At 40.1% G+C, this 71,818-nt stretch overlaps 7 protein-coding genes across 7 annotated transcripts; 4 read left to right on the forward strand and 3 right to left on the reverse strand.

Annotated features, from left to right (window-relative positions):
• Nucleotides 1-7,508: 7,508 nt before the first annotated feature.
• LOC131996901 (uncharacterized) lies at nt 7,509-8,615 on the forward strand. The gene has a single exon (XM_059367095.1). The coding sequence runs from the start codon at nt 7,509-7,511 to the stop codon at nt 8,613-8,615; it is 1,107 nt and encodes a 368-aa protein (XP_059223078.1).
• A 500-nt stretch (nt 8,616-9,115) lies between these two features.
• LOC131996902 (uncharacterized) lies at nt 9,116-10,652 on the forward strand. Its single transcript, XM_059367096.1, has 2 exons — nt 9,116-10,447; nt 10,608-10,652. The coding sequence occupies exons 1-2, from the start codon at nt 9,116-9,118 to the stop codon at nt 10,650-10,652; spliced, it is 1,377 nt and encodes a 458-aa protein (XP_059223079.1).
• Nucleotides 10,653-17,722: 7,070 nt separating this feature from the next.
• Nucleotides 17,723-23,534, reverse strand: LOC106094134 (translation factor waclaw, mitochondrial). Its single transcript, XM_059367097.1, has 5 exons — nt 23,476-23,534; nt 22,871-23,426; nt 21,572-21,840; nt 17,924-18,857; nt 17,723-17,848 (listed from the first exon to the last, which is right to left on the reverse strand). Exons 1-5 carry the CDS (start codon nt 23,532-23,534, stop codon nt 17,723-17,725), a joined length of 1,944 nt encoding a protein of 647 aa, XP_059223080.1.
• Nucleotides 23,535-24,663: 1,129 nt separating this feature from the next.
• On the forward strand, nt 24,664-25,220 carry LOC106094132 (uncharacterized). The gene is made up of 2 exons (XM_013261320.2): nt 24,664-24,932; nt 24,996-25,220. Exons 1-2 carry the CDS (start codon nt 24,762-24,764, stop codon nt 25,143-25,145), a joined length of 321 nt encoding a protein of 106 aa, XP_013116774.1. The 5' UTR covers nt 24,664-24,761; the 3' UTR covers nt 25,146-25,220.
• Nucleotides 25,221-26,022: 802 nt separating this feature from the next.
• On the reverse strand, nt 26,023-27,493 carry LOC106094130 (required for meiotic nuclear division protein 1 homolog). The gene has a single exon (XM_013261317.2). The coding sequence runs from the start codon at nt 27,352-27,354 to the stop codon at nt 26,077-26,079; it is 1,278 nt and encodes a 425-aa protein (XP_013116771.2). The 5' UTR covers nt 27,355-27,493; the 3' UTR covers nt 26,023-26,076.
• A 644-nt stretch (nt 27,494-28,137) lies between these two features.
• On the forward strand, nt 28,138-30,342 carry LOC106094128 (anaphase-promoting complex subunit 7). Its single transcript, XM_013261315.2, has 4 exons — nt 28,138-28,287; nt 28,341-28,836; nt 28,900-29,558; nt 29,617-30,342. The coding sequence occupies exons 1-4, from the start codon at nt 28,216-28,218 to the stop codon at nt 30,148-30,150; spliced, it is 1,761 nt and encodes a 586-aa protein (XP_013116769.2). The 5' UTR covers nt 28,138-28,215; the 3' UTR covers nt 30,151-30,342.
• A 2,776-nt stretch (nt 30,343-33,118) lies between these two features.
• LOC106094131 (DNA polymerase epsilon subunit 3) lies at nt 33,119-33,703 on the reverse strand. Its single transcript, XM_013261319.2, has one exon. The coding sequence runs from the start codon at nt 33,567-33,569 to the stop codon at nt 33,213-33,215; it is 357 nt and encodes a 118-aa protein (XP_013116773.1). The 5' UTR covers nt 33,570-33,703; the 3' UTR covers nt 33,119-33,212.
• Between the last annotated feature and the right edge of the window lie 38,115 nt (nt 33,704-71,818).

Here is a 71,818-nt window from a genome sequence, read left to right on the forward strand (position 1 = left end):
ACCTTATACCAGCAATCGTTGTTGACGCGGCCGACTCTCAACGACCAAAACATAAAATACGCCTTTAAATTCGTTGAGCTGTTGCGGTATGATGTTAACATTCCGTTAAATAAAAAATAGTCATTTAATCTTGCTATAAACGGTGCCAAAAGATAAAGAAAATTTTTATTTGTATATTTCACAAACTTTTTCAAACTTGTTTTTATTGAGCGTAATTTCGTAATAGTTTGCAATTTAATTTTCAATTTACGAAGGAACAAAAAGAGGAATTGATTAAAATGCTGCATTCCACATGCCAACTTGAATGAATCTAATCTGTGCCACTTTTACGATATTAGGAAGGCCAAGCAGACGGTATGTCTTGGTCGTATACAGTCATTGTTAGTCACTTTTGACGGAGACGGAGACAGACGTACGTGCTCGTCACTGACGTGACAATTTTCATTCAAAAATAAAAAAAGCAAGTGCAAAAAACCAACGGAGTATATCTATGCCGCTCAACAAAACTTGATGTCTCATCCCACTGCTTGCTTTGACTTCATATGGCACTCATCTGAGTGGTGTTCATTTGCAAACAACAAACTATGTCCGTCGACCAAATTGAAAATCACAACCACTGAACCATTACAACACGTTCGCGCATCTCTCACTCTACTGTTCATGTGCGTGTGTTTCTAGTTAACATTGTTTTTATGTGGCATGCGATACACACAATTGCTTTGGCCAAAGTGGCTATTGAGTGCCAAATGTTGGGTCTCATGCAGTTCTCTGTTAAGGACCTTACTTCTACATTTGACCTTGTCACAAATTGCAGTGCCATGCGCGAAGGATTTATAAAGGCTATCAATTATGACAGCAAGTATTTTGGGATGTTGGTAGGCGGAATTCTAATACCTTCGATTATCGCGACTGAACGGTGAGGCTAAGAATTTGGTGGCGGATATATTTAAGAGCGCACAACAAACCGATTACTGGCTTAGGTGTATGTCCACAGTTGCATGGGGCGAATTAATATCAGCAAGCTCTTTTAAAGCTAACCTAACCTCAAATTCAAATTTCTGACAGCGAAATAAAAGGCAAGATCGGCAAGGTAGTGGTTCAACCTCATGCAGATGTCATCAAAGAGGGGGCCCGAAACCATGAATGTACAATGGTCTATATATAATACGATCTCAATGGTGTCTGCAGGGCGTGGAATACAGGGGAGGTAGAGTTTAAACAGTGGCGGAGATGTCACCACTTCTTGGAAACTCCCTGTTTCACTCTCAGGGGGTCCGACTTTTTATCTCTTAATTCCACAAACGACTGGCAAATGCAAATTTGCCTAAGAACATTGCATTAAGGAACGGGACTGAACATTCCATTTAGGAAACTTCGCATATATCACGGTACGGGAAAGCTGTGAGCACCACACAGGCATGAATATTGAGTTCCGATCTGTGTGATATTCATTGCTGTCACGAGATGCTTAGCTGCGAGCGTGCACAGGTTGCTGATAGTGGAATGCTCCATACGGAGTAGCTGTAACTACAGTCGGGGACAATCAGCGGTATCGAGTGGAGAGTCTTAGTGAGAGGTCGTGTGACACCGCCTCTTGCAAAAAATACTGAGTGCCTATGATGTTCGTTATGACAAGGTGACTTATTGGCGCCTTTAAATCACCAATGGCCACGCTGTTCCCGCAACGACCGGTCCTTTGGAGCTTGCACATGAAAATGTGGTTACGACGATAACGACAAATTGAAGTTCAATGGTAAGGGGCCTCCTTTTTATATTGGAGTCCGAGCGGCGTACCGCAGTGCAATACCTCTTTCTGGAGAATTTTTTATATGGCTGCCGTTTTAAATGGTACAGTACCTCACAAGGTTTCGCCAGTATTAGGAGGGGATAAACACCGCTAAACAGTGCCATAGACGAACATGATAACCTCTGCCCTACGATGGTGCATGGCATCCACACATAATTCAACGCTTTACGCCCAGCTGAAGGGATGTGTAAACGATGTCCTCAAAAAACGTGGAATGACTGACCGGTCTGATTTAGACCACGGTTAATATGTATAGTAACGACATGCAAAGCAGTTGTCGTGCTATGCAATCTACGGAAATCCTGCTGGTGTTCAACGAAATAAAATACTCGAACTAGAACCGGGAGGAAAAATCCCTCAAGCTTCTTGGGTACTGGCGAGAGAAGGGAAATCGGTCTGTACGACTCTCGTTTACTCGGGTCCTATTTAGGCTTCTTTAGCGGGATCTATGGGACCAGACATCGGCAGGGTTTCTTTAACAGGCTGACGATCTGTGTGATGTACACATCTGGACCCAGCGCTTTAAACGACTTGGCACTGCGGATGACTATTGTTACTTCGTCCAGGGCAAACTGTGATGATTGTGCATCGGCTCGTAGACCACGAATAAGACGAATGCCCCTTCTCCTTGTCTTGTCCCTTGTCTTAAGCGGGATTACTGTACCCAGACATCGGCAGGGTGCTCTGAGACAGTTTGGGGATCTGTGCCCTTTACTCGACTCCCGATCAATATTCCATCTGGGCCCAGCGCTTTTAACGGCTTGGCATTGCGGATTACTATTGTTACTTCGTCCGGATTACTATTGCGGATTACTATTGTTACTTGGGTAATGGCGAGAGAAGGGAAACCGGTCTGCACGACTCTCGTTTACTTGGGTCCTATTCAGGCTTCTTTAGCGGGATCTATGGGACCAGACATCGGCAGGGTTTCTTTAACAGGTTGACGATCTGTGTGATGTACACATCTGGACCCAGCGCTTTAAACGACTTGGCACTGCGGATGACTATTGTTACTTCGTCCAGGGCAAACTGTGATGATTGTGCATAGGCTCGTAGACCACGAATAAGACGAATGCCCCTTCTCCTTGTCTTGTCCCACTTGGCTTTCTCAATATATTAACTGTTGAATAACCAATTGGATAAGGTGCGATTAGGTCGTCAAAAGTGACTGAGGGCCTGTCAACCCTCTTGCAGGGGTTCAAAAGTGACTTAACAGAAGACAAAAGCTTGCCAATGCCGGCGCCTAAGTTGCATTGCTCCAAGTGCTCTATTAATAAATTCCGCTTAGGTTGTTGTTGTATTACCCTATTGATTTCCAGATTGAGTACACAGATTCTAGGATCTGTAGGATCGGAGCAGCGAATCTTATCACGCTCGTATGCGAGTACCACAGTCTCCGTGGGGAAGTCTAACTGCACTTGTGGTATTCGATCAGCTGGTATAAATAGAGCGGCTGCTGCGTAAATGATATCTCGAAATTTCTTCTCAGCAGTAAGTACATCTGAGGAGGATGGAAGGTCACTGAAGCGGAGATTGATGTTTTCTCTAAAGTCATCCCAATCGGAATCATTTTGATTGAGCCTTTATAGGTTATCCGCCATGTAACGGCCACTTTGCATACCATCACCGTGCATATTGACTGAGATTACACAAGATTTATGGAGATTACAGAATTAGGCGCTTGATTTGTCGACATCTGCGATTGAGTTACACCTTTTCTAACTGCTCTTGTAATTTACTTCACTTCGGCCTCAGGTCAAGCTGTGCCTTCCTCCTCCAGCTCAGACTAAAACTTTGTAAATGTAACATCGTATATATAACCTAGGGACAAGAAGTCCAGATTTTTAGATATACACAGGGAGTTCCTAGTGTAGGTTACGAATTTTGCGGATAATTTTCCATTTTCCTTTCGGCTATTAAGGCTGAACGAAAGTGAATTTGGCAACACGGTTAATCATGTTCTCTGAAGTGTCTTCCCCATCAAGCTGAGACTAAAACATTGTAAAAGTAACATCGTATATGTAACCTAGGGACAATAAGTCCAGACTTTTTGATCTAAACAGGGAGTTATTAAGGTAGGTTATGAATTTTGCAGATAGTTTTCCAAACATTTTCCTCTCAGCTATTAAGGCTGAACGAAAGCGAATTTGGCAACACGGTTAATCATGTTCTCTGAAGTTCAATGTGTTGAGAGAATGTACGTCTTTCATTCATACAAACATACATACATATATATGTATATTAAAACATACATACATGGTATATTGTTTTGAGTGTTTATTGTTTTTGTTCTGTATTTAAAAATAACTTTCATTTTCGTCTTTTATTCACTCTTTCTGATCACAAACATTGAAACAAAAAATGTTTGTTGTCATTTTCTCATATTTGATGTTATTACTGTGATAAGGTATAGTATTTAGGACTTTAAAAATGTATGTACATACATGTAAATGTTGTTTTTACTAGCTTATAAATTTTTGGTGGTTCATTTTCTATTAGCATAACAGTTTTTGAACGACAAAACAAAATACAAACTACATAGGTATATAGTGAAAAGTATACTAAGCATTAACGCCCATGATTTTGATAAACATTTTAGTCTGTTTATTATTTTGGAGAAGCCTTTCTTTGGTTTTTTACTTTGAGAGAAAATTTTAGTGACATTTTGTTTTCACAAAAAAAAAATTGGAAATTTGGTATTTAGCTAAAAAAAATTTCATAGAAATTTTGTCTTTAGAGAAAATTTCATAGAAATTTTGTCTTTAGAGAAAATTTCATAGAAATTTTGTCTTTAGAGAAAATTTCATAGAAATTTTGTCTTTAGAGAAAATTTCATAGAAATTTTGTCTTTAGAGAAAATTTCATAGAAATTTTGCCTTTAGAGAAAATTTCATAGAAATTTTGTCCTTAGAGAAAATTTCATAGAAATTTTGCCTTTAGAGAAAATTTCATAGAAATTTTGTCTTTAGAGAAAATTTCATAGAAATTTTGTCTTTAGAGAAAATTTCATAGAAATTTTGTCTTTAGAGAAAATTTCATAGAAATTTTGTCTTTAGAGAAAATTTCATAGAAATTTTGTCTTTAGAGAAAATTTCATAGAAATTTTGTCTTTAGAGAAAATTTCATAGAAATTTTGTCTTTAGAGAAAATTTCATAGAAATTTTGTCTTTAGAGAAAATTTCATAGAAATTTTGTCTTTAGAGAAAATTTCATAGAAATTTTGTCTTTAGAGAAAATTTCATAGAAATTTTGTCTTTAGAGAAAATTTCATAGAAATTTTGTCTTTAGAGAAAATTTCATAGAAATTTTGTCTTTAGAGAAAATTTCATAGAAATTTTGTCTTTAGAGAAAATTTCATAGAAATTTTGTCTTTAGAGAAAATTTCATAGAAATTTTGTCTTTAGAGAAAATTTCATAGAAATTTTGTCTTTAGAGAAAATTTCATAGAAAGAAGAGAGAACATTTCATATAAATTTAGTCTTTAGGAAAAATTTTGTCTTTAGAGAAAATTTCTTAGAAATTTAGAAAATTTTATACAAATTTTGAAAATTTCATAGAAATTTTGTCTTCAGAGAAAATTTCATAGAAATTTTGTCTTTAGAGAAAATTTCATAGAAATTTTGTCTTTAGAGAAAATTTCATAGAAATTTTGTCTTTAGAGAAAATTTCATAGAAATTTTGTCTTTAGAGAAAATTTCATAGAAATTTTGTCTTTAGAGAAAATTTCATAGAAATTTTGTCATTAGAGAAAATTTCATAGACATTTTGTCTTTACAGAAAATTTCATAGAAATTTTGTCTTTAGAGAAAATTTCATTAAAATTTTGTCTTTAGAGAAAATTTCATAGAAATTTTGTCTTTAGAGAAAATTTCATAGAAATTTTGTCTTTAGAGAAAATTTCATAGAAATTTTGTTTTTAGAGAAAATTTCATAGAAATTTTGTCTTTAGAGAAAATTTCATAGAAATTTTGTCTTTAGAGAAAATTTCATAGAAATTTTGTCTTTAGAGAAAATTTCATAGAAATTTTGTCTTTAGAGAAAATTTCATAGAAATTTTGTCTTTAGAGAAAATTTCATAGAAATTTTGTCTTTAGAGAAAATTTCATAGAAATTTTGTCTTTAGAGAAAATTTCATAGAAATTTTGTTTTTAGAGAAAATTTCATAGAAATTTTGTCTTTAGAGAAAATTTCATAGAAATTTTGTCTTTAGAGAAAATTTCATAGAAATTTTGTCTTTAGAGAAAATTTCATAGAAATTTTGTCTTTAGAGAAAATTTCATAGAAATTTTGTCTTTAGAGAAAATTTCATAGAAATTTTGTCTTTAGAGAAAATTTCATAGAAATTTTGTCTTTAGAGAAAATTTCATAGAAATTTTGTCTTTAGAGAAAATTTCATAGAAATTTTGTCTTTAGAGAAAATTTCATAGAAATTTTGTCTTTAGAGAAAATTTCATAGAAATTTTGTCTTTAGAGAAAATTTCATAGAAATTTTGTCTTTAGAGAAAATTTCATAGAAATTTTGTCTTTAGAGAAAATTTCATAGAAATTTTGTCTTTAGAGAAAATTTCATAGAAATTTTGTCTTTAGAGAAAATTTCATAGAAATTTTGTCTTTAGAGAAAATTTCATAGAAATTTTGTCTTTAGAGAAAATTTCATAGAAATTTTGTCTTTAGAGAAAATTTCATAGAAATTTTGTCTTTAGAGAAAATTTCATAGAAATTTTGTCTTTAGAGAAAATTTCATAGAAATTTTGTCTTTAGAGAAAATATCATAGAAATTTTGTCTTTAGAGAAAATTTCATAGAAATTTTGTCTTTAGAGAAAATTTCATAGAAATTTTGTCTTTAGAGAAAATTTCATAGAAATTTTGTCATTAGAGAAAATTTCATAGACATTTTGTCTTTACAGAAAATTTCATAGAAATTTTGTCTTTAGAGAAAATTTCATAGAAATTTTGTCTTTAGAGAAAATTTCATAGAAATTTTGTCTTTAGAGAAAATTTCATAGAAATTTTGTCTTTAGAGAAAATTTCATAGAAATTTTGTCTTTAGAGAAAATTTCATAGAAATTTTGTTTTTAGAGAAAATTTCATAGAAATTTTGTCTTTAGAGAAAATTTCATAGAAATTTTGTCTTTAGAGAAAATTTCATAGAAATTTTGTCTTTAGAGAAAATTTCATAGAAATTTTGTCTTTAGAGAAAATTTCATAGAAATTTTGTCTTTAGAGAAAATTTCATAGAAATTTTGTCTTTAGAGAAAATTTCATAGAAATTTTGTCTTTAGAGAAAATTTCATAGAAATTTTGTCTTTAGAGAAAATTTCATAGAAATTTTGTCTTTAGAGAAAATTTCATAGAAATTTTGTCTTTAGAGAAAATTTCATAGAAATTTTGTCTTTAGAGAAAATTTCATAGAAATTTTGTCTTTAGAGAAAATTTCATAGAAATTTTGTCTTTAGAGAAAATTTCATAGAAATTTTGTCTTTAGAGAAAATTTCATAGAAATTTTGTCTTTAGAGAAAATTTCATAGAAATTTTGTCTTTAGAGAAAATTTCATAGAAATTTTGTCTTTAGACAGCATTCAAAGCGAACGGTCGTGTGATAGTAGACAGCGCACAACAGCAAAACTTTTTTTTCTATCGGAGACGTTTCAAACACTTATAAATATCTCTTAAATTATTCTCTTTCCCAAACGAGAAACAATGTCTCATTTGCAAGTGCCGGTTAACAAGTGCTCTCAATGCCTTTTACCAATAACATCAATCCAATACGTGCGTTGTTATCAGTGTAATCGCAATTTTCACCATAGCCCTTGTTGTTCACTTTCCGAAAGTTCACATGCAAGCATGAGTACAAGTAAAAAGAACGATTGGAAGTGCCACATATGCAAACCGAGGAAATCCCCCAACAACGCGTACAAGACTTTCGTATTTGGCGGCACCAACAACTCCAGCCAAAGCATTGAATCGCCAAAAACCATTCCTGAGGAACAACAAAACAAACAGCAAAGAGAAGATGACGAGATTAACACCAATAACACCAAACGTTTTAAAGAAGCAGCAACAGCACTCAACATTAACAACAACAACAGCAGCAGCAACGAAACAACGAATACAAGAGACGACATAGCAGAACTTAAAACTGGAATGGTCGACTTAAAGAGCAGCTTACAGCTAATTGCAGCAAGCATCTCATCGCTAAGCATTGATCTGAAGTCACATATGGATTCAGCATTAGTGGAGATGAATAAAAATGTAGCGACCATAGCAGCACAAGTGGTCGAATTGCAGAAGAAGGATAAAGAAAAGTCTGAGCAAATAGATGAACTCAACAAGCGCATACAGAGATTAGAGCAACAAGCGATAGATAAAAATATAGAGATAAATAATGTGGAAGACATGGATATCGAAGCCGAAGTATTAGTTAAGAGAATTACTGATTCCCTTGGTGTAGATGTGAGTAGAGATCATATTAGCCATACCTATAAAATAAAAAGAAAGAAGAAAATAATTGTGGAATTTTCAACTCTCAATAAGAAAAAAGAGTTAATGGGAAAGCTTAAGAGCCATCGCGTAAAGGCAAATGTGGCGAAAGGCGAACCAGAAAATGAGAGCGGTGGTTATGTTTATATTAATGATGAGCTGACTATGCACAATAGGCGCCTTTTGTGGGCTGCAAAGATGAAGGCAAAAGAAAATGGTTGGAAGTTTGTATGGGTGCGAAATGGTGTTATTTATGCGAGGAAAAACGAAAGCTCATCTTTTATAATTTTATATAATGCATCAGACTTGGAATCGATTACCAACTGAAATAAATAAAAATTCAATTAAACACACAAATCGAAATTAAAAAAAAAATAATAAAAAAAAAACAGTTTTTGTTTTCCCCTTGGCGAGCTAGAGCTCTAAACGTTTTTTTTAAACATACATACATAAAAAATAAAGTACACAAAACATTGCTTTTGGCGTCGAAAAACTTATTTTTTTAAATTAAAATGAATTACACACGCGAAATTATAAGCAATTTCAGCGAAATTAAAAATGAAATTATGAATTATCCTTTTTCAATACTTCATATAAATATAAGATCATTGCGAAAAAACTTTAACACTTTATTGGCCCAAACGAAAAATATTCTTAGTAAAACACGACTAATAATATTAACAGAAATAAATATAACAAGAGATGAAAACACTTTTTATGAAATCGAAGGCTTCGACTCTATATTTTTAAATAGAGAGGGAAGAGGAGGAGGAGGGATTGCTGTTTATATTAATGAGAACACAGAATACCAACAAGTACAAATTCATATGAACACAGCAGAGTCTTTGAGAATAGACATCACTGTTGCACAAAACAAAAACATTACCATCATACCAATCTATCGACCACCAAAGCTTAGCATCAAACAGTTCCTAAAAGAATTGGATGAACACATTAACAATGTAAACAAAAAACACGAGCTGATAGTTTTGGGAGATATTAACATCGATATTAAAAAAAACAACACTACGACAATTAACTACCTTGGATTGCTCTCTTCGCACGGTCTGCAATGTATGATCAAAGAGACAACAAGAGAAGACACAAATAAAAGAACCAATACATGTATAGATCATCTCTTTATAAGATGTAATAGAAAAAGAGAAAGGGCATATGCAGCCATAATAAACACAGCAATAGCCGATCACTATGCAATAATGGGATGCTTGGATCATATAAACGAAAAAATTAAAATAAGCAAAGGAGACAATGCACAGGGTAATACAAAAGTTAAACTTAATAATAGAAAAGTTAACCAATTGGTTAAAGATACAGACTGGAAAATGATAATAGACCAAACAAACAACGCCAATGACTTATTTAACAAAATTTATACGAAATTCGAAGAAATATATAAAAAGTGCGAATACACTGTAAAAAACCAAATTAAAAAACGAAATCCGCATCCGTGGTTAAACAACGAAATACTTAAATGTTGCGAAATACGGGATAAATTACACAAAAAATGGTTGAAGAACAAAAACAACAAAAGTAATGAAAAGATATATAAAACCTTCAATAATAAACTAAATAAAATGATAATCTATTCAAAAAATCAATACAATTACAATCAATTTTTGCAAAATAAAAACAACATACGCGGAACATGGCAAATTATAAATAAAATAACAGGTAAAAAAATTCAAAATATAGATGAAACTATTAAGAAAAATTTTTCAACCGAAAATACTAAAGAACTAACAGAAGAATTTGCCACTACACTTGAAAAAAATGTGAATAAAATAATTCACATTTGCCCTATAAAAACCAGCCCAAGTCTAAGTACCAGCTTAAGCAATACCATATTCGTTGAAGAAGCCAGCGAAGAAGAGGTTTATAATATATTGAAAACACTAAACGAAAGGAAAAGTGCAGGGATTGATAGCGTGAGGGCTGTGGATTTAAAAGCAGGTGCGGGATATCTCACACCAATTATTACCGAATTCATAAACAGAAGCCTTAATAACTCAATTGTTCCCGATCTCTTAAAAACTTCAATAGTACGGCCAATATACAAGAACGGTAGTAAAGCTGACTTTAACAACTATAGACCTATTTCTATTCTATCTGTTATAGAAAAGGTATTAGAAGAAATCATGGTGAGACGACTAACTAGCTTCCTGAAGAGATATAAAGTATTAAGCGATAACCAGTATGGATTCCAAAAGGAAAAGAATATAAATCAGCTTCTCGGATATTTCTCTAACTGCATTAATAGAAATCTTGATAATAAAAACCATTGCCTTGTTTTATTTATAGATTTTAGCAAAGCATTCGACACCCTGTCACATACCCAGCTACTGAACACATTAGAAAAATCTGGAGTAAGAGGCAATTGCCTAAACTGGTTCAAAAGTTATCTGAACTGCAGAAAGTATCGGGTAAAAATAGATAATACGATGAGCAGTCACATAACAACAAGCTACGGAGTACCGCAGGGTTCGAAATTGGGTCCAATACTCTATATTATCTATACAAACGAAATGGTGAAATTACTGAATAATAGCGAAATGTTCTCATATGCGGACGACACTGCAATAGTCGTTGCACACAAAGACGTAAAAGAGGCAGAAAAAGTTATGCAATCTGAGTTTAATGCAGTATGTAAATGGTGCCACGACAATGGCCTTATAATAAACTCCAGCAAAACAAAAATAATGCACATTAGACCTCGACACATTCCGCATGCAGATATTGAGATAATCTTTCACGATTTTAACTGTCTACATCAAACACAACTGAGCGGCAGTGACGATTATTGTACAACAAAGATTGAACTAGTTCCTACATATAAATATTTGGGAGTGCACCTAGACCATAATTTCAAATGGAAAGTACAAATCGAACAACTTACCAAAAAACTACGAAGGTCCATGTTTGCTCTATACCATCTAAGCAACTGCTCACCATACTATGTCTTAAAGCAAGCCTATTTCTCTCTAGTCGAATCACAATTACGACATGGAATTACGGCTTGGGGCAAGTCAAAGCAATGTAGGCTGCTTCAAAAGTACCAAAACCGACTTGTAAAATTCCTGTATAAAAACAACAAAACCATACAAACCAACCAAAACGCGCCAATGGATCATAATCTCTTTAAATTACTTGGCATCCTTAACATTGAAGGCATATACAACGCGACTATATGTCGTGAATTCTACAACTCTGATTTTTTAAAACACATACAACACACAAGAAACACCCGAAGTAGGCTCAATGGAAAATATCATATACCAAGACACAACAACGACTACGGCAAACTCTCACTCATCACAACTCTACCAACTCTGCTAAATAAATTACCATTAGACATATTAAATACGAACAATAATGCAATAAGAATGAATATGGTCAAGAAATACCTACTATCATACTAAAAATTAATGAATTAAAATGTTAAAACGTATTGTTATTAGTACAATTTTTGAGAAAAATGTAATTAGTAAAATCTTGAAATTTATTATTTTTTTGTTATAAATATTACAGCTTGGCTAAGATCTCATCCTGCAGACAAACCGAATGGTTTCGTGGGAACTTAATTTTTTAAAACCAAAATGTAAGAAAATAAGAAAATGATAAAAATAAAAATAAATAAATAAAAAAAAAGAAAATTTCATAGAAATTTTGTCTTTAGAGAAAATTTCATAGAAATTTTGTCTTTAGAGAAAATTTCATAGAAATTTTGTCTTTAGAGAAAATTTCATAGAAATTTTGTCTTTAGAGAAAATTTCATAGAAATTTTGTCTTTAGAGAAAATTTCATAGAAATTTTGTCTTTAGAGAAAATTTCATAGAAATTTTGTCTTTAGAGAAAATTTCATAGAAATTTTGTCTTTAGAGAAAATTTCATAGAAATTTTGTCTTTAGAGAAAATTTCATAGAAATTTTGTCTTTAGAGAAAATTTCATAGAAATTTTGTCTTTAGAGAAAATTTCATAGAAATTTTGTCTTTAGAGAAAATTTCATAGAAATTTTGTCTTTAGAGAAAATTTCATAGAAATTTTGTCTTTAGAGAAAATTTCATAGAAATTTTGTCTTTAGAGAAAATTTCATAGAAATTTTGTCTTTAGAGAAAATTTCATAGAAATTTTGTCTTTAGAGAAAATTTCATAGAAATTTTGTCTTTAGAGAAAATTTCATAGAAATTTTGTCTTTAGAGAAAATTTCATAGAAATTTTATCTTTAGAGAAAATTTCATAGAAATTTTATCTTTAGAGAAAATTTCATAGAAGAGAGAACATTTCATATAAATTTAGTCTTTAGGGAAAATTTTGTCTTTAGAGAAAATTTCATAGATTATAATCAGAGAATTGGATATGAAAAGCAATAGAGTGGTCAACGAACATAAGCAGAATTTATAGATAGAGCATCCAGAGAGTAACAAGGCAAGGGGAGAGCGATTGTTGTTTTCGTGGTCTCCGCAGCGCCAAGTCGTACAAAGCGCTGGCCTCTAAGGTCATCTCTTTACTGATGCTGAGGAACTTAGATGCCTAGAGTACATGAAACAGTTCCCCAACCTCTCTCTGAACACTCTCATAGTTCCCGATGTCTGGAAAATGGAAAGAACCCGAGTAGAGGAGAGTGGTGAAAACCGCTGGTAGCGAAGATGTTTGAAGGACTTCTACTCCCTAACCATTTCCATTTAATGAACATCAGCACAGATTTCGTATATTGCATAGCACGATACTTGCTTTGCACACCATCACTAAAAATAATAACTTTGGTCTTAATCAGAGTAGGCCATGCGATTCTAAGGCTTGTTTTTCGTATGTTGTGTTTGGTTTCCGCCACACAGATATTCTTCCGTCTGATCGAAAAATGCATATACAATGCGTTTAGTTTGGTTGGCAGTTGTCTTGTTGACTACATACAAATCAATTGGCCCATCAGTGATAAGCTATGCAGCGCCAATGTGGACTCGTCGGCTGAGCGATAAGCTGTGAAATAACATTCGGACCTGTGAAGATGCTGTCCTACTGCGACGGGCTGTCTCCTCAGTTCTTATGTGAGCCATCTCCATCAGAAGACAAAGATCCTACTTATCCGAAGGCACAACCATATGCCCTCTCAGCAGTATCTACTGGGCTGCTATTACAGAAACCATCCCAATCACCATCTTGTGTAAAGGCATCCACCACCCGGAGACTTTCATTTGGACGATAGGTTCAGCATTATAAGAGAGAACCTTTAGGTCAGACGGCTTTTCAGGCGGGCCTAGATAGAATTCACGCACACTCGGTGACAGCAGTCCTTGGAGATCGACCGCCGCCCATTGCACCTCATAAATTAGTCTTTCTTGGCAAGTAATTCTGGCTCAGTGGAGTTCCGGCAGCTGCGCCTCAAATTCTACAGAGCTAGGGCCAGGGACCACAAGAAACACGCCATCTGTTTAACTGCCCAGCCAATTCTACTCGGCTTAGGATTTGGATGTTTAATAAAGGGTGATTTTTTTGAGGTTAGGATTTTCATGCATTAGTATTTGACAGATCACGTGGGATTTCAGACATGGTGTCAAAGAGAAAGATGCTCAGTATGCTTTGACATTTCATCATGAATAGACTTACAACGAGCAACGCTTGCAAATCATTGAATTTTATTACCAAAATCAGTGTTCGGTTCGAAATGTGTTTCGCGCTTTACGTCCGATTTATGGTCTACATAATCGACCAAGTGAGCAAACAATTAATGCGATTGTGACCAAGTTTCGCACTCAGTTTACTTTATTGGACATTAAACCAACCACACGAATGCGTACAGTGCGTACAGAAGAGAATATTGCGTCTGTTTCTGAGAGTGTTGCTGAAGACCGTGAAATGTCGATTCGTCGCCGTTCGCAGCAATTGGGTTTGTGTTATTCGACCACATGGAAGATTTTACGCAAAGATCTTGGTGTAAAACCGTATAAAATACAGCTCGTGCAAGAACTGAAGCCGAACGATCTGCCACAACGTCGAATTTTCAGTGAATGGGCCCTAGAAAAGTTGGCAGAAAATCCGCTTTTTTATCGACAAATTTTGTTCAGCGATGAGGCTCATTTCTGGTTGAATGGCTACGTAAATAAGCAAAATTGCCGCATTTGGAGTGAAGAGCAACCAGAAGCCGTTCAAGAACTGCCCATGCATCCCGAAAAATGCACTGTTTGGTGTGGTTTGTACGCTGGTGGAATCATTGGACCGTATTTTTTCAAAGATGCTGTTGGACGCAACGTTACGGTGAATGGCGATCGCTATCGTTCGATGCTAACAAACTTTTTGTTGCCAAAAATGGAAGAACTGAACTTGGTTGACATGTGGTTTCAACAAGATGGCGCTACATGCCACACAGCTCGCGATTCTATGGCCATTTTGAGGGAAAACTTCGGAGAACAATTCATCTCAAGAAATGGACCGGTAAGTTAGCCACCAAGATCATGCGATTTGACGCCTTTAGACTATTTTTTGTGGGGCTACGTCAAGTCTAAAGTCTACAGAAATAAGCCAGCAACTATTCCAGCTTTGGAAGACAACATTTCCGAAGAAATTCGGGCTATTCCGGCCGAAATGCTCGAAAAAGTTGCCCAAAATTGGACTTTCCGAATGGACCACCTAAGACGCAGCCGCGGTCAACATTTAAATGAAATTGTCTTCAAAAAGTAAATGTCATGGACCAATCTAACGTTTCAAATAAAGAACCGATGAGATTTTGCAAATTTTATGCGTTTTTTTTAAAAAAAAAGTTATCAAGCTCTTAACAAATCACTCTTTAGAACCCAGCAGACGAACGGATGAATTACAACACACTGCTTAAACAACAACAACAAACATTAAACAGCAACACGTACACGTACACCGAGTAGCAGATGCGGTAAATAGCTACCGAGTGAATGTAATCCTTGGAGAACGACCGGCTCCCATTTCACTCGAAGAAATTGACCACCCCCGATAAACCAGAGTAGTTCTGCCTCAATTATGTTCCGGCAGATTTAGCCGCCTAAACTCCTACAGGGCAAGGATTGATGCCAACGTGCAAGAAGTATGTCCTGATTGTAACCTAGGACTACACGATACACGTCATCTGTTTACCTGTCCAGCCAGACCCACTGGACTCAGACCCAGATCCCTGTGAACGCAACCCATATTAACAGCAGAGTTCCTGGGTCTTGATACTCAACAGAATCAAGCAGACGAAAGATAGAACACAACTGCTACAACAACAACATTAAAACGCAATCCCATGGCAGCTGGTTGTATGTACCGGATTGACTCGATGTAGTCCTTCATCGCAAAAGCTGCCGCTTCAGTGTACAAATTGCTCAATGATAAGGGGCCTCCTTTTTATAGCCGTGTTCGAACGGAGTGTCGCAGTGCGACACCTCTTTGGAGAGAAGTTTAACATGGCATTATACCTCACAAATGCTGCCAGCATTAGGAGGGGAAAACTACGGCTGAAAATTTTTTCTGATGGTCTCGTCAGGATTCGAATCCAGGCGTTCAGAGTCATAGGCGGACATGCTAACCTCTACGCTACGGTGGCCTCCAGTGTACAACACACTGCTAAAACAACAACAACAGAACACTGAACAACAATTCCTGCACGGGATGACTATAAGCACCACTCGTGTAGGAACTCTCAGTTCCGATTTGTGTGGTGTTCATCGTCATTACGAGAAGCTCAGCTGAGAACTACCGGGCACGTCTGCAGGTTGCTGATAGGGGGATGCTCCATGACGGGATAGCTGCAACCGCAGTCGCGGACAATCGGCGGTATCGAGAGGATAGTCTCAGCGAGAGGACTGGCAGCCGACACCGGCTCTTATTTAAATTCTGGGTGTCTTTGATATTCGATATGGCAAGTTATTGGCGCCTTTAAATAACAACAGACCATAAAGTACCCGCGGCGATCGGACCTTTGAACCGGAAGGAGCTAGCTCACATATGAAGCTTGACGCCGATCACCACCTCCATATATAAACGTGGTTACAACGACAACAACATTAAATAACAATCCTCTGGACGCATTCCATCCAAAATGGCGATTACATAGATCTGACAACCAATTAGCAGGCACAGGGTATAATCATTTTGTGGCGAAAACACATCACAGTATTATGACAACAACGAAATGATTTCGTAGCAAACATTCTACTGCATCCCTTTGGATTCTGGATGAACACCTTTATCTTCGGTCAATCAGACCATTTGATATTCTGGGCTATAGGGGACTAAAAAGGCTAATTCAGGGTTTTCCTTAGTGTATATCTGATACCATATATCGTGCGGTCCCTGGTTACAATCGGGACATACATCTTGCACGACGGCCTCAATCCTTACCCTGTAGGAGTTGAGGCGACTGCATCCGCCGGAACGCAATTGAGCCAGAACTACTCCGGTTTGCCGGGGGAGGTCGCAATTGTTAGACATGTGTGCTAAATGGTCCCTTTTTAAAATTTGCTGGAATTTTCTTAATTTTTTTACCAAATCATCTTTTCCATCTCTTTGGCTTTTAACAGCCGGTCATGCGAGTCAATTTTTGTTTCATTGTTTTTCAAGTCGAGCTTAATGATCAAGCGAATGCAACATCCAAAGGAAAGATTGTTGAATGAGTCTTGAAGAGAAGAAATTGCCAGCTCCTCAGACAAGGCAGGACACATGTCACCCCACTGGTGGACGCGTTTCGATAATTGGGTTTCATTATCTCATCGGCCCATGTCGGCAGGCATAGCTTGCCATGTTGACAAGGGAATAAAATGCAAAGGCCATAGCAGGGATTTGGAGTTTGCTCAGTGAAAAAGCCTACAGCGAACAGTCTAGTAGTAGTAGTTAAGATTTCACATAGGATTTGTGCTTATGATCTCAACTATAAGTACTACGAACAACAGGGTGTGAACTGTAGGCCAGTCAGACGGACGGACATAGTTCACGATGGTGCTGATGACATGTGGGGTGACTTGTGTCCCGCCTTGTCTGAGGAACTGTCAATTTCTTTTCTTCAAGACTTTTTTACCAAATAATAAACTTCGATATAAAAGAACAAATTTTCTTATTTTAGCAAAAATCCTGTTTTTAATAAAAACAATTTTTTTTTGTATATCTTCTTCAAAAGGATTAATAACAGTTTCTCAAAGTAAATGTGGAAAAGGGAACATTTACAAAATCACACATCAAAAGAAAAATATCATACACGATTCGCAAGATTCATATGACATGGCAACACGAAATTTATTTCTGTTCATATTTAAACCAGGTGCAAAAGTCTTTTGTTATGGCCCAAACAATAAAAAATTATAATAAATAATAAAAAAAAGAAACAAAAAAAAACACTCACTCTTTTCTTAAACCTATGTGGGAAGATCATTGTTTTGTTGTAAATCAATCTTCATAGTTCATTGCACTTTGATCACCGTTTCAGTACATTGATGAAGGTTTCATGAGGTACTTGAATGTTGGCTATTGAACGCATTTTCTTTTTACCCTCAGATTGTTGTCGCAGCAGTTTCATACGCCTGGTAACATCGCCACCATACTAAACGATACACAAGCATAAACAGTTTTCATTAGATATTTCTGGGAGGCAAAGTTGATATAAACAAAAACTTACCAATTTGGCAGTGACATCCTTACGATATGCTTTTATGGTTTCTCTAGCTAAAACTTTACTACCTACACAAGCTTGTATGGCGATTTGTACCATTTGCTTTGGAATGGTTTCTTTTAGTTTGGTCGTCATTTCACGTCCAATATCCTTGGCCTTACTCACATGTACTATTCTGCAGAGTTCTTCCACAGGTTTGCCATTCAAATGAATATCCAGACGCACTAAATTTGTCAAATGATATCCATGATCTTCATAATTAAAACTTGCATAGCCCGAGCTCAATGATTTCAGGCGATCATTAAAATCTAAAATTATTTCACTTAATGGCATTATATAGTTCATCAGCATACGATCATTGTCTATATTGACAGAGCTCTCTTGAATACATCTTCGTTCTACACACAAGCTAATTATTTGACCAACAAATTCCGTTGGTGTAATAATAGTTCCCTTCACCAAGGGTTCATAATATTCTTTGATATTTATGGGTTCAGGAAACAGGGCAGCATTCGAAATCTCCATGGTATCAGTGCCCATTTGTTTGATCATTTTGGGATTTTTCAATACAATGCGATACGTAACCGAAGGTGCTGTGATAATTGGCTCAGCGCCAAATTCTTGTTCCAAACGCTGGCAGAAAACCTCCATATGTAGTAGACCCAAAAATCCCAGACGCCAACCTTGTCCCAATGCTGGACTGGAATCAACTTTAAGCGTTACCACTGAATCATTGAGAATCAATTTGTCAATGGCACTACGTAGAGCTACATGTTTGGATTGATCTGCAGGAAATACCCCAGCAAATACCATCGGTTGTTGTGGCTTAAAACTACCGGCTGGCGTACAGGTTTCGTTTTTCAAATGAAGAGTGTCTCCAATTATTGATTCTTTGCTGTTGCGCATATTGACGGCTATTAAACCAACTTGACCGGCAGCTCTAAAAACATAAAAATGGTAAAATTTGTAATAAAAAATTAAACAAAGAAAAATGAGGTTCAAAGGTTCTCTTAACTATTTTTATACCCTCCACCATAGGATGGGGATATACTAATTTCGTCATTCTGTTTGAAACACCTTGAAATATGCCTCTAAGACCCCATAAAGTTTATATATTCTTGATCGCCAAATCGGCCCATGTTTTGATATAGCTGCCATATAAACCGATCTTGGATCCTGACTTCTTGAGCCTCTAGAGGGCGCAATTTTCATTCGATTTGGCTAAAATTTTGCATGAAGTGTTTTGTTATGACTTCCAACAACTGTGTTTAGTATGGTGCAAACCGGGACATAAACTGATATAGCTGCCATTTAAACCGATCTTGGATACTGACTTCTTGAGCCGCTAGAGAGGGCAGTTTTCATCCGATTTGGCTGAAATTTTGGATGAAGCGTTTTGTTATGACTTCCAAAAACTGTGTTCATTATGGCGCAAACCGGGACATAAACTGATATAGCTGCCATATAAACCGATCTCGGATACTGACTTCTTGAGCCGCTAGAGAGGGCAGTTTTCATCCGATTTGGCTGAAATTTTGCATGAAGCGTTTTGTTATGACTTCCAAAAACTGTGTTTAGTATGGCGCAAACCGGGACATAAACTGATATAGCTGCCATATAAACCGATCTTGGAGGTCGTATCATATGTGGACGATGGTACGATGGATCATGGCTTCGGGCACCCTAGTTGATGACATCTGCCTGAGGCCGAACTACTGCCTTGCCCAATCTCATGGCAGCCGGTTGTACGTACCAGATTGACCCAATAAAGTCCTTCAACGGCTAGGGCTGCCGCCTCAATGTACAACATATTGCTACAACAACTACCTTGCCGATCGTGCCGTTTATATCGCTGTCAGAAATGTGAAAACAATCTCCACCGCATTGTTCCCTCCATCGTCAGCGGAGATACATGCAGTAATGGAAAAATGGTCCTCAATTCGCTTGCCTGCAGCACTTGGGTTGGGTTCCGGCATGGGATAGCTGTGAGCACCACACAGTCTGGAATATTGAGACCCGAATTATGTGGTGTTCATTGCTGTCACGAAAAGTTTAGCTGCGAGCTACCGAGCGCGTCCACAGGTTGCGGATAGTGGAATGCTCCCTATGAAGTATCTGCAACGGCAGTCGCATAGCCGGGCGGCACCGGCTCTTGCACAAATACTGAGTGCCTATGATGCTCAGGCGAGTTATTGACGCCTTTAAATAACCAATGGCCAACCTGTTCCCGCGGCGATAGGTCCTTTGGACCGGAACGAGCTTGCTCGCCTACAGGAGCTTGACGAGGATCGCCAATTGGCTGCTCTGTGAAATCAATACAGCAATTGGCTGGTCTGTAAAATCATTGGCTGGTCAGTGAAATCATTGAGCGACATGCAGTGGGCTAACATTGAGATCTGTCAGAATGCCTTCCTACATTCTGCGATGGGCTTTCTACTCAATTCTTATGTAGACCACATTCATCAGTAGAAAGAGATCCTAGCCGTGGGTTTCAAGCAACTCTAAATAGCATTCACGCAAGCAAGTCTAGATAGCATTCACGGAGACACGGTAGCAAAACCAGTGAATAGCTGCCGGAAATCGAATGTCACCAATTGCACCTGAAGAAGTTAGCCTTTTCTCGGCACACCAGAGTAGTTCGGGTAGATGCAGCCACCTACCTCAACTCCTGTAGAGCTAGAATTGATACCATCGTGTTTGATGTATGTCATTATTGTAACCTGAGACACACGCCAATCCTGTTCGACTTTGGAGCAGATACTTCTGAACGCACGCCAATTTAGTCGCAGACTTCCTAAAACTGAATATTTAACAAAACCCGGTTCTATGTACCGGAACGAGCTTATTCACCCTATAGGAGGAGGATCGACACCTTCACATCTTAACATGTTGCTAACACAACAACAATTTTAATTTTTCTGAAGATAGGTAGAGATAATCTTGATCCCAGCAACTACTTCGGTGACGTCGGGACCACCTAATAGGCAAAGCAAAAAAGCTCTACATCTGTGAAAACATATCGCCAGCGCCATGGCGAGTCTGACATATCTAATGTGGAGTGCGGTGAAGTCGGGACTAGCACACTAGGAAAAGCAAAAACACTCTCCATCTGTGAAGACAACGCCATGTCGAGTCTGCCATATCTAATGTGGTCCGCAACCGGACTATGGCTATATATGTATGAGGAAAGGCACGCGACGCTACAGGGTGTGATGTTGTGTCACGCAAGGTCCAGACTTGGTAGACGATGCAAAAACATTCTTCGAATCATGGGGAAAGCTACCAGGTTTTGTTGGTTTCTGGGCCACCAAAGAGTTGCGGGTAATGATGCGGCTAAGGAGCTAACCAGGAATGGATCGCTAATGAATACTGAATATGCTACTGAATGAGTATTCACTTTTCCCTTTCCTCAACTGTGCGAGCGCCTCTGGTAGCGTAGAGGCCTTCGATCGATGTTTGATTGCAATGTCAATTATTGACCTTAGTGCCGGAAACAAGGAAAAACCGACTTCTGAATGGTTTATGGTTACGAGGAAGAGTTGGAGACGGTTTAGTACCCAGGTATCCCTGCTCAACAGCGGACAACGTCTATAATTTTTTTTACTTTTGATATTTAACGAAAATAATTGTAAATATTTAACATACAATACTTACATACATGTGACTTCGGTTTCGACGGGTCTTAATATTGATATGCTTTTAACTGGATACACTTTTTTCGTGGTGTATGATTGTATATCCTGACCGATTTCTAGTTTTCCGTTCAATATGTAAATCAAATTAAGAGCACCTCGATAACGATCAAACCAGCTATCAAACAACAAAGCACGGAATGTGGAATTTCTATCTACTTTGGGCGGGGGAATAGTTTCAATAATTGTATCCAATACCTGTGGCACTCCTGTACCCAATTTGGCAGAAACCTAGAAAATAAAAATATAAATTTTAAGTATTAGTTGTTGTTGTAGCAGTGTATTGTACACTGAGGCGGCAGCCCTTGCCGTAGCCACATTTTCATGCAGAGGTGGCAAATCCTCATTAAACTTCTATCGCCGCGGGAGCAGAGTGGCCATTGGTTATTTAAAGGCGCCAATAACTGGCCTTTTCATAACGAGCATCATAGGCACTCAATATTTGTGCAAGAGCCGGTGCCGTCCGCTCTCTCACTGAGACTCTGTGCTCGATACCACTGATTGTCTGCCACTGCCTTTGCAGCTACGCCGTATGGAGCATTCCACTATCCGCAACCTTTGGACGAGCCGGTAGCTAGCAGCTAAGCTTCTCGTGAGGGCAGTGAACAACCCACAGATCGGACCTCAATGTCCCAGCCTGTCTGGTGCTCACAGCTATTCCGTGCCGGGGGTCCATAGTAATACCTTAGTCCAGTTCATTGATTATGAGAATTGGCCGTAAGGATATGTCTACATTTCTTATAGAAGAACATGGGCTTTCATTCAAACAACAATATAATCTGAGTAAGCAATTTGTTGACTCTGTCTGCTCATATGGAAACATATACTACAGGATTGCATCATGTCTTTTTGATGTCGACAATTATTAAGAGATACATTGGCAACCGTAGCGAAGAGGATATCATGTCCGCCTATAACACTTAACGCCTGGGTTCTAGGTACTATGCCATGTAAAAACTTCTCGCCAAAGAGGCGTAGCTCTACCGCACGCCGTTCGATCTCGGTTATCAAAAAGGAGATCCCTCATCATTGAACTTAAACGTGAAACGGACAGCACTAATTGATATAAGAGAAGTTTGTCCCTGTTCCTTTATAGAATGTCCATGGAATGTAATTTGGATTTGCAATAAATGCGAGGATTGAGTTCAAGGCAAGAAGACACCCCTTTTTCTCCCGAAACGACATTTGCGAGTTTTGGAAAGGAAAATGCCTCATTTACGTAATAAGTACATTTATGTTACATATATTATTAAAAACATACCTTCAGCACTCTTTGGGGGTCAATGCCAAAAAGATTTTTCAAATCTTTGCACACTTTTTCCGGATCAGCATGTTTAATGTCGATCTTATTCAATACTGGTACAACAGCCAATTTACGATTTTTAGCCAATTGATAATTGGCCACCGTTTGTGCCTGCACACCATGACATGCATCCACCAATAGTATAACTCCATCACAAGCTGCCAATGATCGCGATACTTCGTTAGAGAAATCCACATGACCAGGTGTATCAATTAAATTCAATAAATAACGCTCATTCTTGTAGTTGTGGAAAATTGATACCGTTTGGGCCTTCACTGTGATACCACGCTCCCTTTCCACTTGCAAGCTGTCAAGAACTTGGCTACCAGAATTAGCCTTTATGGCTCCTGTCAGCTCCAAAAGTCTATCTGCCAGGGTACTCTTTCCATGGTCTACATGTGCAATGATACTAAAATTTCTTATACGCTCCACTGGTAAATTGGCAAAATTATTGATGGCATCTTCGTGTGGATTTGTTTGTGAAGAGTAAAGGCGGCAAGCTGAAATCTGGAATCTATATAGACAACACATTAGGAATTGGGTTTGTGGTGTGGGTTTCTTACTTGTTCTGATACCTAATTTGATAGCGCCTAAATTGTATTATTTTCAAAGTCTTTAACATTTCTTATAGGCTTCCAGAGCTAAAAACTTCCAAAATCTGAAAAAAATGATTACATAGCCATGCCCCGCCGGTTTGAAAAGCCCTACAGATGTTTTGCACGCGATATTCAGCTGTTAGAAAAATTGCGTAACATTAGTTAGTGATGCCAACGTAACAACTTAAGTTAGTGGATCTTTACACGTTAAGAAGGATATTGTGTTCAGCGATCGAAATTGTTGCGAAAAAAACTTCAACAAAATATCATAATTTGTTTTAACATATTTATACGAATTTTTTTGTACTAACTTAATCTTCTATTAATATTACACTAAGATTAATTGTTTTTAGCTGCACCTTTCAAGTAAAAAATGTGTTTAGCTTACACGTTTTTAATATGAAGTTTGACAGTTGTTCACGTGAAAAGCCGAATAGAGTATCAACCCTTAGTTCCCTTACTTTTCCAGTAACTCTCTTATGCTATTTATTTGAACTAAACAGTTTGTTTTCATAAATCAGCTGTGCGATGATGAAAATTTCTGCTGGGAAAACCCCCTATTAGAATTTTGCAAGCTACCAATTATCAAACTCTCCAAATTAAGCTCGCTCTCACTGTGTTTTGACCGCTGGGACATGAATCTGAAATTTGTTTTTGGGGCAAAAAAAATTTTCGGATGTGCAAATGCTCAAACTTTTGTAATATTAAATTAATATTTGTTAATTTTGTAGTGTTTTAGTCATATATGGCCAAACGACTTGACTAATAAATTAGCAAATTAAATTAAATAAAATGTATATTATGTTCAGATTAAAGCTGTTTTGACCAAACGACTCGTTCTCCCTTTATAATGCTCTGAAAACATCTAGTTTTTCCTTTACAATTATTAAGGGCAAAATGCATGTGAGCTCAAATAAATCCCTAAATTGTGCTAAATAATACAAATAAAGCAAAACAATAAATTTGAACAATAGTGCAACAAACATTTTTGTTGGAGTGTGAACAAGTACAATTTTAACTTATGTGAACGGTTGAGATGTGAATGATACGTTTCGAACTCCACCATTCCCAAGCAAAACAAATTTTAATCGTGTGTGTGCACCTTGCTTTGTTTAACTGTTATGCAAACTGAACATGACATCAGTATTTTAACAAATCAGCTGTCAGTTGTGTGGTAATTGTCATATACCAACCATTCATTATTTAACCAATTTACTTAAAACATCGGATTCTTTAATTGAAAGTTAAACAAAATGCGTCTTACTCTGATACAACTCTTCAAAGATACCGTACCTGGACATATTTTTCGGGGCAAACGTCGTTTGGTCAAGCCAGTAAGCCTCAGGGCCATGGAAACACTGCGTCGAGAGTATGAGAGGGAGGACAAAATTATGTTGCTTTTAAGACATCCCTATCTGACAGTGGTACGTATGCTTTGTAAATGTATTGCATTTCAATTGTTATTGTTTCTAATGTGGTGATTTTAGGAAGAATCTGCAGGACACGTGAAAGATCTCAAGAAGTCAGAGGCAAAAATAGCTATGTGGAATGATGCAAAAACTGCAAAGAAAATGAAACCCCATGTAACTCTGGAAGATCGATTGATGCATTTAAAAGTGAAGGAGGCATGGGATTAGATATAGGAATATAAAAGCTGCTGTTTACGTTGTTTCGTTTATTGGAATAAGTAATAAAAATTATATTTTTGGTTACATTGCGTGAATTCGTGCAGTTAATTAGAATGAAAAACTTTGATTTTTTGAAAGTATTCGTTTGCTTATGTCTAGCTAGGTAGGAACATGAGCGTAAAAAATGCCTCTTGGGTGCTTAACCCTCAGAATCATTTTAGACGCTTCCATTTTGATAACCCATAAAGCATATTGTACCATGCCCAGATTGCCGGTTGAAAAAATGTCTAGGCATCATACAGGTCTTGCTGTTTTAAGGCATCCAATAGATTTTTAAATCATATTTCTCGGTAGCGGAAAAAGCGTCAACATTAAAAAAAGAAAGCGCAAAACAACCCACGTTCTACCGCGCAAAAAAAGGCGCTTTACCCCTTCCACAATAATTTTAGACCCTACGTTTTTGATAACCACTGGTGCTTTTATTGCTTTTCAGTTAGGTTTAAGATCCCCTTACATGCCTCCAGGCTAACTACGCTAATGTTTAGGAATCAATCAAGTCAAAAATCTAAGTAAATAAATAAATGGTGGAACAGTTGATAAAGGTAGTAAATAAAGGTTCATCAACTTACCGATGTCCTCTCCAGTTTAGGTCGATAGGGTTTAAAAATATACTTCCCGGGTTAACAATGAAACCACTGATTCTAAGGCTGAACCTTAAAAAAAACCTCGAACCCTTTTTGGCCTTGCCCGCTTTTCCACTTCTTAATAATAAGTTACAAGATATTCCAATATAATCTACTTGATCCTTCGAATGTTTTGGCATATTCGTTTCCTTTCCTTATCATATATCAATCAATTTCTATATAACAGAAACATTTTATTTTTTTAAAATAAAACTTTCAACAGTTTTTAATATATAATACAAAATTGAACTTGGCATCTAATGTGCCGCCGATACTACATGGTTATCGCCACTATCGTCTTCTTTAACATAATACCTGTCCAAATAGTGTATAATTTCGAAACCAACTTCAATCATAATCAATATGATTATCATCCATTCTAGTCTAGTATTGTGAGCTTCATTCAAGTTGTGTGATATTAGCTCGGCCAGTTCTACACAGTGATTAATTTTCTCATTCATAACTTTTGTGCGTCGAGATATTGAGAAATAATTGCATACTTGCAAATACAATGCTTCCAGCTCTTCGCGATCCCAGTAGAAGTCAGGGGTATCCAGTAAGTCCGATGACAGATTTATGACATGCCTTAGAGCCAACAATTCGCCGGTTTTACGCAAAACTTCTGCCCTGGATATGCGTATTCGGCGGCCCTTTTTCATGTCATTCGTAAGAAACTCCATGGAGTCTATATAACGATCCAATGTGGCTTCCCATATGCCCAACTTTATGGATGTAGACAGGGCATTGGAGAAGGTGTACTTTGAAAAGAAATTATCCTCGCCTGAAGTTAAGAAGAACTTGCCACTTTGGAAAAAAGCTCTTGCAGGTTCAACATCTGCCGACGACACAATATCACCCTCCACATCAATGGCAGAGGCAGGTATGTAAGTGTAAGGCATAACTTCGCTTTCACTGCGCACCAGAGGTTTAAGGTAAGGCTCCTTTTCAAACATTCTTAAAAACGACAAGACATTGTTGATTTCAATGTCATTAAAATTCCACATAACTACTGAACCTTCGCGAAAGAAGAATATATCTCGGTCTTCCTCTCCAACCTGATATTTGGCAGTAACATATAGAACATCCTGTTCCAGACCCAGATTGTCGGTTGAAAAGAATTTCTTGGCATCATATAGCTCTTGCTGTCTTAAGGCATCTAATAGATTTTCTAAATCATATTCCTCGGCCGTGGAGAAGGCGGTAATGTTAAAGAATCCCAAAGCAGCTAAATCCGCTCTACCAGCACGTTTTTTACGTTTGTTGTTAACTTGACTCAGAGGAACACTTTTGCTTGTTGTATTCGGTGCCGTAGCAGTAGACTTATGGGCACCACGATTATGCGGTACGGTTAATGTTCTGGCCTCCAAATTCTGCATTTTGATTTTAAAATTTGTTGTGTTCGGCAATGACACCTTACTTTTAAATGGAACATGGTCGGAAATGCTTGAAGGGATTTTTGTTGAGAACTGTTGTGTTGCCCGCACTAGCGTTATAGCAGTGTATCGTTGTCTTATTAAAATTCTTGCAAAATTCATTGTGTTTTTAATCTACACATTACCGCTACTGTTTTTCGAAGTCCAGAAATGGATGTTGTAACAATCAGGTACAATGGGGTAAATTCTAAGATTTCCCAATAACTTCAATGATTGCCGGTATCAAAACAAGGTGTGTGTAGTGTTGCCAATCGACTTAAAACATTAGTCGCATTGTCCAAGGTAGATTAAGCAAGGTAAAGTCAGGTGAACAGATGCTGAAGTATAGAAGATATTTTGTTCATATTATTAATGCTTGTTTATGTTTTTAACAGCTCTCAATTTCAACAGGATATTGTCTAGCTTTAAGCATTGCAAAAAACTTTCAAATTTGATGCTGAAAATAATTGTAAAATTTATAAAAAAAAATGTGTAAAACATGTGTGGGAATAGAAAACAAATAAAATGTATAAAAATTTGTGCGCGCAATTTTATAAATAATTGGTTTTAATGTTATTTTGACATTAACAATGCAGCTAGTGTCCATGGCGAAACAATTAAAGGTTGTCTGACACAAATCATATGGTGCAATTCGCAACACACGCAAACAAATTTATGTGCGTGGGCGTGCACGAGCGGAGAATGTGTGAGAAAGAACATAATAACAAAGAGAATGCTAACAAAAATCGGTTATCTCAATGCCGTCAAACCTGGCCTACTGTAAACAGCGGTTCACGTGCGACCACCGTTTTAAATTCGCCTTGCTAGTGTCTATAAATGCCTTCTTGTGTAAATCAACCTCGGTTGTTATGCTTTCGATATGAAAGCAATCCTTTTAAACCATTGAATTGGCTTGGCAACCCTAATAAAGAAAAATAGAAAAATAGACTGAAAATTAAACTTAAATTAAAATTGTTTGGTATAATGGAGACTGTATTATTGAGCAATATTAAAAAGCTGTACGATAATGAGCTGTATAGCAGTGTCATTACAGCGGTAAGTTACGAAATGTAAGCAGTGGAAGTAGTTAATAAAGCTGTATTCTACAGGCAAGTCTGCTTACCACACTTCTCCAAAATAAAAGGTCCTTAGCCACTCCGGAAATTGAGTACAATGTCTTGATGTTCCATGCCAATGCATGTTATCAGGAGAAACAATACCGAATGGCAATTAAGCAGTTAAATGCCGCTCTACTAATGCGCAAATTCATGACTCGTTATAAAAATGCTCATCTCGTCTCCATTGAAAGCACCTATGAACATTTTGGTGAAACGGAAACTCGCTACCGTTTGGCCATGTCCCACCGAGAATTGGGCGAAAGTGCTCTGGCCATAAGTGTGCTACAAGCTTTGCCAGCAAAAGCGAGAACACCTAAAGTACATCTGTTGCTGGCCAAGTTAATACATCATGGGGGTTCCAATTCAATTGAAGCCATCTTAAATTACAAAGAAGTATTACGTGAATGTCCAATGGCTATGGAGGCCATAGATTCACTGCTGGAGTTGGGCGTAGATGGCATAGAAGTTAATTCTTTGGTTATGAATGGTAGGTAAAATTTATGTTAGTTAATGCAGCAAATTTTAACAAACCTTGTTTTAACACTTGTAGCCAGCACCGTACCCAAAAACATAGAATGGCTGAGTACTTGGATTAAGGGCCATGCACAGCTCTATAGCCGCAAGCATATGGAAGCTTCAAAAACATTCCAGAACATCAACAACAAAACACAATTCCATCAAAATGAATATTTGATAACCTTAATTGGCAAATGCTTTTACTATTATGGAAACTCTACACAGGCACAACATTATCTGGAGACGGCAGTCATGTTGAATCCCTATAACTGGGATGCCATAATGTGTCTCTCGGTGGTATTCGAATACAATCAGAAACTTCAAGAATTGGAAAAGCTAACAGCTCAACTGACAAATATACACGAGTTTACATCGGGACATTGGTTTGTGCTGGCACAAAGCTTTTATGCCAATGGCAAATTGGACAAAGCATCCTCATTTGCCAATAAGGCACTGGCAGTGAATCCTCGCAATGTCGAGGCCCAGCTGCTGCGAGGCAAGATATGCCTGCAAATAAGGCGTCACAAGGATGCCATTTACTATTTTAGATCTGCTCAATGCATAGCCAATTACCGTTTTGAGGTTTACAAGGGTCTCTTCCATTGTTATGTTGGCATGAAGAGGGCCAAGGAGGCGCAGACAATGTGTGCACTGACAGTGCGTTATTTTAGAGAATCTCCTCGAAGCTTGGTGGTAAGTAAAATTATTAAGGTGTAGTAGACAATCTGAAATGTAATTTTTTTGTTTTTAGATGTTTGCAAGGACTTTAGTCAATTCCGCCCATCCCAATGCAAAGAAAAGTGCCAAGAAAGTTGTAGGGAAGGCATTGGAAATAGATGAACATTATGCTCCAGCTGTTGCTTTAATGGCCGAACTTTGCCACTCGGAGGGTGAAACACAAGAGGCTATTGCCTTACTTAAAAAACAAGTTATTGTCTATCCCCATTATAAACTGTTTACCATGCTGGGGGATATTTTGGCCCATGAAAAAGATCTCAATGGTGCTTTGGAATATTACACAACGGCTCTGTCGAATGAGCCCACATATCAGCGTGCATTAGATGGTGTCAATGCCTTGGGCAAAGCCCAATGGTCTAATACAAAAAATGAACAAGACACCTCAATGGCTTCGTCGGCAAACGAGGACGAATGGCCCATAGAATGTGACGAGCCATCTGTAGAAGCCGTAGAGTTATCATCGCCAGCTGTTCAAAATGATGATGATGAATCGGATACGTTTTCGGATCCATTCTGGCAAGAAGTCAACGCGGATATAACAAATTAGTTTTAGTTCTGTTTGAGCTGTAGTATTAGAATTCCCCTCCAACCACAGACTTACATACATTTCTTCCCCATTGTCAAAAGTATCATAATATCATTTCCTGCATATACTCAATATCCATATACATAGTAGCATATTCTTAAACACAATCAAATTAAAGTTAAATATTACTAATTGATTGTTGATTAATTAAAAAAAAAATATAAACATATAAATAAATGATTTTTAATTTAAAAAAAATAAAGACTAATTTTACATTTGGTTTTATATACGCCATGCATGAGCAACAAGAAACATTTTTAATTTATTTGCCACCTTATAATCCTGTAGACACACTGACACACAATAACGGCAACAACAACAACAACAGCTCACGCGCAGCAGCCCTTGCCGATGAAGGACTTCATTGGGTCAATCCGGTACGTACAACCGGCTGCCATGGGGCGTTGCGCATCATCGTAAAAGCATTTCACGATTTGTGCTTAGCAGCAATCCGTTCTTGGACAACTCGTCAGCAGCCTCGTTGTTGTTGTTGTTGAAGCAGTGTTGTGCACTGGGGTGGCAGCCCTTACCGATGAAGGAATCCATCGGGTCAATCCAGCACGCACAACCGGCTGCCATAGGATTGTGGCAGCCTCGTTCCCCATCGCTTATTGGCGCCCGGGATCGAGCAGAGTCGGACAGCCTTCCCTATGGTTTAAGAAACTCCATAATCTAACTGTGGTGGCCTCACATGACCTGATGCAAAGGGTTCCCATCACTTCATCCCCAACCAAAATAGACGATTTCCCAAAGGAATATAAAGAAAGAGACGCCACGATCCATAATCACTTAACCTAAGGGCGATTATCGTTGCCCTACACCCAACATATATGTGCAAAGGGCTAATATCGAGCATGTCATTCATCGCCTGTCTCGGGCACCCCTCCTAGCTCCAGAGATCATCACCGCCGCCGTACTCTGTACCTTATCGATCATCCTACGGAGGGAACAGTTGTCCCTAGTCCAATCCAACACCACACATCTACAGGTGAGAATCGGCTCGCACCTTATAGCTACTGGACGTTGTTGTTGTAGCTGTTTGTTGTGTTCTATCTTTCGTCTGTTTGATTCTGTTGAGTATCCAGGTTCAGGAACTCTGCGACTAAGATGGGGTGCATCCTGAGGGATCTGGGTCTCAGTCGAATGGGCCTGGCTTGGCAGTTAAACAGGTGACGTGTGGTCCCTGATCACAATCGGGACACACATTCTGCATGTCGGCATCCATCCTTGTCCTGTAGGTGTTGAGGCGGCTGCATCTGCAGGATCGTAATTGAGCCTGAACTACTCTGGTTTGTCGGGGAAGGTCAATTTCTTGAGGTGCAATGCGAGGCGGTCGTTCTCCGAGGACTACATTCACCCGGTAGCTTTTTACCGCATCTGCTACCGTGTGTGCACGAATGTTGCCTAGATCTGCTTGATCTAGAGGTAATTGTTGTTGTAGCCACATTTTCATGTGGAGGTGGCGATCCTCGTCAATATCCTGTAGGTGAGCAAGCTTGTTATGATCCAAAGGACCTATCGCCGTGGGAACAGGGTGGCCATTGGTTATTTAAAGGCGCCAATAACTCGCCTTGTCATTTTGAGCATAATAGGCATTCAGTATTTGTCCAAGAGCCGGTGCCGCCCGACTCTCTCGGAGACTCGCCACTCGATACCGCTGATTGTCCGCGACTGCCGTTGCAGCTACTCCGCACACAACGGCTTTAGTGGACGCGCCAGGTAGTTCACAACTAAGCTTCTCGTTACAGCAATGAACACAACACAGATCGGACCTCAATGTTCCAGCCTGTGTGGTGCTCACAGCTATGCCGTGTTGGGATATAGAGGTTCTCTTTTCTAGCGCTGAACCGCACGCTGTCGATCATGTATATCTATCTTAAGGCTTCTGGGCGGTGGATACCTATCCACAAGAAGATGATTTGTATGGTCCCTGCGATAACAGCCCAGAAGCTATTGCTTGGACAGCTACCGGACGTGTTCAAAGGTTGCTCTTGCTTAAATACTGAGTGCCCATGATGCTTGATATGATAAAACGAGTTCCGCATCGGTCCTATGGACTGTTATAGACCTGCACTATGGAGGTCGAGGAGAATCGCTACATCTACATATAAATATGTGGCTACAACATAATCCGACACGGGATAGCTGTGAACACCACACTGGCTGGAAATTTGGGGTCCAATCTGGTTGGTGCTCATAGCTGTCACGAGAAGCAAGCAAACGGGTGCGTCCACAGGTTTGCGGGTTGCTCCACACGGAGTAGCTGCAACGGCAGTCGCGGACAATCAGCGGTATCGAGCGGAGATTCTCAGTGAGAGATCGGACAGCACCGGCTCTTGCACAAATATTGAGTGCCTATGATGCTCGTTATAACAAGGCGAGTTATAGGCGCCTTTAAATTGCCAATGGCCACTCTGTTCCCGCGGCAATCGGTCCTTTGGACCGGTAGGCGCTTGCTCAAATACAGGAGTTTGATGAGGATTGCCATCTCTACATTAAAATGTGGCTACGACAATTACAAGAACATTACTATGGACCAAAGTTAATTCGCTCTTTACGCGGACCAGCTCTTCTATAAATTCTGAGTGGCTATGGTCCTCGAGGCGTCTTTAAATAACTAATGGCCCTTCTGTTCCAGGGTTGATCGGTACTTTGGACGGGACGAGCTTGCTTACCTAAAAGAACTTGACGAGGATCGCCACCTCCATAAGCAAAAGAGGCTACAACAATAACCTCTGTTCCCCCCACCTCCCTCCTATCTTTTTACTGCTGTGAGCTGAGACCTTACAAATGTCGTCAGCATCGGTGAAGGTATAACCACCCTGAAGCTAACTCCTTGGAGGCCATTCTGTCGCCTATTTGAAGTAAATATTTCAAATCGTCTAAATAATCCATAATTATTGTAAGGCCCTCACCTAAAACGAGGATATTCGTTTACTTATGCATTTTAGCTCTTTTATTAGTAATCTCCATAAAAGTTTAAATTTAATTATAACAAATTACAATCCAATTTCAGTCTATAGCTACGCCGCATCCTTATCGCCATTCTCTGCCACTGCGCTGTCTTTCTTTGCTTTGTCCTTCTTGTCTTTTACCACTTTTCGATAGGCATCTAAATCTTTGGTCAGCGGATCAACAAAACTCTCAAACTCCAATTGTTTCAGAGCATCCAATATGTTTGAGGCAGTTATGGTTTTGTGATTTTGTTTGCGGGCCAATGATGTTGAGGTGGATGTCAGGAATATAACAAAAACGGATGCGGCTCTTGCAATGGCTGCCCTAGCCTCTTTGGAAACATTGGCTCCATCGGGCAAGGCCTCTTTGAGAAGTCGTGATATAACAGCGTTGGGCAAATTCAGATCTTCAATTCTTTCGACCATAATTGCAATCGTATAATATTAAAGAGGAAATTTAAAATGATGTTTGTAGCTTGTATTGCAAATTACTGAAATTTGGCGGACTAATCGGAATTTATGTGTAAAAAAGTCGATAGGTCGCAGTCGATTTGTTTGTTTACAATTAAGACCGCAATCTAAATCGGTAACAAAGTCACCCGTGACTGTCAAACGAGCACCTAAAGACAACGAATTATTCGGCAATCTCATCGACGTATTCGGCAGGTCTACAGCATTGCCATATATTGTATGTATTTTGACAGTCATTGTCGTTGTAGCTGCAAACTACAACAAATACAAAGTTTTATTCGAAGCTGACCGGCATTGAGCAGTAAATAATGCAAAAAATAGCGTAAAAGTGATTTAATTGGTAAACTATAATATTCGAAACCCATTTGTCTATTAATATATAAGAAAATTTATTTATTTCTAGTTTTACATCGGGTTTTGGAGTAATATCCGCTGGAAGTGTGTTTTATTGCCCGAACACTCCTAACGTGGGGCATGGTACAAAGTTCTACTTCGTTAAAAGCATATTTCGGTTAATATGAATATATTAATAAGTAACAAGTGATTTGGAAAAGCTAACTATTATCAAAATTGTCCGAAAAAGCGGTAAGTGAAGTGCACTTTTAATGTTCGCACCAATTACAGACTACCCAGCCCTACTTTTTTAATTGCATGAAATTATATAACTGACGGGAGATTTGCATTGTGGTTTAAGAAACATTGGCGATCTTCACTTTTTGTTTTGTCCATTATGTTGTTGTGGTTGTAGCCCATTTCATGTGGAGGTGGCGATCCTCGTTAAGCTCCTGTGGGTAAGCAAGCTCGTTATGGTCCAAAGGACCTATCGCCGCGGGAACAGGGTGGTCATTGGTTATTAAAGGCGCCAAACACCCGCCTTGTCATATCGGGCATCATAGGCACTCAGTATTTGTGCAAGAGCCGGTGCCGCACGGCCTCTCACTGAGGTCCGTTTAATGCCGCGGATTGTCCGCGACTGCCGTTGTAGCTGCTCCGTATGGTTCGTTCCACTGTCCGCAACCTGTGGACGCGCCTTGTAGCTCGCAGCTAAGCTTCTCGTGACAGCAATGAACACCACACAGATCGGACCGCAATGTTCCAGCCCGTGTGGTGCTCACTGCTATCCCACACGGGTTTTGTCTATTATGATACCATAGTGTGCGACGGGTCTCGGCCAACACGGGATAAGTAGGAGCACCACACAGGCTGGAACTTTGAGCCTCGACTTGCGTGGTGTTCATCGTTATCACGGGAAGCTTAGCTGAGAGCTACCAGGTGCAGCGTCCACTGGTTGTGGATAGTGGAAAGCTTTGTTTTTATGCGGAGTAGCTGCAAATGCATTTGGGAGGCCACCGTGACGCAGAGGTAAGCATTTCCGCCTGGGAAGCCGAACGCCCGGCGTGAACATCAGAAAAATTTTTAGCGGTGGTTACTAATGCTGGCTAAATTTGTGAGGTATCTTGCCATGTTACACTTCTTTGCCAAGTGGTGTCTCTCTGCATCACGCCGTTCGGACACGGCATAAAAAAGGAGGCCCCTTATCATTGATCTTAGTTTAGGTTAGGTTGATGTTAATCCGCCCCATGCCACTATGAACATACACTTAAGCCAGTAATCGGCTTGTTGTAAGCTTAAACTTTAATCGGATACGGCACTCATTGATACGAAAGGTGTATTCTTTGTTCCTTAGTGGAATGTTCATGGGAAATTTAGTTGTTGTTGTTGTTGTAGTAGCAGTGTGTGGTACACTGAGGCGGCAGCCCTTGCCTATGAAGGAATTCATCGGGTCAATCCGGATTAGGGAAATTAAGTAGTTAGTAGCTGCAAATGCGGCCGTGGACAATCATCGATTTCGAGAGGAGGGTCTCAGCCAGGGGTCAGGTGGCACTGACTCTTACTTAAATACTGAGCGCCAATGATACTCGAGATGACATGGCGAGTTATAGGCGCATTTAAATAACCAATGGCCAACATCAGCGTGTGTACCCAGGTTAGGGGCGGCTGGAGGCGAGCATCGGATCTTGGAGCAAGCGGCTACCCATGCGGTTGGGGCGCTGGACCAGTAACGCGCCCCCGGAAAACTATGAGAATCACAATGAGAAAGAAAGGAATGGCAAAAACGGACCCCCTAAACGTTGATGACCCATGTAAATGAAAAAAGGACCATGATATGTGGATCTGTACATGGAATGTCCGGACTCTTTATAGAGAAGGTGCAGTATACGCACTGGCGGATGTACTGGAAAAGTACAAGGTAGATATAACCGCTTTATGAGAAGTACGATGGATCGGAAATGGCGTTACCAGGATTACTCCGGTGGATGAGAGGCTAGACACAATCCGAATAAAAGCCAAATTCTTCAACATCAGCTCATGCCCCGACGGAAGAGAAGGACTAGCAGACAAAGGATATTTTCTATGAGCGCCCAGAGAGAGAATACGAACGCTGCCACGCCCATGCTATTAAAATCGTTCTGGGAGATTTTAATGCAAAGATAGGGAAGGAAAATATATTTGGTCTAACAGTCAGAGATTTAAGCCTTCACGAAGAAACTTCCCATTATGGATTGAGGCTAATAGATTTCAACGCGGCAAAGAACATGGTAGTTAGCAGCACTAGATTTCAACATCGAAGGATTCACACGGCCACATGGTTGTCACCAGATCAAAACACAGGAAACCAAATTGATTATGCTGTAATAGATGGAAGGCATTCGTGTTAGATTTACGATCGATCCGAGGAGCAAACAGAGATTCGGATCATTATCTTGTTGCAGCAAAGGTTCGCACCCGTCTGAGCATGGCGAGAAAAGAGCGATCTGACACTGCAAGGAAGCTGGACATTGAAAAGCTGCAAACACAGCAGATGTGTACTCCACTCGACTGACCCAACTGCTTGGTGAAAGCACTCCTTCTTCCGATTTTATAATGAAGCAGTGGCAAACCAGTGCCGCGAAATCCGTACTGGGGTACCGGAAGCCTCCCCCAAGAAACCCATGGTACGAGTTGTTGTTGTAGCAGTGGGGCGGCAGCCCTTGCCGATGAAGGAATCCATCGGGTCAATCCGGTAAATACAACCGGCTGCCATGGGATTGACGAGTGTCGAGATTCTAATGAAGCCAAGAATGCGGCATACAGAGCAACCCTGCAATCAGTAGCAACGCGCCAAATGAAGGAGAGGTACCGGCAGAAAGGGAGAGAGGAGAAACACCTATTCCACAGAAAGAAGTAGAAATGGAAAGGCGTGAGTGTGAGCGAATTGAGATGTACAGGAGCAACCCTGCAACCAGTAACAATGCGCAAAATAAAGGAGAGGTATCGGGAGAGAAGGAGAGTGGAGAAACGCCTATTCCGCAGAAAGAAGAAGGAAATGGAAAGACGTGAGTGTGAGCGAATTGAGATGTACAGGAGTCAGAATGAAGTCCGAAAATCAAACATCAAACCGATGGCTTTTGTACAGGCACATCCTCCTGAAGAGACAAAAAAAGGAAATCTGGTAATTGATACAGATAGCATGTTGAGGATAGGGAAAGAACATTTAACGCAAATGTAAGTGTCCGACGATGGCGAAAAACCAAAACCAAATCCCTGATTATGGTATAGAATGTTTACCTCCTAGTCAGAATGAGGTCCAAGTAGGTTAGGTTTAAGTGGCAGTCTGCCATCAGACTCACATAGATGTATTCGTCCATTGTGATACCACAGAAACAGAAGAAGGAAGATTCCTTCTAGTTCCAATCCAGATCGCTTTAAAAAGCTCAATAACTTGCGAATGTTCACATCCGCTAAATCCGACAGGTTCTCAAAGAAATGAGAACCTAAAGTGGAACTTCTTCTAACTGCTAGTGCGGGACACACACAGAAGGTGTTCTATTGTCTAATCTTCCTCGATGTCCCTACAGCTTATGCATAAAGTCGTTACTGGCAACCTTTAGTCTGTCAGCATGTTTTCCGATTAGACAGTGACCTGTCATGACGGACACAATGACAGAGACGTCTGTTCTAGCCAATGATAGCAAAGCAGTAGACCTCTTCAAGTCTAGATGAGGCCACATAGTTTTGGAATGCTCACAGACCCCTCTTTGTGAACATCTATCATTCGTTGCCCTTTGGGCCTGGTCCTGAAAACTTAGCTTACATGTCGCTAGAGGCATACCCAAGTAGCTGTGACCCGACTAAAGAACAACAAGGCAGCAGGAGTCGACGGATTACCCGCTAAACTATTTAAGATCGGAGATGGCACGCTGATAAGGTGTATGCATCAGCAAGGTGTATGCATCAGAAGAACGCATACCCGATGATTGGAACCTCAGTATACTATGTCCCGTACACAAGAAAGGAGACAAGACCAACTACAGAGGAATAAGTCTCCTCCTTATCGCATACAAGATACCCTCGTGCGCACTGTGTGAAAGATTAAAACCTTAAGTCAATGAGATAATAGGGCCCTATCAATGAGGCTTTAGACCTGGTAAATCCACCATAGAGCAGATATTCACACTGTGCCAAATCCTGGAAAAAGACCCGAGAAGGACAAATCAACACCTACCATCTCTTTGTGGGCTACAAAGCCGCTTTTAACAGCCTTATACGTTCAAAGGTATTTAAAGCCATGCCTGAGGTTGGTATCCGTGAAAAATTAATAAGACTCTGCAGGATGACAATTGCTGATACACGTTCCTCAGTAAGAATAGGAAAGCATCTCTCTAGGCCATTCAATACCAAACGGAGGTTTCAGACAAGGAGACAGCCTATCATGTGATCTCTTTAATATCCTGCTGGAGAAGATTATACGAGATGCAGATGTGAATCGATATGGCACACTAATCACAAGAGAACACATGCTACTCACCTATGCCGACGACATCGACATCATAGGTCGGCTACCGGATGTAGTAACGGCAGCCTTTGAAAGAATCGAAAGAGAGTCTGTGAAAATGGGTATGGCAATAAATGGAGATGAGACGAAATGGATGGTTTCAATTCCCAAAAAGCCTTGCACAACCTGATCATATAAAGAAAAAGGAGAAAGTTGAGAACCAAAACTTTGAGATAGTCAGCAATTTTATCCACCTCGGCACCGCCTTAACCGAAACAAATGACATCAGTTTTGAAGTGAAGTGAAGAATAATACTGGCAAACATATGCTACTTCGGATTAAGTAAGCAGTTTAAAAACAAGGCCACCTTTCGACAGACAAAGATTACACTACACAAGACACTGATACTACCCGTGCTGTTATATGGTTCTGAGGCATGGGTATTTGTGAGAGCAGACGAGGCAGTGCTTGGAGTATTTGAGAGAAAGATTCTTCGCTAAAAATATATGGACCAGTTTGCGTTAATGGAGAATATAGGCAACGTATGAACTACGAGCTGTATGAGTTGTATGACGACGATAGCATAGTTACATGCATCAAAATACAACGGCTGCGTTAGCTAGGTCATGTTGTCAGAATGGATGGAGAAGCTCCAGCAAAGAAGTCTTTCGAAGGCAAACACGGTGGTACACGCAAACCGGGAAGAACAATAGCCCGATGGAAAGATCAAGTGGTGGGAGACACCTCGCAACTTGGTGTCAGAGATTATAATATTGGGTTGCCCAAAAAGTAATTGCGGATTTTTTAAAAGAAAGTAAATGCATTTTTAATAAAACTTTGAATGAACTTTAATCAAATACACTTTTTTTACACTTTTTTTACACTTTTTTTCTAAAGCAAGCTAAAAGTAACAGCTGTTAACTGACAGAAGAAAGAATGCAATTACAGAGTCACAAGCTGTGAAAAAATTTGTCAACGCCGACTATATGAAAAATCCGCAATTACTTTTTGGGCAACCCAATATAAGCGCAGAAGATCAAGGCGCTTGGAAAGCTATTCTACGTTCGGCTAAAGGGACAAATGTTCTGCCATAGCCAATTAAAGAATAAGCAAAGGTTGAATAAATGTACTGTAAAAAAAAATTTTAATGAAATTTTCAACAAAGACAAAATCAAAGTGGATACAGCTCTACAGAAAGAATTTTCTAAGCCAAAATTTTTTTCAAATTTTCTTTAAAGACGACAAAGCATTGCAATGATCTTCAACATTTTTTCTATAGCTCAAACTATTCTAACCCAAGGCTACTTCTGTATGCGTTTATTGAACAATCAGAGGTCAATCTTTCGGCTGTTAGGATATTGGGGCATTATTGTCTCCCATGGTGCTTGAATTAGAAGTTCCATTAAAAATCAAAGGTGTTACCTAACATCGTGGCATATATGTACGTACTACATGTCCAGGTGCTTGTAGTTCATGGACTTTGATAAAATTTTAATTTCACTGTAATCTTTGTGGCTTTGCCCAGATTCTTGTGGATGGGCCTAAACAAAACCAAAAAAGGGTGGTGTGGTGGTGGTGGTGTTGGTCGTTTGATGTTATTGCAATCACCAAATAATGTTACGGTGACAGCTATTTGTGGAGTTTGTTTTACTTTGGTTGGCAATTGAATTTGACAGTTGTTGTTGTTGTTATTGTTGTTGTAGAACTAGCAGTTGTTTTTTACTGATCGTATCCGTGTTGAATTGTCGCTACAAATTGTCATGATTGTTGTCGACGAGGACAACAACGACCGTTGGCACACAAAACACACCAAGAGCAGGAATTAGAGATACAGCCACTACAGCAATAACCTCTCCAATAGTCAAACGCCTCCTCCCCACATACCAATATCAATACGATTACCTATGTTAGGGAGGTGGTTTGGGAGGTCCAGGCGACTTGTAGAAGTTTACTAAACTTATTGTTGTTGGTTGGGCAACAGTATTTGAACATTTCATATTGTGACAATCCGCTGTTTGCTTGGTTTTTACTAAGGACTATTAACCCAGCAAGTTGGGATGATGTTGAACATAGATCGCTCCCGGCAGCCAATGAGTCTGACATCCAGGCATTGGAGTCAAAGTTACCAAAGCACAGCAAAAAAAAACCGCCGACCAACAGCGACCTCATCATCACGACTTGTGTTTTAAATTCTGTTCATTGTCTGTCCCTCTTGCTATTGGTCTTCTATAGTTTAACAGTGTCTTACAAATAATAAAATGAGGAAAATTTATAAAAATTTCATTAAAATTTTTAATTTTGAAATTTTAAATTTTCAAGGAAAATTCAACAAAATTTTGAAAGCTAGTAAGGAAAGGCAAAAGTTGGGCGGAGTCGACCATATAATACCCTACACCACCGAGTCTACATACAAGCTATTGGGTTGCCCAAAAAGTAATTGCGGATTTTTTAAAAGAAAGTAAATGCATTTTTAATAAAGCTTATGATGGACTTTAATCAAATATACTTTTCTTACACTTTTTTTCTAAAGCAAGCTAAAAGTAACAGCTGATAACTGACAGAAGAAAGAATGCGATTACAGAGTCACAAGCTGTGAAAAAATTTGTCAACGCCGACTATATGAAAGATCCGCAATTACTTTTTCGGCAACCCAATATTTTCAATGCATGAAACCTATGTTGAAAACTTACTTTACTTTAATTGGCTATGACAGAATATTTCTTCCACTAGCCGAACGTAGAATAGCGTTCCTAGCGCCTCGATCTTCTGGGCTCATTCTAAAATCTCTGACACCAAGTTGCGAGGTGTCTCCCACAACTTGATCTTTCCATCGGGCTTTTGGTCTTTCCGGTTTGCGTGTATCACCGTGTTTGCCTTCAAAAGACTTCTTTGCTGGAGCTTCTTCATCCATTCCGACAACATGACCTAACCAACGCAGCCGTTGTATTTTGATGCGTGTAACTAAGCTATCGTCGTCATACAGTTCGTGGTTCATACGTCGCCTATATTCTTCGTTAACGCAAACTGGTTCATATATTTTATGAAGAATCTTTCTCTCAAATACTCCAAGCACTGCCTCATCTGCTGTCACAAGTACCCATGCATTAGAATCATAAATATAACAGCACGGGTAGTATCAGTGTCTTGTAAAGTGTAGTCTTCGTCTGTCGAGAGGTGGCCTTGTTTCTAAACTGCTTACTTTGTCCAAAGTAGCATCTGTTTGCCAGTATTATTCTTCGCTTTATCTCAAAACTGGTGTCATTCGTTTCGGTTACGGCGGTGCCGAGGTAGATAAAGTTACTGACTATCTCAAAGTTGTGGTTGCCAACTTTCTCCATGTTCTTTATCTGCTCGGTTGTGCAAGGCTTTTTGGGAGTTGAAAGCATCCATTTCGTCTTATCTCCATTTACTGCCAGACCCATTTTCACTGACTCTCTTTCGATTCTTTCAAAGGCTGCAGTTACTACTTCCGGTGACCGACCTATTATATCGATGTCGTCGGCATAGGCGAGTAGCATGTGCTCTCTTGTGATTAGTGTGCCATATCTATTCACATCTGCATCTCGTATAATCTTCTCCAGCAGGATATTAAAGAGATCACATGATAGGCTGTCTCCTTGTCTGAAACCTCCTATTCTCCTATTCTTACTGAGGAACGCGTATCAGCAAGTGTCATCCTGCAGAGTCTTATTAATTTTGCAGGGATACCAAACTCAGACCTGGCTTGAAATACCTTTGAACGTAAAGGAGTATCGAAGGCGGTTTTGTAGTCAACAAAGAGATGGTAGGTGTTGATTTGTCCTTCTCGGGTCTTTTTCAGGATTTGGCGCATTGTGAATATCTGGTCTAGCGTGGATTTACCTGGTCTAAAGCCGCATTGATAGGGCCCAAGTATTTCATTGACTTTAGGTTTTAATCTTTCACACAGTACGCTCGAGAGTATCTTGTAGTTGCCACATTCCGCCTTGTCTCCTTTCTTGTGTACGGGGCATAGTATGCTGAGGTTCCAATCATCGGGTATGCGTTCTTCTAGCCAGATTGCGCAGATAAGCTGATGCATACTTCTTATCAGCGCGTCGCCTCCGGTCTTGAATAGTTCAACGGGTAAACCATCGGCTCCTGCTGCCTTGTTGTTCTTTAGTCGGGTCACTGCTACTTGCACCTCATTCTGACTAGGATGTAAACATTCTATACCATCATCAGGGATTGGTTCTGCGGTATCCTCTTCGCTGCTAACATCGAACACTAGCCGTTGGGTAAAATGTTCTTTCCATATCCTCATCATGTTGTCTGTGTCAGTTAGCAGATTTCCTTCTTTGTCTCTGCAGGAGGATGTGCCTGCACCAAAGCCATCATTGGCACTCAGTATTTAATTAAGAGCCAGTGCCACCTGACTCCTCACTGAGACTCTCCTCTCGAAAGTCGCTGACTGCCCGCGGCCGCATTTGCAGCTACTCCGCATAAAAACGGAGCTTTCCACCATACGCAACCTGTGGACGCGCCCGGTAGCTTTCAGCTAAGCTTCCCATGATAACGATGGGCACCACACAAGTCGGAGGTCAAAGTTCCAGCCTGTGTGGTGCTCATAGTCATCCCGTATCCCGTTGAAAACTAGTCAGACTTTAATTTTGCATACCTATTGAAATACTGAATAGCCCTTGTAAGATTTTTCTTAAAATAGGACCTTAATTGTGGCTACTACAGCCTTAAAGGGCCATATCGGATGAAATATATATACATATATGGAGCTATATCTGAATCTGGACCGACTTTAATGAAATTTAGCATACTTACTAAGACGTAAAATAAAACACCCTAGGCTAAATTTTATATAGATAAGCCCTAAATTGTTGCCTCTACAGCCTTAAAAGGCCATATCGGATGAAAGATATATATGGGAACTATATTTAAATCGTAACCGAGTTTTAAAAAAATTTTGCTCACGTATTGGGAAGTGAAACAAAACATCTCATGCGAAATTTTGTAGAGATAGGACTTAGTGGGTCATATCGGATGAACGGTATATATGGGTGCTATATCCACATCTGATCCGATTTTAATGAAATTTTAAAAAACGTATTAAGACATTAAATAACACATCTTGTGCAAAGTTTTGTAAAGATCGGACTAAAATTGTGGATACAACAACCTTAAATGGCCATATCGGCTGTAAGATATATATGGGAGCTATATCTAAATCTGGAGCTATTTTTTTTTAATTTTGCACACGTATGAGGACATCTAATATAACATCTCGTGCTAAATTTTGTAAAGATTGGATCAAAATTATGGCTACTACAGCCTTGAAAGGACGTATCGGATGAAAGATATATATGGGAGCTATATCTAAATCTGGACCTATTTTTATGAAACTTTGAAGACATTTTGGGACGATAAATAAAACATCTCGTGCTTAATTTTGTAAAGATCGGACCAAAATTATGGCTACTACAGACTAAAAAGGCCATATCGGATGAAAGATATATATGGGAGCTATATCCAAATCTGAACTGATTTGGATGAAATTTAGCACACTTATTAGATCATCAAATAAAACGTCTCGTGCAAATTTTTGTAGAGATCAGACAAAAATTGTCGCAACTATGGCCTTTAAGGTCATATCGGATAAAAGACATATATGGGAGCTTATCTAAATCTGGTCCGGACAACAAATGCGACCTGCACCATGATAACAAAAATACATGGACAGACAGGCAGACAGAGAACATACCTAAATCGAATCTCGAAGTGATTCTAACCCGATTGGTAAACTTATCAATTGGTCTAACTCTTCTCCTTTTGGGTGTTACAAACAAATGCACTAAGTTATAATACCCTATACCACAGTGTCTTTAGAAATTTTGAGAAAATTTTATAGAAATTTTGAAAATTTTTGAGAAAATTTCATAGAAATTTTGTCTTTAGAGAAAATTTCATAGAAATTTTGTCTTTAGAGAAAATTTCATAGAAATTTTGTCTTTAGAGAAAATTTCATAGAAATTTTGTCTTTAGAGAAAATTTCATAGAAATTTTGTCTTTAGAGAAAATTTCATAGAAATTTTGTCTTTAGAGAAAATTTCATAGAAATTTTGTCTTTAAAGAAAATTTCATAGAAATTTTGTCTTTAGAGAAAATTTCATAGAAATTTTGTCTTTAGAGAAAATTTCATAGAAATTTTGTCTTTAGAGAAAATTTCATAGAAATTTTGTCTTTAGAGGAAATTTCATAAAAAAATTTTCTTTCTAGAAAAAACTTTTCTTTCTAGAAAAAACTTTTCTTTCTAGAAAAAAATTTTCTTTCTAGAAAAAATTTCTTAGAATTTTTGTCTCTAGAAAAATTTTCGTAGAAATTTTGTCTCTGGCGCCCCACCTGGCCAATATTTTCACAGCTTGCCTGGGACTTGCATATAATCCGAAATCCTGTCAGGAGGCAAGGATGTTATTTATACCCAAGCCTGGCAAAGAAAGTTATGCGACACCAAAGGCCTACAGACCTATAAGCTTTAGGTCCTTTCCACTCAAAACCATGGAACGTATTGTGGACACCATGATAAAGAGTAGGACATCCAGCAAACTGCTTAAATACAAACAGCACGCCTATTTCAAGGGAAGGTCGGTGGAGACTGCCCTGCTCGAGGTTGTGCATAAAATAGAAGAATCCTTTGATGCCAAAAAGTACACATTGGCGGTATGAATTGGCAGCAAGGGGGCTTTTAACAATATGCGGACCTTAGACCAGTAGCGGGTGGTCCCGGTCCTTAGAGACTTAATAAACCATATTCTAAGGAACAGGTGGATAAATTGCGGGTTCCATGACATAAATATAAGGGAGAAAGAGGCACAGGGCACACCACAGGGGGCATTTTATGGCCACTCCTATGGGTGATCACCTAAGGATGATGACTAAGGAGGGATTTGAGCCCGCATACGATGTTATAATACTTCTAAGGGGTAAGGATCCGAACGAGCTATACAGAAGGGCCGAAAGGGCCTTGCATATGGCACATGATTGGGCTAGACCCAGAGGTCTCAATGTTATCCGAGAGAAGACAGAAATATGCCTGATCACGAGGAAGACGAAGGTGGGCCAATTTGACGCGCCACTTTCCCTTAATAAAACGATTTCGATATCTGACAAAGTCAAATACTTAAGAGTGATCTTGGGTAGGAAACTTAATTGGAAGTGTCACATTCAGGAGCGTACTGAGAAGGCTCACACATGTTGGGCACTATGTAGACGGGCCTGAATCCGAGGATAGTCCACTGGCTCCACAGGAGCTTGATTAGACCAATACTTATGTTCGCCTCAGTAGTTTGGTAGACTGCTTTGGAGAAAAAGTGCAACAGACCATACAACAGGTTCAGAGAACATGTAATCTTGGCATAGGCGGAGCGATGAGGACCACATCCACTAGGGCACTGGAGACTATTCTAGATATCCGAGCCATTGATATACAGATTAAGTGTGAGGCAGCCACTGCGGCTATGAGACTTAAGGCGATGGGGGAATGGAATGAGCTTGGAAGCAGCTCATACCATCGCGGTATAATCGAGGCGATGGTTGGAAACCTGGAAGGAAGAGAAGAAATTTTCGATCGGATACCTAAGATGAACCTTGAGTTCGAGTGCGAGGCACTGCTGTCAGCGGCACAGTCTTGGATTGCCGGAACCCTAGTATTGCCATCTGAAAGATCATGTTACACGGATGGATTAAAACTAGAGGACGGAGTGGGCCTGGGGGTCTACATTGAGAACCCAGGAACTGAGATCGGTTTTAGACTGCCTGACCATAATACGGTCCTGCAGGAGGAGATCCGGGCGATCACGGAATGTGCGAGGTGGTTTGCTGTTAACGCGAGGACGTCGAGTGTAAACAAGTTTACGGACAGTAAACATGCCATAAGGGGCAATAACAATCAGGACGGTGAGGTCACGGACAGTCCTGCAGTATAAGGAGGAGATCAACCCCTTCTCTGAGAATGGCAAATTCCCCATTGTTTGGGTGCCGGGCCATAACGGAGTAAGGGGAAATGAAAGGGCAGACGATTTGGCGGTGAAGGCCAGAGAACTGCCGTCAATAAACTTGGTTAACCCGAAGCCTTTCGGGTCGACGCAGTCCGAGTTAAGGGCGTGGGCGATGAATGCGCATGCAACTCTGTGGAACAGCGAAATGGTCGATAAGACGGCGAAAATCCTATGGGGGGATCCAGATCGTGAGAAGAAAGGAAGTAAGAAGAAGGTCATCATAGCCTTTGGTATTATAACGGGACACATAGGACTACATTTATGTAAAAATTCGGGGAAGATGATGAGACGTTGGAGCATTTCAACAGGGGCAAACTTCTCACACATCAATGAGTGCAGTCCGATTCAAGTTTAAGCTCAATGATAAGGGGCCTCCTTTTCTATAGCCGAGTCCGAATGGCGTGCCGCAGTGCGACACCTCTTTGGAGAGAAGTTTTACATGGCATAGTACCTCACAATTGTTGCCAGCATTAGGAGGGGAAAACCACCGCTGAAAATTTTTTCTGATGGTCTCGCCAGGATTCGAACCCAGGCTTTAGGACTACGAGCTCACTTATGTAAAATCGATGCGGCAAGTGATAGCATGTGTAGGGCATGCGGGGAAGATGATGGGATGTTGGAACATTTCCTTTGCCATTGTCCGCGTATAATAGACACCGGCACTTGGGTGGGGACACAATACCAGACATGAACCAACTTAGGCACGTGGCATGGAAAACAATTAAGAATTTTTTAAGTAGCATGGAATTCCTAAATTGGATTTTTTTTTCGAGGTTACTTTTTATACCCTCCACCATAGAATGGGGGTATACTGATTTCGCCATTCTGTTAGTAGCTCCTCGAAATATTCCTCTGGGATCCCATAATGTTTTGATTATCATGTCATTTAAAGTCAATCTAGTCATGTCCGTCCGTCTGTTCGTCCGTCCGTCCGTGTGTCTGTCGAAAGCACGCTAACTTTCGAAGGAGTAAAGCTAGCCGCTTGAAATTTTGCACGAATACTTCTTATTATTGTAGGTCGGTTGGGATTGTAAATGGGCTATACTGGTTCATGTTTTGATGTAGCTATCATATAAACGGATCTGGGGTTTTGACTTCTTCAGCCTCTAGAGGGCGCAATTCCTATTCGATTTGGCTGAAATTTTGCATGAGCACAACCGATCTGGGGTCTTGACTTCTTCAGCCTCTAGAGGTCGCAATTCCCATTCGATTTGACTGAAATTTTGCATGAGGTGTTTTGTTATGACTTCCAACAACTTTACTGAGTACGGTCTAAATCGGTCCATAACCTGATATAGCTGCCATATAAGCCGAACTTGAATCTTGACTTCTCGAACCATTAGAGAGCGCAATTCTTATCCGATTCGGCTGAAATTTTGCAAGTAGTGTTTTGTTATGACTTCCAATTACTGCGTCAAATATGGTTTTAATTGGTCCATAACCTGATAAAGCTGACATATAAACCGATTTGGGATCTTGACTTTTTGAGCCTCTAGAGGTCGCAATTATTATCCGATTTGGCTGACATTTTGAACAACAACTTCTCTCATGGCCTTCAACATACGTGGCATTTATGGCTTGAATCGGTCTGTAGCCTGATACAGCTCCCATATTAACCGATCGGCCTATTTTACTTTTTGAGCCCCTAATGGACGCAATTTTTATCCGAATTTGCTGAAATTTTACACAGCGACATCTATTATGGTCTCCAACATTCAGTTCAATTATGAACCGAATCGGATGACAACTTGATATTACAGCTCCAATATCATAGCAATTCTGTCCTTTTAACATATGTTAGCCTAAAAAGAGATACCGGGAAAAGAACTCGGCAAATGCGATCCATGATGGAGGGTACATAACATTCGGCCCGCCCGAACTTAGCACGCTTTTATTTCTTAGTTTTTAGAGCGCACAAAAAACCGATTACTGGCTTAGGTGTGTGTCTATAGTGGCATGGGGCAGATTAATATCTGCACCCTCTTTTCAACCTCACCTAACCTTGTCTCTAGAGAAAATTTTATAGAAATTTTGTGTTTAAAGAAATTTTCATTTTCTAACTTTGTTCTATTCTAACCACTGTGCCTTATTTTTGTAGTGATTTTGTTTTTTTTTTTTCGTTTTGACATAGTGTTGTACTGTTTACAGTTTATGTTACCTCAACTCTTATCGCAACAGCAGCGTTTTTGTGACGATCATATCCCAGCATCAATGTGGCCACTGTGAACAGCAGCAGCCAGCAGCTAGCTATCCATCGAGAGCACGTGACATGTAGTCGTAGTCCAATTTGACGGGGGACTGTTTTCAATCGCTCTGTGTTTTTTTTTATGCCAAGCTCACTTCTATGCTTTGTTTTCCATCAATACCCAATCAATTGACAATTTCTTGTGCAAATTTTTGTTAGCCTGGGCTACTTTGTTTGGTTTTTCTTTATGGCCTGGGTTGATGCAACAATGGTTTGGTTGAGGATTTATTTTCCGTTTTTGGTACGTTTGGGAGGTGTAATAGAAACAAACAACGACATAAAAGTGAAGTTGCAAAAGAAGTCATTTGTTTCACTTGGGGAAGATGTAAGTATGGCAGTACATTGGAACTGGAATGGCTGGGCTAGCTTTAGATGGTTTCGTATCACGATAGTCGTGGTGTTGTAGTTTATTGCTAGTCTTTGGACTTAATCGACAAATTTGCATTTTTTTAGGGTGTCGCCACAGCATGTTTTCAAGACATTGGTCAAACTTGCTGGGCGGAAGTGTGAAATTTAATTTAGAGTAAAAATCTTTACATGGATTTAGGAAGCGTAGAAGGTTTAAAAGGGAATTAAAAGGGGTGGTTGGTAAACTTTTTAACGTGCTGGGTTCTTATAACTTATAATTAGTGAACAAATTTTACTTGTAGTTCCTCTGCTAAATAAATATAAGAAAGTCCGGTTGGGGTAAGTTTTTAAAAAGTTGCTACCATGCTAGACATGCTTAATTGACCTTTCTGGAATCTTTCGAAGATTAAAGTTAATTAAGAGTTCCTAATTAACAACCTGCTTAAGTCTATATATCTGAAGTCCGTATATCCTAGGATCAAGTCAAGGAACAGCGACATCCATTGTGGTCCACAGAACAGGAATGTTTAAGAAAGGATTGAGGATGACTTTTCAATTCAGCGAAAATCACTAGGGCACAGCAGCAGGACTGAAATATCTATAAGGCAAAGTTAAAAAAATTATGGGGTGAGTTAAAGGTTTAGGCGAAAGGGCATTTTATCAAGAAAATATGAGCTCACTCGGAGGCTAGTCTGGCCCATTGTCATACCCTAGTTAGAACAAGTAAAAACGTGTTCTGCCGGGCCGAATCTTATATACCCTCCACCATGGATGGCATTTGTCGAGTTCTTTTCCCGGCATCTCTTCTTAGGCAAAAAAGGATATAAGAAAAGATTTGCTCTGCTATTAGAGCGATATCAAGATATGGTTCGGTTTGGACCACAATTAAATTATATGTTGCAGACCTGTGTAAAATGTCAGCCAATTCGAATTAGGATTGCGCCCTTTGGGGGCTCAAGAAGTAAAATAGAGAGATCGATTTATATGGGAGTTGTATCGGGCTATAGATCGATTCAGGCCATAATAAACACGTATGTTGATGGTCATGAGAGGATCCGTCGTACAAAATTTCAGGCAAATCGGAAAATAATTGCGACCTCTAGAGGCTCAAGAAGTCATGATCCCAGATCGGTTTATATGACAGCTATATCAGGTTATGAACCGATTTGAAGCATACTTGGCACATTTGTTGAAAGTAAGAACAAAATACGTCATGCATAATTTCAGCCAAATCGGATAGGAATTGCGCCCTCTAGAAGCTTAAGAAATCAAGTCCCCAGATCGGTTTATATGGCAGCTATATCAGGTTATGGACCGATTTGAACCCTACTTGGCACAGTTGTTGGATATCATAACAAAATACTTCGTGCAAAAATTCATTCAAATCGGATAAGAATTGCGTACTCTAGAGGCTCAAGAAGTCAAGACCCGAGATCGGTTTATATGGCAGCTATATCAGGTTATGGACCGATTTGAACCATACCTAACACAGTTGTTGGATATCATAACAAAATACTTCGTGCAAAAATTCATTCAAATCGGATAAGAATTGCGCCTTCTAGAGGCTCAAGAAGTCAAGACCCAAGATCGGTTTATATGGCAGCTATATCAGGTTATAGATCGATTTGAACCATACTTGCCACAGTTGTTGGATATCATAACAAAACACGTCGTGCAAAATTTCAATCCAATCGGATAAGAATTGCGCATTCTAGAGGCTCAAGAAGTCAAGACCCAAGATCTGTTTATATGGCAGCTATATCAAAACATGGACCGATGTGGGCCATATACAATACCAACCGACCTACACTAACAAGAAGTATTTGTGCAAAATTTAAAGCGGCTAGATTTACTCCTTCGGAAGTTAGCGTGCTTTCGACAGACAGACGGACGGACGGACGGACAGACGGACGAACAGACGGACGGACGGACAGACGGACGGACATGGCTTGATCGACATAAAATGTCGCGACGATCAAGAATATATATACTTTATGGGGTCTCAGACGAATATTTCGAGTAATTACGAATATTTCGAGTAGTTACACCGTAGCGCAGAGGTATGCATGTCCGCCTTTGACGTTGAACGTGAAGGTTCGAATTCTGGTGAGAACATAAAAATTTTTTAGCTGAAGTTATCCCTTCCTGACGACGTTTGTGAGGTACTTTGCCATTTAAAGACTTTTCCTCAAAGAGGTATCCACTGCGGCACGCCGTTCAGACTCGGCTGAACGTAAGGGTTCAAATTCTGGTGAGAATATAAAAAATGCTTGCGATGGTTATCCCCACCTGGCTACATTTGTGAAGTACTTTGCCATTTTGGGACATCTCCTCAAAGAGGTATTACACTGTGGCATGCCGTTCAGGCTCGGCTATGAAAATGAGGTCCCTTATCAATGAGCTTAAAATCTTGAATCGGATAGCACACATTGATATGTGAAAAGCTTGCCCCTGTTCGTTAATGGAATGTGGGCAAATTTGCATTTTTTACCTTCCATCATAATCCGATGAAAAATGCATCCGTTTTGAACCACCCATAGCATTTGGATTGATTTCAACCAAAATCGGCACGGGCGTCGAGTCATCTAATAAATACAATTGACTGTTAAAGTTTGTAAAACAGAATATTGGTCCTTATGGCAGCTATATCAAAATATAGACCGTCCCATATACGGCACGGATATCGAAAAGTCTAACATGGGTCACTGTTCCAAATTTCAGCGAAATAGGGTAATAAATACGTATTTTATGGGCTCAAGACGTTAAGTCGGGCCATCGATCTCTATGGCAGCAATATCCAAATGTAAACCGATGAGAGTCATAATGAACGCGGATGTCGAAGGACCTAACACAGCTAACGGTGCCAAGTTTTAGTGAAATCGGGTTATAAACGCTGGTTTTATGGTTTCAAGGACTCAAATGGGGGGTTGGGTATATACGGCAGCTATATCCAAATACAGACCAAATATAGAACCACTATGCCAAGATTCAGCGAAATTGGATTATAAATGCGCCTATTTTGGGCCCAGGACCTTAAATAGGTAGATGGGTCTTTATGGCAACTGTATCCAAATATAACCCGATCTTGACAATATTCGGTACGAATGTCGCCATGTGCCATTTTAGCGAAATCGGGTAATAAATGTGCCTCTTATGGGCCCAAGGCCCTGAATCAGGAGATCGGTCTCTATGGTAGCTGTATCCAAATACGAAAAGATCGTGGCCATAGTTAACGTGTGCCAAATTTCAGGGAAATTTGGTAATAAACATGGGCCCAGGACCTTTAATAGGCAGATCGGTCTTTATGGCAACTGTATCCAAATAAAGGGTGATTTTTTTGAGGTTAGGATTTTCATGCATTAGTATTTGACAGATCACGTGGGATTTCAGACATGGTGTCAAAGAGAAAGATGCTCAGTATGCTTTGACATTTCATCATGAATAGACTTACTAACGAGCAACGCTTGCAAATCATTGAATTTTATTACCAAAATCAGTGTTCGGTTCGAAATGTGTTCATTCACCGTAACGTTGCGTCCAACAGCATCTTTGAAAAAATACGGTCCAATGATTCCACCAGCGTACAAACCACACCAAACAGTGCATTTTTCGGGATGCATGGGCAGTTCTTGAACGGCTTCTGGTTGCTCTTCACTCCAAATGCGGCAATTTTGCTTATTTACGTAGCCATTCAACCAGAAATGAGCCTCATCGCTGAACAAAATTTGTCAAAATTTGAACACATTTCGAACCGAACACTGATTTTGGTAATAAAATTCAATGATTTGCAAGCGTTGCTCGTTAGTAAGTCTATTCATGATGAAATGTCAAAGCATACTGAGCATCTTTCTCTTTGACACCATGTCTGAAATCCCACGTGATCTGTCAAATACTAATGCATGAAAATCCTAACCTCAAAAAAATCATCCTTTATAACCCGATCTTGACAATATTCGGTACGAATGTCGCCATGTGCCATTTTAGCGAAATCGGGTAATAAATGTGCCTCTGATAGGCCCAAGGCCCTGAATCAGGAGATCGGTCTCTATGGTAGCTGTATACAAATACGAAAAGATCGTGGCCATATTTAACGTGTGCCAAATTTCAGGGAAATTTGGTAATAAACACCGCGCTTATGGGCCCGAGGACTAAAATCGAGAGTTCGGTATATATGGCGGCTATATCCAAATATAGACCGATCTGAACCATATAGGGTACGGATCTCGAGAAACCTTACATAGGTCACTGTGCTAAATTTCAGCAAAATGGGATAATAAATGCGCCCTTTATGGGACCAACACATTAAATCGGGAGATCGGTATATATGGCAGCTATATCCAAATACAGACCTATCTGAACTACATAGAGCATAGATGTCAAAAAGTCTTACATAAGGCACTGTGCCAAATTTCAGCGAAATCGAATAATAAATGTGAATTTTTTGGGTCCAAGGCCTTAAATCGGGAGATCGGTCTATATGACAGCTATATCCAAATATAGCCTGTTATTGGCCATACTCGGTTCGAATGTCAAGAAGCCTAACGGAACATATTGTGGCAAATTTCAAAGAAATCGGGAAATAAATGTGGCTTTAATGACCTTAAATCGGTAGATCAGTATTTATGGGGGGTATTTCAAGACATAGACCGACATAGCCCATCTTGGAACTTAAACTGCCTATGGACAAGAATCTGTGTAAAGTTTCAGCTCATTATATCCGTTTTAAAAGACTGCAGGGGGATTTCAACATACCGACGGACTGTAATGGCTAGATCGTCTTAGATTTTATTTTTACGACAATTAAGAATATATAAACCTTACTAGCTTCACCTTCATTAACACCCCAGAACAATTTGTTTATCTACTCCCAAATACTACACCCTTTATTTGTACCCTATATAGCCATGGTTGGAAAATATTCCCATTTGGGGAGTTGTTTTGGAGTCCCATATTGTTATGATCGTTGAAAATGCCCATTTCAGTTAGTTTTCGGATCGGTGCGGTTACCCAGGTACTATACTCTCGAATACCATTCATTTGAGTCTCATATTGTCCTCATCGGTCCACTTTTATTTTGGGTGGTGATTTCGGGGTAAGGGGGAGTGCCCGCCCCCCTTCGGATATCAAAAAATTATAAAGCCCATTGCTCTTTCCAGATCGTATTCGTAATCTACTTCCTAAGACCTTTCATTTGAGTTCCATATTGTCATTATCGTCCAATATGCCTGTTTGAGGGGTTTTTGGGTCGGGGCGGCCCTTTAGGTACTTGTACCAAATTCTTAATATCAATTTATAATTTAGTATCTACTCGGAACAAACAAACAAACACACTTTGAGTTTCATATAATTTAGTTTTATATAATGGATAATTGGAAGTGTTGCAAACGGAATAACAAAATGAATAACAGGGCCCCACTCTTCGGCGGTGGCTATAAAAAGAAATTGCAAGAAGAGATTCTGGTGCACTCCCTCGTTTACATCTGCAAGATGGAAAGCCTGTTTCCCTGTAGTCCCGGATATGAGCAGAGCAAGTACTCGATCGTCTTTTCTACTTATCACGACAGCTTTCGAAATAATCATTATGCCGGATGGCCATGTGCGCGGCTATACAGCCTACCGTACGGTGCTCGGTGATAACTCCTGTAATAATACTCAGTGACCTCTTATCAAAGGCCAGCAGTTCTTTTGCCCTTTTCCTGTGGACGGTAGATCGGCAATACGGTCCTGGCTGTACGACATACATGAACAGACGACCGCTTCGCCGCAACCTCAACATTGGCCACCCCCAACTACATTCAGTAGATTAACAAATAGCACATATGCAAACCCGACGACTGATTCGTTGTCTGCCGAAGAACCATTCCTGGCATATTCGTCCGCCTTCTCGTTTTCATGAAAAGCATTGTGCCTGGGAACCCAACCCAATCTCTATGTCGTGAGTCTGGTGTCTACCAAGGTTTTCCAAACGCTACGCATCGCACTTTGACTTCACTGCCCTAGAACACAAAGCCTTGAGGGCTGTCATACTGTCTACATAAATCCTGAGTTTCGAAGACGTCAACTACTTTCCCAGAATTTCTTTTGCTGCTATCGTTTTGGAACATATCTTTTCTTGAAAGACCGTACACTCGTCGGACACTCTCACTGACATATCGATGTTGAGTGTCTCTGAATATACTCCCAATTCAGTCCCTGACTCCATCTTGGAGCCTTTGTGAAGATCGAAGTCTCATTCTATTCAATAGCAGCATTCACTTCCCACCACTGAGTACCGGGCATACCGAAAAACTTTCCCAAAATGGTCTCGATCTGCCTATAGAGGGTGAGTTGATAAAGGCTCATAATAAATGCTGGGTAGAACTCTTCACTAAGGAACAGGGGCAAACTTCTCACATATCAATGAGTGCAGTTCGATTAAAGTTTTAAGCTCAATCATAAGAAGCCTCCTTTTTATAGCCGAGTCCGAATGGCGTGCCGCTGTGCGACACCTCTTTGGAGAGAAGTTTTACATGGCATATTACCTCACAAATGTTGCCAGCATTAGGAGGGGAAAACCACCGCTGAAAATTTTTTCTGATGGTCTCGCCAGGATTCCAACCCAGGCGTTCAGCGTCATAGGCGGACATGCTAACCATTGCGCTATGGTGGCCTCCTAGGTAGGGTAGAACTCTTCAGGTACGTAAAAATGCATCCATTTCCTATAGGCCACGGAAGATCCCTCCACGAAAGAGTCTCAAGAGCTGGTTTTATAGCCATATTCAGAAGTTAGATAAGGCATGGACAATGTCTAGTGAGAAAACATTTGAACTACTCCTAGATACACATTGCCCGGTAAACTCTCCCACAGACCATATGGCGCCGAAAGAAGTTGTTGCTGGCATCCATTCGTCGGGGATTGTTGATGGAATTGTGTGTACGTCAAGAATTCTTTGCGCAATGAAAGTCAATTCTCTTTTTTTGTCTCTTTTTATACCCTCCACCATGGGATGGGGGTATACTAATTTCGCCATTCTGTTTGTAACTACTCGAAATATTCGTCTCAGACCCTATAAAGTATATATATTCTTGATCATCGTGACATTTTATGTCGATCTAGCCATGTCCGTTCGTCCGTCCGTTCGTCTGTCTGTCGAAAGCACGCTAACTTTCGAAGGAGTAAAGCTAGCCGCTTGAAATTTTGCACAAATACTTCTTATTAGTGTAGGTCGGTTGGGATTGTAATTTGGCCATATCGGTCGGTGATATAGCTGCCATATAAACCGATCTTGGGTCTTGACTTCTTGAGCCTCTAAAGGGCGCAATTCTTATCCTATTGGAATGAAATTGTGCACGACGTGTTTTGTTACGATATTTGACAACAGTGCCAAGTATGGTTCAAATCGGTCCATAACCTAATATAGCTGCCATATAAACCGATCTGGGGACTTGACTTCTTGAGCTTCTAGAGGGCGCAATTCCTATCCGATTTGGCTGAAATTTTGTATGACATGTATTTTATTATGACTTTCAACAGCTATGCCAAATAAGGTTCTAGTTGGCCCATAGGCTGATATAGCTGCCATATAAATTGATATTGGGTCTTGACTTCTTGGGCCTCTAGAGGGCGCAATTCTTATCCGATTTGAATAAATTTTGCACGAAATATTTTGTTATGATGTACAACAACTTTGCCAAGTATGGTTTAAATCGGTCTATATTAGGTTATAGCTGTCATATAAGCCGATCTGGGGACTTGACTTCTTGAGCTTCTAGAGGGCGCAATTCCTATCCGATTTGGCTGAAATTTTGCATGACATGTATTTTATTATGACTTTCAACAACTGTGTCAAATAAGGTTCTATTCGGTCCATAACCTGATATAGCTGCCATATAAATCGATCTTGGGTCTTGACTTCTTGAGCCTCTAGAGGGCGCAATTCTCATCCGGCAGTAATTTCGTACAATGGCTTCTATCATGACCATCAACATACGTGTCTAATATGGTCTGAATCGGTCTATAGCCTGTTCAGCTCCCATATAAATCGATCTCTCTATTTTACCTCTTGAGCCCCCAAAGGGCGCAATTCTTATTCGAATTGGCTGACATTTTACACAGGTCTCCAACATATAATTTAATTGTGTTCCGAATCGGACCATATCTTGATATCGCTCTAATAGCAGACAAATTTTTTCTTTTATCCTTTTTTTGCCTAATAAGAAGAGATGCCGGGAAAAGAACTCGACAAATGCGATCCATCATGGAGGGTATATAAGATTCGGCCCAGCCGAACTTAGCACGCTTTTTGTTGTAATGTCTTACCTTAGTCTGCAGAAACCTTGTCGTATCCCCTTGGCATATGGATGCCATTGATTTCCAGTGCTCTGCCACTTAAATTCGCAAGTGCGCGTTGTTTTGTAGTGTCTTAGTCTTTTGACAGTTACATGGCCCTTGCACTCCTTTGCCATGGCCTGCCAACAATTTTTCTGTACTTTAAGTCTATCTTATATTTTGGAGGCCAACGTGGTGGTGTCCGCCTATGACGCCGAACGCCTAGGTTCAAATCCCGACGTGAACATCAACAAAATTTTCAGCGGTGGTTACTAATACTGGCTACATTTGTAAGGTATCCGGCCATGTTAAAACTTTTCTGCCAAGTGGTGTCGTTATGCAGCATGCCGTTCGGACTCGGCATAAAAAAGGAGGCCCCTTAGCATTAACCTTAGACTTTAATTGGACTGCAGTTATTGATATGAAAGAAGTATCCCCTGTCCCTAATGGAATGTTCATGGGAAATTGAGTATTTAATATTAGTAATTCTAGCTTTTTGAAAAGTTCACACATAGAAGGATACATCAACGATACAGGCTCTTGTGACCTCCATCACTGTAATCATGTCTCTTAGTTCATCAACTTCATCACATATATCCCTTAGCTCTCTTTAGGAAGTCATTCAATAACATCGATTTTCTTAATTGCGGTCTCTGCGCCTTGGAGCCTGGCTAATATTCGTAGTTATTCTAAATAAATCGAATGGCAAATTTCTTATGGATTGGTTTAAACCTATGACCTGTTACTATAATCAATGGGTGCAACTTCTTTCTTATTTACCATTGCAAGCAAATGAGCAACTTTGTAATATTTTTCGTCTTGACATATTTTTATACAAAAAATCTGCTAATGATGCAAATGTCTCAATTCTGCTCCAGGGAATATTTGCTAAATGTGTCAGATTGCATAAACCATGAACATGTACAGCTAGCTAATCGGCCAACAAATTTAAACAAACCCAACATTATGTTTAAATATGTATAAAAACAATGTAATACCAGTACGTTATGGCTCTTGGTGATGTGTTGTGCTTTTCCAGATTGTAATAGCCGTAGCTGACCACGGTGTTGCTGATGATGACTTCATCAAGGCATAAAAACATGGGCCATATGCCATCATCACTTAGTTATCCTTAAGACATTTTTATTGTTGCTCACTTGGAATCTGGTTGAAAGCTAACCACGGTCATGTCAGCTTGCAGTGTTTGGGCAGAGAATCGATGAAGAGCTGAACACATTATTAGTATACAAGTATGAATGAGGTCTGCCCTCTGTTCGCGGCTATTGGCGTATCGAACGTCATCAATACTTATGGCGCAAATAGCCGCCTGGGTTACATTCAGGAAGAGAAACACAGGCAACATCTTTAAGCATTAATATAATCGGGAGCAAGTTATGGCGGTATAGTTCAAGCTGCTGGATGTGGTAGGTTAGAAGGCTTGGCACAGTGGAAATAATTTTATTTTTAACTTGGAAAGGGGTATATGATTTTGAGAGCGGGCTAAACTAATAGCATAGATGAGCCCACTGTTTGGCTGATTTGTTAAGGTGGGGTTAGGTTGGAAGAGTCATCTAGGTATCCTCAAAGGCCATTTTGTGGCCTATTGTGATTCCTCCATACCATTTCTCTCTTAGATCCGGGTGGTTAAACAGGCCAAAGCTTACGGCCCACTACATCCATTTACCCTCTCTTACCACTTTGATGATAGGATAAACGATTTTCATCTGCCTGTATTCGGTCCTTTTAATTCCTCCAATGCCTGAAATAAAGAAGATACCAATATTTTATTCCTACAAAGATTCAAGGGTCTGACATTGACGGGGGGAAAAATAACTATGGTTGCCCAAAAAGTAATTGCGGATTTTTTAAAAGAAAGTAAATGCATTTTTAATAAAACTTAGAATGAACTTTAATCAAATATACTTTTTTTACACGTTTTTTTCTAAAGCAAGCTAAAAGTAACAGCTGATAACTGACAGAAGAAAGAATGCAATTACAGAGTCACAAGCTATGAAAAAATTTGTCAACGCCGACTATGTGAAAAATCCGCAATTACTTTTTGGGCAACCCAATAAGTGCCGTCAGTTTTATGACACCAACGACAGCTATCATCAGTTCTAATGCCTATACAGGCCATGTGCATAGTTAGCTTACTGTGTCCTTGTGCTATTACTCCCATGACTGTTGCTAGGGCATCTATGTTACGATTTACGTTCCTCACACAATTGTTTCATATGTCACGTATCTTTATAACATAATCTCGGTCCGTAATAGCAATGTGAGAGAGGTGGTAAAATCGATATTTTGCCAGCTGTAGTCGTTGTGCGCGGCCACACAGCCTATCGCTCGGTGCCCGGTTATAATTCTTGTAATAATACTCAGTGACCTCTTATCAAAGGACAGCAGTTCCTTTGTTCTTTTCCTGTAGATGGTAGGTCGGCAGGACGGCATCCACGAACAAACTATCGCCTCGTCGCCACCTCAACATTGTCCACCCCCCCTATTACATTCAGTAGTTCGACAAATAGCACATATGCATAGTCTCGGTCCGTAATTGAAATGTGAGAGAGGCGGTAAAATCTCTGTTATAGGGATCAGGAGGAGATTTGAGTAAATCAGGCCTCTCGTTTCCTGTCACATTCTTGTGGCCAGCGACCCAACCTAGGGTCTCTTTGTGTTTTTTGTGCAGTCCATCCGGATAATCCCGACATTGACGTAGTATGATGTAGATCCTTTACCTGTTCTCATTGGAGCGTTTAGTCATTATTCGGCCGTTCATTCTCATTGGCTCCACTATCTCTGCAGCCCTGGTAATCGCAAAGACCTCCGCCAGCAAGATACTGCAACCGTTGATCATGCACCGGGAATCCTTAACTTGTAATTCAGTTTCCACATCCTGCTACAGATGTAGAGATCTTAAAATCACCAAATCGCACCTTCTGCCACTTCACTCTCGTTAGGTAGTTGGTCTGCAGATAGGCTGTAGCCTATATTGAGTATACTGCTTTGTCCGGCCAGAAACTTCCCAAGCTGATCAAATTATAACTACATGAATAGCCTCCTCTCTTCTGATTCCCTGCCATATAAATCAACTGGGACAACAGCAACAACTTCAGGAATCTGGTAAATTAGTACTCATAGCCCTACTTATACATCTTAAAGCCACCCTATTCAACCTATCCAATTCTCGAGCATGCGACGCATGCTCAGTCATACGCCAGAATTGGTCGCACTACAGCCAAATAGAGGCAGTGCATCATCCTGGGTCGCAAACTCTATCTTCTATCCTTGTGCCACTGGCACGGACTCTGGAAAGTCTTTCTTATCCCAGACTCTACTATCAACTTACTATCCAGAATAACATTAAAGAATCTTCCCGATTTTAACAGTTTCAAGGCTGTCCCTTGCAGTCTCGGCAGTCTGAAATCAAGTAATTTTATGGCACTCGAGTATAAAACCTACTTCCTGACATTCCCCCCCTAAACTGCACCTAGTAGCGCAACAGGTCATTACAACCAATCCCATGGCAGGCGGTTATACGTACCGGATTGACCCGATGGAATCTTTCATCGGCAACGGCTGCCGCCTCGGCAAAATGGTCCCTCGCCCAAAGGGAAGAAAGGCGGATTGGGATAAGTTACGGCACACATTCTGCACGTCTATCCAAAAAAGAGAAGTGGAAACTGTGGAGGATAAAGTCATAAAGGTCAAGTGAATCACGAAGGCCCTGAGTGACTCGCTTGTATCAGTATGTCCTAATGTCTGAGACCCCATAAAATATATATATATATATTCTTTATCGTCGTGACATTTTAAGTCGATCTAGCCGTGTCCGTCCGTCCGTATGTCTGTCGAAAGGACGCTAACATTCGAAGGAGTAAAGCTAGCCGCTTGAAATTTTGTACAAATACTTCTTATTAGTGTAGGTCGGAATAGGCATTGTAAATGGGCCATATAGGTCCATGTTTTGGTATAGCTGCCATTTAAACCGATCTTGGATCTTGACTTCTTGAGCCTCTGGAGGGCGCAATTCTTATCCGATTTAGCTGAAATTTGGCATGACGTGTTTTGGTATGACTTCCAACAATTGTGCTAAGTATGGTTGTCATCGATCCATGTTTTGATATAGCTGCCATATAAACCGATCTTGGGTTTTGACTTCTTGAGCCTCTGGAGGGCGCAATTCTGTTGCGACTTGACTGAAATTTGGCACGACGTGTTAAGGTATGACTTCCAACAACTGTGTTAAGTATGGTTGGAATCGGTCCATAACCTGAAAGAGCTGTCATATAAACAGATCTGGGATCTTGACTTCTTGAGACCCTAGAGGGCGCATTTCCTATCCGATTTGGCTGAAATTTTGCAAGAAGCGTGTTGTTATGATTTCCAACAACTGTATCAAATATGGTTTTAATTGGTCCATAACCTGATATAGCAGTCATATAAACCGATCTGGGGTCTTGACTTCTTCAGCCTCTAGAGGGCGCAATTTTTATCCGATTTGGCTGAAATTTTACATGACGTGTTTTGTTATGACTTCCAACAACTGTACTAAGTATGGTTAAAATCGGTTCATAACCTGATATAGCTGTCATATAAACCGATCTGTGATTTTGATTTCCTGAGCCTCTAGAGGGCGTAATTATTGTCCGATTGGACTGAATTTTTTTTTACAACGGTTTCTCCCAGGACCTTCAACATACGTGTCAAATAGGGAATGAATTGGTCTATAGCCTGAAACAGCATCGTGGGTATAGCCTGAGATACCGGGAAAAGAATTCCATAAATTTGATTCATGGTGGAGGGTATATAAGATTCGGCCCGGACGAACTTAGCACGCTTTTACTTGTTTTGTTTCCCCTCATCTCTAGGTCCTTTGTCACCTACACTTGTTATCGTTGGGGTATCTTTATTGGCCGAAAAGGCCTCCCAACAAGTGTATTGGCGGGCTCAAGGTCGAACACATATTAACCTTAGATTCTTCCCCGCCTGAATTTAGCAGGTTATTGTTTGTTTTCCCTTACCACTAGTTCCATTGCCACTTACACTTGTTATCGCTGGGGTATCTTTATTGGCCGAAAGGTCCTCCCAGTAAAATTGCCCTGATGGTCGGCCACACATTCAACCTAAACCTATGTTAGGTTATAGGGGATTGGTGGCCTCAAGGTCGAGCATGTATTAATTATTCGTAATGTTACAAACAGATTAACGATTTTATTATACCCTACTCCTATAGCAGGGTACAAAAGGGTTTTTTTTTCGAGCCGGGCAGCAGTCTTTGATATTTGAGCCTTAACCAGTGGATACATGTTATGCTTATCACAAAATTATTTTTTGCTCAATGGACTTGATATGGGTCTAAAGAAATGCTCCACAAGCCTTTGTGAGTTTGAGCTGGTCTTTGCTTTTTAAGGGTGTACTTAAACATCTCAATTGCTCCACTGTGCGCAACGCGTTGTAATGCTGTAATACATTCATGGGACAACTGATGAATCGTGCTCGTGCTATGAGGCGTTGATGCTTTTGTTTTCATTACATTTTTTTTCTGTTCGTCGGCTTGTCGCGATCCTTTAAGACATGTTTAGCTTGATTTTGAGTGAGTTGAGTGAGGTCTTCTGGTGGATTTTGGGAGATTTTCTTTCTCCACTCGTTGATATTTGCCAGTTTTATGAGGCTGGCAAGTATTTAATGCTTTGTGGTGGTAGTGTTGGTGCTATGTCCGATGTTGGCTGTTAATATTCGTCTGTTTCTGCCGACATTTACAAATTAAGACATTTTCAACTTTTGGTCACACTCGCGCGCGAGCATACTTACACCGTAAGCGGAGAAGAGCAAAGAACCCAGATATCTCTTAAGCTATGCTTTGGAAGAAGAAAAACAAAAATGACTCAAAATGTGGACGAGAGCTGCACAAAAATCAAAAAAAAAAAAAAACAATCCAGTGAGTAAGCGAGCGACCGATCCAAGCCAGCAATCATCCATCCCAATCGGCGCGCCAACTGAACCCGCCACTGTTGTAAAGGTAATGATGTTAATTAAAATGTACAACTGTTGCTTGTCTTTGAGCTGAGTGTGTCTTTTGCCCATACAGCCTGTTGTTATGCCTTGTGCTTAGCTGTGAAATTCGATACTCCTTTTGGATCTCTGCTGCTGCCGTTGTAGTTATTTTAGCTGTTCCTCTTTGCAATTTGCCGTAGAATTGCCCCGACTGCGACTGGTACTGATTTTACAACACGGATAACAAGACCACAACTAAAAAGGCCGTTGTTTAATGGTGCTGTCACACCAAAAAGCAAAATAATTCTTTCAATAATGACGATACATGAATGCATGGCTGGTGGGGTTGCCTCATGCCAGGACGTTGTTCATCGTTCGTGTGTACATACATGTGTTACGATTGAGTGTATTTGGCCTGACCATTGGGCCACATCGTAATTGTAATTTATTGTTATGCAAGTGTGTAATTAATTCGTTTATAATGTTGTAAATCACGATTGCCTGCTGACCAGAAACCAATTGCCGAGATTTCAGTTGTTACTTGGCATTTGAAGGATTTTCCAGCACTGTGAACTTTTGAAGAGAAATTTTTGGTGGAACTAAAGTTGCCCATTTATAACTCATTGTAGAGAAGATCATTCTAGTGAATGGATTTAAAAGACTAGAGTACAAAGGTTGTCGTAAAACAAAGCAGCTTCTGTAAATCTGTATAGAGAAGATCATTCTAGTGAATGGATTTAAAAGACTAGAGTACAAAGGTTGTCGTAAAACAAAGCAGCTTTTGTAAATTGACAACAAATCACCCAAAGAACCCATATGAAGACAACAGTGCGAAGGAAGCATATGCCCCAATGTCATTTCATCCCTTTATTATATAATAGGACAATACAACCATGTGTGCTAGGTGGTATTTGTACCTCAATTTTTCCAGAATTATATGCAGGAATGGAAAGCATTAGGTAAAGTTAGGGTAGGTTAGGTTGAAAAGGGGGTATGGATCTTAATCCCCCCCATGTCACAATGTAAATACAAATTTTGCCCATGAAAATTCCACTAAGGAACAGGGGCAAACTGCTCACATATCAATGAGTGCAGTCCCATTTAAGTTTAAGCTCAATGATAAGGGACCTCCTTTTTATAGCCGAGTCCGAACGATGTGCCGCAGAGCGAAACCTCTTTTGAGAGAAGTTTTTACATGGCAAAGTATCTCACAAATGTTGCCAACATTAGGAGGGAAAAACAACCGCTAAACATTTTTATACCCACCACCAAAGGATGGGGGTATATTCATTTTGTCATTACGTTTGCAACACATCGAAATATCCATTTTCGACCCTATAAAGTATATATTGGGTTGCCCAAAAAGTAATTGCGGATTTTTTAAATGAAAATAAATGCATTTTTAATAAAACTTAGAATGAACTTTAATCAAATATACTTTTTTTACACGTTTTTTTCTAAAGCAAGCTAAAAGTAACAGCTGATAACTGACAGAAGAAAGAATGCAATTACAGAGTCACAAGCTGTGAAAAAATTTGTCAACGCCGACTATATGAAAAATCCGCAATTACTTTTTGGGCAACCCAATATATTCTTGATCAGCATAAAAATTTAAGACGATCTAGCCATGTCTGTCCGTCTGAGCTGAAACTTTGCTCAGATTCTTTTTTTGCCATTAAACAGTTTAAATTCGAAGATGGGCTATATCGGGCTATATCTCAATATAGCCTCCATATAGAACGAACTGCCGATTTAAGGTTTTAGGCCTATAAAAGCCGAATTTATTATCCGATTTGGTGAAATTTGGGACAGTGAGTCCCAGATTTGGATATAGCTGCCATATAGACCGATCTCTCGATTTAAGGTTTTGGGCCCATAAAAGGCGTATTTATTGTCCAATTTCACCGAAATTTGGGACAATGAGTTGCGTTAGGCAACATTCTGAAATTTGGCCCAAATCGGTTCAGATTTGGATATAGCTGCCATATAGACCGATCTCTCGATATAAGGTTTTGTCCCCATAAATGGCGCATTTTTTGTCCGATTTCACCGAAATTTGGAACAGTGGGTTGTGCTGAGGACTTCAACATCCTTCTTCAATTTGGCCCAGATCGGTTCAGATTTGGATATAGTTGCCATATAAACCGATCTCTGGATTTAAAGTCTTGGCCCCATTAAAGACACACATTATAATCCGATTTCGTTCAAATTTTACACAGTGACTTATGTTAGGCTTTTCGACATCCACGTCGTATATGGTTAATATCGGGCTATATATGGCTACCAAAAAGACCAATATTTGGTTCTGCAAAATTGAACAACGACTTGTACTCAATATCCGCGTAGAATTTGGTCCAAATCGGACCATATTTCGATAAAGCCGCTATGCGGGCATAAATTATGCATTTTCACCGGATTATGACGAAAGGTGGTTTACATATATACTCGAGGTGGTGGGTATCTAAAGTTCGGCCCGGCCGCACTTAACGTCTTTTTACTTGTTTCTGATGATCTCGCCAGGATTCGAACCGTCAGCGTCATAGGCGGTCAAGCTAACCTCTGCTCTACGGTGGCCCCCATGTCACAATGGACACCTAAGCCTGATGTTGGCTTATTGTGCGCTCTAAATTTGCAAATCAACCCCCAAGAGACGTATGTCAGGAATTCCGTGCTGCTCACAAAATCCTTAGTCGTTTTCCATTCTATGACCCTAAGCTAGTTAAAGTCTGGTATCATGTCCGCACCCACTTGCCAGAGCAAAAAAAGCCGACATTGACTTAAGAAATACTACAAGGTCTTATCATATTCCCCATATGTCCTTCACACACTGCCACTTGCCGCACATTTTCTGTGTAACTACGTAGTCCTATGTAACCCTTAATGATAACGCAAGCCATACTGACCTGCTTCCTCTCAGTAACAGCCTCGTCTTCTCACTATCAGGATCCTCCATATGATATTCATTGTCCCACCGGCCGTTTAACTGTTTCTTAGTGATACATGTTCTGAGCTTGTCTCAGCTCGTCCTTGTATTTTCTTAGGTCAGTCTTATAGAGGTCCTAATCGTGTGGTACCCTGTGGCTTTCGCTCTGTTTAAGAGTTTCTGCAGTCCTTTCTTAGACCAACCAGCTCTGGGGTCCACCATGGCGGTCGCTGTTTGCAAGTTTACTGATGGCAGCCATTTGGCCGTTACGGTCAATTCGTCTGCCCTTTTGTTCACTCCCACTACGGCAACTAATCGATGCAGATCGTACCATCCCCAGAGAAGGCTTTAATCTCCTTCTTACACTCCAAGACTATTTGTGACCTCATCATTCTGGTTGTTATAGCTCTAATGGCCAGTTAACTGTTCGTAAAAGTGGACTATCCTCATAATTCAGGACCTATTTCGATGCTCTATATTCTCCAACATCTGTGAGCTTTCCCTATCCAAGATTACTCTCAAGTATTTGTATCTTCCCTGGCTTAACATGCATAATCCTCGATATAGCCCAGTTGTATGACATCCCCAAGACCCTTGCGGCCCTTATGCACAGATAGGTTAGGTTACTAGCCGCTTCACTCGGAGACTTAAGGTCTATTGTGTTCACCTTAGAAGAAAGTCGAAGAGAAGAAGATGGAGAACAAAAAGATAATAACACCACTGAACAAAATAAAACAGCAAATAAGGACAGAACAAGTAAAAGGGCGCTAAAATCGGCCGGACCGGATCTTTTACACCCTCCACCTATGGATCGCATTTGTCAAGTTCTTTGAATGACTTTTTGAAATATATGTGAGCTATATAAGGTTATTGGTATGGACCGTACTGTCGCTGTCAGAAGTCATAGAAAAATACCGCCTCCAAAATTTCAGGCAAATCGCTTAAAAATTGCACCCTCCAGAGTCTGAGAAAGTCAAATCGGGAGATCGGTGTATATGGCAGCTATATCAGGTTATAAACCGATTAAGATCATACTTGGCACAGTTGTTGGAAGCCACACCAAAACGATATGTGAAAAATTTCAGCCAAATCGGGTAAAAATTGCGCCCTCTAGAGGCTCAAGAAGTCTAATCGGCAAATCGGTTTATATGGCAGCTATATCAGGGTATGACTCGATTCGAACCATACTTGACACAATTGTTGAAAGTCATACCAAAAAGATATTTGCGAAAATTTCAACCCAATCGGATAAGAATTGCGCCCTCTAGAGGCTCAAGAAGTCTAAACGGTTTATATGGCAGCTATATCAAAATATAGACCGATTTGGCCCATTTTCAATCCCAACCGACCTACACTATTAAGAAGTAATTGTGCGAAATTTCGAAAGTTAGCGTGCTTTCGACAGACAGGTGTTATAAACAGAATGACGAAATTAGTAGTGGTATTGGATAGAGGTGTTCACCCATTATCCTGTGTGTTTTCCTCGCAATTGCGGGGCAGTGACACAACAGTTGATCTCCTCGTCATCGCACATCCTGCAGAAGCCTGCCTCTCTTTGCATACACCGCGATGCCAAAGACCTGAAGTTGTAATGACCATTCAGAACCCATCTCAATAGTCTGAAGTTATGATTTTTCAGCCAAAGGACGACGTCCTGTTTCGCGATATACTCGGCAACAGGGTCTTTGACACCCTAAAAACTACAGCACTAGACCACGCCTTGTTCGCGCAGTCATAAAGGGTGATTTTTTTGAGGTTAGGATTTTCATGCATTAGTATTTGACAGATCACGTGGGATTTCAGACATGGTGTCAAAGAGAAAGATGCTCAGTATGCTTTGACATTTCATCATGAATAGACTTACTAACGAGCAACGCTTGCAAATCATTGAATTTTATTACCAAAATCAGTGTTCGGTTCGAAATGTGTTCATTCACCGTAACGTTGCGTCCAACAGCATCTTTGAAAAAATACGGTCCAATGATTCCACCAGCGTACAAACCACACCAAACAGTGCATTTTTCGGGATGCATGGGCAGTTCTTGAACGGCTTCTGGTTGCTCTTCACTCCAAATGCGGCAATTTTGCTTATTTACGTAGCCATTCAACCAGAAATGAGCCTCATCGCTGAACAAAATTTGTCAAAATTTGAACACATTTCGAACCGAACACTGATTTTGGTAATAAAATTCAATGATTTGCAAGCGTTGCTCGTTAGTAAGTCTATTCATGATGAAATGTCAAAGCATGCTGAGCATCTTTCTCTTTGACACCATGTCTGAAATCCCACGTGATCTGTCAAATACTAATGCATGAAAATCCTAACCTCAAAAAAATCACCCTATAGTAGAAGACCGTCACTTTACCAAAAAGGTCGCATAGTGGAGGTCTCACTGATTTATAGCTACATCTGCGGCAATCAGCAGTTCGTTACAGACCAGCTCGTCTGTCGCTTCGTTCCCCGCCACACTATGATGGTTTGACAGCCCAGCAGAGCCTGCCAGCCCAACAGAGCCTGACAGCCTGACCTAGCGGGTCTGACAGCCTTTCCCAAGGTTTGAAGAAGCTCTTCGTATCTTCTTGCCAGTATTGACCTCACGCGACCCTACGCCACAGCCTTCAGCGCCGCCTGACTGTCCACGTATGTCATGACAGCCTGATCGGGCCGGCGCACCCGCATCAACTTTATCTCCAGTCGCTTCAGTATCGCGAAGACCTCCGCCTGAAAAAGCTGTACCTACCCAGAAATCTAGGAGTTTCCCTGCTTCCAAGGAATTCAATCAAGACTCCTGCTCCAGGGCCCCCTTATAATTTAGACCCATCCGTGCATATAGAGGGTCCGAAGAAGGGTGGGTGCCCTCAACCCAGAGATCCCCTTTCGGGAAAATTACTTTCAACCCATCAACAAGAAAGGACTACCCGGTATATAATCGGTCGCGTTGCATATAGCATGGTGTAACGCGGCAACACCATCCCTCCGCAGAACATAAGAATGGGCCAAATTATTTATGGAACTCGATTACTTTTACATGGCCACCACGGGCACGCTTGCAGAAGTCGAGACGTTGAACCCAATTTGCGACGGTTTTCAAGCAGAAAATGGCCAATACTAATGCAATTTCGCGTTCGATATTCGTACGAAGTTCATCAAGCATAGAGCAAAGACATGACGAAGCCCCAAGAAAAAAGTCTAATGGCGTCAAATCGCACGACCAAGGCGGTCAATCGACTGGACCATTTCGTGAGATAACACATTCTCCAAACTTGGTTTCCCAATAAATTAATTGTGTTATTCGCTGCTTGGGGCCAAAAATATTCTCTTATCATTCAACGTTAGCCATTTCCATTCACAGTAACATCCCGGTCTTGATCACCACGGAAGAAATACGGCCCATTGACGCCGTCGGCCCATAATCCCCACCAAACCGTAATTTTTTCGGGATGTAATGATGACTCATGAAGTACGTGTGGATTGTTGTCTGACCAATATCGCATATTTTGCTTATTGACGAAGCCATTCAGCCAGAAATGAGCCTCATCGCTGAAGCTCCTAACGTAGAGGCCACTCTCTTCAAATTTCGGTTGTATATATTTAAAAAATTGGAGGCCACCGTAGCACAGAGGTTAGCATGTCCGCCTATGACGCTGAACGCCTTGGTTTGAATCCTGGCTAGACCATCATAAAATTTTCAGCGGTGGCTATCCCCTCCTAATGCTGGCGATATTTGTGCGGTACTATGCCATGTAAAAACTTCTCCTCAAAAGAGTTGTTGCACTGCGGCACGCTGTTCGGACTCGGCTATAAAAAGGAGGCCTCTTATCATTGAGCTTAAACCTGAATTGGACTGCACTCATTGATATGTGAGAAGTTTGCCCCTGTTCCTTGTTGTTCGTTGTTGTTGTCTTTCCATCATGAAATGGCAAACCTTACTGAAGAGAAAATGTCAAAAGAGCGGCAAAAAATATGGCAACGTTGGTTGTCCCTATCGGTCTACTTTTGTAGTGTCCCTGAAAAAAACTCTGTACCTGACTCCCTCAACCTCTCGGCGCACTTTTCCTTGCCCTAGAGGAAAGCACTGTAGCGGTATCCTGTACCTTCTCGATCCTGCGAATGGCACAGTAGTCTAGAGCTTTGTGCCACACCAGACAACCTTGGTGAGAATTGGCCGAACGACTGCCGTTAAAATCCAGTGTACCTTTTCAGGCCTTAGGCCCCAACTCCTTCCTATAGAGTTGAGACTGACCCCTTTTGACCCTTTTTTTAGATATTTCCTCTCCAACTTAGTTTCTGTTCAAGAATCACGCCCAAGAACTTGGCCCCCGAAGAGAGCGGTAGCTGTATCCCATACAGGTCCATTAAAAACACCCAGCTTCCTCCTCCTGGTTGTTGGTGTTGTAGCAGTTTGTTGTGTTCTATCTTTCGTTTGCTTGATTCTGTTGAGTATCCAGATCCAGGAACTCTGCGATTAAGATGGGGTGTCCTTTGGACGCACCCTGGGTCTAAGTCGTGTGGCTCATGCTGGGCAGTTAAACAAGTGACGTTTATCATGTGATCCCTGATCACAATCGGGACATACATCTTGCACGTTGGCATCCAATCCTTCCTCCCTAGGAGTTAAGGCGGCTGCATCTGCCAGAACGTAATTGAGCCAGAACTACTCTGGTTGGCCGATAGAGGTCAATTTCTTCAATGGGAGGCGGTCGTTCTTCAAGGACTACATTCACCCGGTAGCTATTTATCGCATTTGGGATCACCAGAGCAAGGGTCGAGGGCTCGTTTCCCGCCAGAAACCTTGGTCTATCGCTGCTGTGGTATCACAATGGACTACAAAGTAAAGGACTGCCATTCTTACCTAACCTAACCTAAACTATTTATCGCATCTGCTACCGTGTCTGCATGAATGTTGACTAGACCCGTTTGATATGCCGCTTGATCTAGAGGTTCACCCGGTAGCTATTTACCGCATCTGTTACAGTGTCTGCTTGAATGTTGTCTAGACCCTCTTGATCTAGAGGTTCATCCGGTAGCTATGTACCGCATCTGCTACCGTGTCTGCATGAATGTTGTCTAGACCCGCTTGATCTAGAGATTCTCTCTTGTAACGCTGAATCTCACGCTCTAGATCATGTAGATCTAACTTAAGGCTTCCGTGCGGTGGATACCAATCCACAAGATGATGATTTGGATGGTCTCTGCGATAACAGCCCAAAAGGGTATTGCTTAGACAGCATGTAGTTATGTCTTCGCACTGGTAGGATCTTTGCCTCCTAATGGCGGGGGTCCACAAGAGGACTGAGGAGACAGGCCGTCGCAGTTTGGAGGATGGCATTCTGACAGATCTGAATATTTTTCCACTGCATGTCACAAAGCTGACAAGATCACATTGGCGCATAACTTTCCACAGACCGGCCAATTGCTTTGTACGTGGTCAACAAAGTTTCTTTGTCTGCACCCTAAGTGCTGCCGGCAAGTGACTTGAGGACCTTGTTTCTACTTTTGATTTTATCGCAAATTGCTCTGGCATGTCGGGAGAATGTGTAAG

Source organism: Stomoxys calcitrans, chromosome 4 (genome assembly GCF_963082655.1).
Source record: "Stomoxys calcitrans chromosome 4, idStoCalc2.1, whole genome shotgun sequence".
NCBI classification, from domain to species: domain Eukaryota; kingdom Metazoa; phylum Arthropoda; class Insecta; order Diptera; family Muscidae; genus Stomoxys; species Stomoxys calcitrans.

Bases quoted from the DNA above. Each gene is read 5' to 3' on its own strand.
- LOC106094131 (XM_013261319.2), bottom strand. From the start codon at position 33,569: ATGGTCGAAAGAATTGAAGATCTGAATTTGCCCAACGCTGTTATATCA.
- LOC131996902 (XM_059367096.1), top strand. From the start codon at position 9,116: ATGAACACAGCAGAGTCTTTGAGAATAGACATCACTGTTGCACAAAAC. The intron at 10,448-10,607 runs GTGAGACGACTA...TTTTATTTATAG, and splicing joins AGGTATTAGAAGAAATCATG to ATTTTAGCAAAGCATTCGAC.
- LOC131996901 (XM_059367095.1), top strand. From the start codon at position 7,509: ATGTCTCATTTGCAAGTGCCGGTTAACAAGTGCTCTCAATGCCTTTTA.
- LOC106094134 (XM_059367097.1), bottom strand. From the start codon at position 23,534: ATGTTAAAGACTTTGAAAATAATACAATTTAGGCGCTATCAAATTAGG. The intron at 18,858-21,571 runs GTAAGTATTGTA...TTATGTTTTTAG, and splicing joins GAAACCGAAGTCACATGTAT to AGCTGCCGGTCAAGTTGGTT. The intron at 17,849-17,923 runs GTAAGTTTTTGT...TGTATCGTTTAG, and splicing joins AGGATGTCACTGCCAAATTG to TATGGTGGCGATGTTACCAG.
- LOC106094132 (XM_013261320.2), top strand. From the start codon at position 24,762: ATGCGTCTTACTCTGATACAACTCTTCAAAGATACCGTACCTGGACAT. The intron at 24,933-24,995 runs GTACGTATGCTT...TGGTGATTTTAG, and splicing joins GACATCCCTATCTGACAGTG to GAAGAATCTGCAGGACACGT.
- LOC106094128 (XM_013261315.2), top strand. From the start codon at position 28,216: ATGGAGACTGTATTATTGAGCAATATTAAAAAGCTGTACGATAATGAG. The intron at 28,288-28,340 runs GTAAGTTACGAA...TGTATTCTACAG, and splicing joins ATAGCAGTGTCATTACAGCG to GCAAGTCTGCTTACCACACT. The intron at 28,837-28,899 runs GTAGGTAAAATT...TAACACTTGTAG, and splicing joins TAATTCTTTGGTTATGAATG to CCAGCACCGTACCCAAAAAC.
- LOC106094130 (XM_013261317.2), bottom strand. From the start codon at position 27,354: ATGAATTTTGCAAGAATTTTAATAAGACAACGATACACTGCTATAACG.